The following is a 72,089-nucleotide window of genomic DNA, read 5'->3' as shown; positions in this document are numbered from 1 at the left end:
AGGGCACGACAACGCCTTTTCCCCCTCAGGAGGCTGAGATTTGGCATGGGTCCCCAGATCCTCAAAAAGTTCTACAGCTGCACCATCGAGAGCATACTGATCGATTGCATCACCGCCTGGTGTGGCAACTGCTCTGCATCCAACCGTAAAGCGCTACAGAGGGTAGTCCATACGGCCCAGTACGTCACTGGGGCCAAGCTTCCTGCCATCCAGGACCTATATACTAGGCGGTGTCAGAGGAAGGCCCAAAAAAGCCATAAGACTGCTGAACAGTTAATCAAATGATCACCCGGGCTATTTGCCCCCGCTGATAGTCGCTGTTTATTATCTATGCATAGTCACTTTACCCCTACCTACATGTACAAATTACCTCAAGTAATCTGTACCCCCGCACATTCACTCGGTACCGATACCCCCTGTATATAGCCTCGTTATTGTTATTTTATTGTGTAAATTTTTTTTTTTTTACTTTAGTTTATTTAGTAAATATTTTATTAACTCTATTTTCTTAAAACTGCATTGTTGGTTAAAAATTAAGGGCTTGTAAGTAAGCATTTCACCTGTTGTATTCGGCGCATGAGAAATAAAATTGGATTTGATTTGATATTTTTCTGTTGAATTGTAAACAACTGGTATGTCCTAGAAACATCATTGCAGTGTGTAATGGTAGCTAAGTTGTTTGTATAAAAATATTGTCAATCTACCTCAAATATTATTTTTTACTAAGCAAAATCCTTAAACTGTTACTTTGTTTCCCGGTCTCACCTACAGTATATTGACCTATGGACATTTTTCTCACCGAAATTATTCATTTAAGCTCAGGCCAACAATCATTGATAAAGCATGGTATAATCATGTACAATATGGAGGTCAAATTTGATATATTTTCTTAATCTTGTCTCTCCTTCTCTGTTCAGCCCCAGCTCTCCTACAGGACACACAACATTCAGTATATCTAATCAGAATCTCTAGCAGTAACAGCTGGAGGTTGTTTACTTCATCTGTGCCAAATAATTGCAAATCGCCCTCAAATCCAGGACAACAACAACGCCCACCTGGGGGATTAAAACCTGTTCACTGTGAAACCTTCACCCTGTGAACACTGGTCCACATTTCTCCACAATATTGGTGACTGCTATGCAAAGCAATATACTGTATTACCATATTTTCCAAGTTAAAATAACTCCTGATACATTTAAATTCAAATGTGTTATAGAGTGTGAAACCTGCAGGTATTTATTACTGGTTATAAGCATGTATGAGCCTTTAATAATAATAATAATAATAATATGCCATTTAGCAGACGCTTTTATCCAAAGCGACTTACAGTCATGCGTGCATACATTTTTTTTTTGTGTATGGGTGGTCCCGGGGATCGAACCCACTACCTTAGCGTTACAAGCGCCGTGCTCTACCAGCTGAGCTATAATGTCTTATTATATGGTTCATAAGATTTTTTTACGAAAACAATGTCTGTTAGCTAGTCAGGATCATTATGAGATGATAAGAAAACATTATAATGCATTATAACTGCATAAAAATGTGCAATACCTGCAGGCTTTAAGTGAAGTGTAACAAAATATTTGATTACACTTATTTGTATTGTTGTTCCTGTTATTTAGGTGGGTGGCACTCTGTTACTGTGTTGTGCAGTCAGCTTGCCAGGTAACACTGGGAAATGTGAGTAAGACAGATGAGTCAATGCATCACAGACCAGCAGGGTGAAGCAGCAGAACCAGCTCATAGAGACACAGCACTAAATCAGTCAAACAGCAGGGTTGTATTCATTAGGCACCAGAAAGAAAACAGACATAAACAGGGAGAACCTACCTGAACTTGTTCGATAAGAATAGCTCGTTTTCATTTTCACAACACTTTGCTACGTTTTGAAACGTTTTGAAACGGTGTGCACTAAACCCCAACAGTTTGTCTTCACCACTTAGGCTGTTCACTGAGAGTAAGTACAGTGCATTAGGAAAGTATTCAGACCCCTTGACTTTTTCCACATGTTGTTACGTTACAGCCTTATTCTAAAATTGATTAAATTGTTTTTTCACCTCATCAATCTACACACAATACACCATAATGACAAAGCAAAAACAGGTTTTTAGACATTTTGCACATTAAAAACAACAAAAAAGGAAATATCACATTTATATACAGTAAGTACTCAGACCCTTTACTCAGTAATGTGGTCCTCTGTAGCTCAGCTGGTAGAGCACAGCGCTTGTAACGCCAAGGTAGTGGGTTTGATCCCCGGGACCAACCATACACAAAAAATATATATAATAAAAAAATTATGCACGCATGACTGTAAATTGCTTTGGATAAAAGTGTCTGCTAAATGGCATATTATATTATTATTATTATACTTTGTTGATTACAGCCTTGAGTCTTCTTGGGTATGACACTACAAGCTTGGCACACCTGTATTTGGGTAGTTTCTCCCATTCTTCTCTGCAGATCCTCTCAAGCTCTGTCAGGTTGGATGGGGAGCGTCGCTGCACAGCTATTTTCAGGTCTCTCCAGAGATATTCGATCGGGTTCAAGTCCGGGCTCTGAATGGGCCACTCAAGGACATTCAGAGACTTGTCCCAAAGCCACTCCTGCTTTGTCTTGGCTGTGTGCTTAGGGTCGTTGTCCAGTTGGAAGGTGAACCTTCACCCCAGTCTGAGGTCCTGATCGCTCTGGAGCAGGTTTTCATCAAGGATCTCTGTACTTTGCTCCTTTCATCTTTCCATCGATCCTGATTAGCCTCCCAGTCCCTGCCGCTGAAAAACATCCCCACAGCATGATGCTGCCACCACCATGCTTCACCGTAGAGATGGTGCCAGGTTTCCTCCAGATGTGACGCTTGGCTTTCATGCCAAAGAGTTCAATCTTGGTTTCATCAGAGTCCTTTATGTGCCTTTTGGCAAACTCCAAGCAGGCTGTCATGTGCCTTTTACTGAGGAGTGGCTTCTGTCTGGCCACTCCACCATAAAGGCCTGATTGGTGGAGTGCTGCAGAGATGGTTGTCCTTCTGGAAGGTTCTCCCATATCCACAGAGGAACTCTGGTGGTAGGCCACACAAGCAAGAGTCTTGGTGGTTCCAAACTACTTCCATTTAAGAATGATGGAGGCCACTGTGTTCTTGGGAACCTTCAATGCTGCAAAAACATTTTGGTACTCTTCACCAGATATGTGCCTCGACACAATCCTGTCTCTGAGCTCTATGGATCATTTCTTCAACCTCATGGTTTGATTTTTGCTCTGTCAACTGTGGGACCTTATATAAACAGATGTGTGCCTTTCCAAATCATGTCCAATCAATTGAATTTACCACAGATGGACTCCAATCAAGTTGTAGAAACATCTCAAGGATGATCAATGGAAACAGGTTGCACCTGAGCTCAATTTCGAGTCGCATAGTAGGAAGAGTAGCTGCTGTTTTTGCAACAGCTAATGGGGATCCTAATAAAATACCAAACGGTCTGAATACTTACATAAATAAGGTTTCTGTTTTTTATTTTTGATACATTTGCAAAAATTTCTCAAAACCTGTTTTCGCTTTGTCATTATTGGGTATTGTGTGTAGATTGATGAGGAAAATTGTTTATTTAATCAATTTTAAAATAAGGCTGTAACATGACAAAAAGTGAAGGGGTCTGAATACTTTCCGAATGCACTGTATGAGAGGAAAATACTCTACAACGTACAGAGGAAGTGACAAATGAAGATGTGTGCTGTTTGTCATTGTCCCCCAGCAAAGATAACCCCTTATGAGGGAAAGTGTGTTTGTTCAGCCCAGGACGGTTCCCCATCAGTTGTCTTGTTTCCTAGCTGATTCTTTTACTAAGCAATAGTTTGTAAAACGCTAAATTACATGAGTTTGTTAAATGGACATTCTGGGATAAAAAATAAATTATAAAAAGTGGATGTACCAGTCCTCGATTGCCCCTTTAAAGGACTAAATGGAAGAAAAAACAGGTTTGGAGCTGAAATTCAATTACACTGAAATTAAGTTACTGTCAATGTTCCCTCTAAGCTGTGCGCAGCTCCCCCAGGACTGCTGCGCAGAATAAATATTTGCCCGGGCAGAAGCACAAGATTGAACTTCACTCAACTTTCTAGTTTTCCCCTTTAGTTAACACTATCAATGTTTCCTTGTATTGTGGGAATTGCCAATATTACCCACTTTCAATGCAACATACCAAAACAAAACGAACTGTGCAAGACCAGTGCGGCATAACTAATCAGATCTGCAGTATCCCTATATGCAAATAGACCATTGTCATATATGGATCTGTGCCATTCACTTTGAACTGGACTGTGTTTACAGCATGAGTGGTCGGGAGTAGATAAGCTTGTTTTGAGATCAAAGCGAGAGCTACATGTAGCCACATGTGCACATTTGTTCATATTCCTTGCTAGTAAGTGAGTTATTAGCCCAGTTTTAGCTAAATTCTAGTCAGCAATGGGTAAGTAGTTGCTTTCTACAAGAACACAAAAAACCTTTGCATTTCTAGCCATCTTCGAAAAGCAAGTCAGGTAAAGAGCATTTTTTCTGTCTAAAAGGGGCAGTGTTGTATTTTGAGACAGGCTTGAATAAGCTAAGTAGCCAATAGGCAGAGGGTAGCATAATTTGTCTGATTCTCTGTAATAATGGTATGGGAATAATAATTAACTTTGTTTTGTTAAGTGGTTTCTTGCATTAAACAAAACATTCAGTCACCTCCTTGTCTGAAGGACAAGTGGATAAACAGGTTAATGTCAAGCCCTGCATATTTCTTTCCAAAGGTCTCACGGAATGTAGGCCTACATTAAACACCACACATTGTCTGCTACTGTAGGCTGAATGATAGAACGGCTATTTCTATGTTAAAATGTTATGCATTTTCTCCATTGTTTTTGGATGGTAAACTAAAATGTAAATGGTAGGCCACTCTGATAGGCCTACATTATGATCAAATAGCCACAGTAGCCTACTTGGCCACTGTTATAACTGTAACTTCAAGTGGGTACCGCCTCGGTGTTCACAGTAAACGCGCTCCAGAAGTTGCACAGAATTTTCACAACATTCAAGTTTGCGCACAGCAGACCTGACATTTGCTCAGTGCCGAAATTTTTTTGAGGGAACATTGCCATGAAAATGTACATTTAAAGAAATGCAACAACTTGTTTATTGAGTGAAATAATTAACATGGCTATTCAAATAATTGTTGTATTGCACATTCAAGAAATGGCAAAACACCCCCTGCAATCCTGCAACCGCAGTCATAGACTTGTTGAGCAATTATTACAAGAAGTGGGGAAAGCAACCCAATCTGATGAGTAAAGTATTTTGCAAAGCTATTTTGAACTGGAATAAATGCTGCACTTAGCAGTCCTTTCCTGCAGTCAAATGAGTGGGTGGAATGTTATTAATATTTTTCATAATCTCATAATAAACATTGTGTTTCTATGTCAAACAATTTTGTTGTATTTCAGTCTTCTGTGATGTCTGTAAAGTGTAATATTGGGATGCAAAATCAAAATGTAATACATTTCAACTCCATATCTGACATGGTACAGGTGTCTTCAATAACCATGTGTGTGAGGTGTTTTACTTTGTTTCAAAGTAGATTTGTTTAAGACTACCAAGAAACACTCTGTGTGACCCTGATTTAGCCCACTGCAGTAATTAACAATGACCAACACAATTCCAGGTAGAATAAAAGACAGTAAGAAATACTGTAGCCTATTATTACTATATCCAACCCAACTCCATTTGTTGCCACTATCATGTGTCCCAGTGGTTTTCAAACTTTTGAACCCGCAACCCCCCAAAAGGAATGGTACAAAACGTGTGACCCCATGCACAGACGTGCACACGAACATGTGCACACATGTGCACACAATCGCTGACATAAACTGTGATGTATTTTCACAATACAAGATAGCCTATATAAATAAACTGTGTTTTACACTTGGATTTGGAGCTGAAAGTAATTAATGTTAGCAGCCAATATCAACTAGGGATATATCATATCACTATGCATAATAATAATACAATTAATGAAAAAATTATTTTTTTCACAAAAGTAGTGCACTGGGCCTTTACTAAACCCGTATTAGAGGACCGATATAGCCGTATGTAGCGCGACCTTTTTTGTATGCAGGTGCTGCATATGGCTACTGGTATTCTATCATGAAGTGTATTTCAATCACGTAGCCTACTCCGGCTGGATGACAGTACCTCTCTCGAATGAATCCGAGATATCAAAATCTGACATATGATTTTCCTGTCCAGAATGAGATGAAGGCTTTTGCAGTTAGTGCGGTATTGGATAGGCTACTCACCTCTTGCAGACATGTCCGGTGGCCACGTTCTTGCGGGAACGGTTCTAGTAGATCCTAAAGTGCTGCTTTGGAGGGGCCACTAAAATACACTATTTTCCCTGTGTAGGCTAGGCTACATTAGACCGTCGACAGGCTTGTGGGCTTGGCGCAGGAAACAGTCCTGCGCGATGGAGAACATGGTAGCGGGCGGCAGGGCGTGTCCTATTAATAAACAGAGCACCTCTCTATTTTTAAGTTTAAAACACAAATGTGAAATAGGTCTTGACTTTTGGGTGAATTGTGGTCTTAAACTCTGGGACGGGATTATATGTTATTTGTGTTACAGTGACACCCCCCACTCGGGCACCTTTCCCATTCCCATCCCATACTCCCTAGTGCCGTTATTTATTTTCATTCACATTCAGTTTTCCATATGGTCAGCAAAACTCCTGGCCCTTATGAAGTGCTATAATAGATGCACAACTGCACAAAACTACCTGGAGATTTCAATTTTTATTGATTGCACCCATTACAAGACGTTGGGTAGGCTTATAGCCTATATCATTTCGGCTCTTGCTACCTGCTCTAACAGAAGTAGGCAGGCTACTTCTACTGGAGTTTCCTTTTCGTATTTTAGGCCTACCTGAAAATGCTAATAAAGAAACGTTTTATTTTCATCAGACTTTTATATTGCACATACTAGGCCGATACTAGCCTACATCTCCTTTTTCTGCTCCCTTTCATCCATTTTCCTACATATGTTAAATTATTTTGTGGATATAAATATGTGTATTCTGTAGCCTATGCCTTATGTACTCAGTCCAGTATCTGAAGTTTCAAGCTGTTTTAGAGGTGTTTTTCTCCATCCATGTGCTCACTTTTCCACATACTTTTATGGCTAGGCAATTTCAAAAACAAAAAAAGACACTTAGGAATTGTATTATTATGTTTCTCAATTATTAGAAATAGGCTATAAGAATCAAATCAAATTTTATTTGTCACATACACGTGTTTAGCAGATGTTATAGCGGGTGTAGCGAAATGCTTGTGCTTCTAGCTCCGACAGTGCAGTAATATCTAACAAGTAATATCTAACAATTTCACAACATATACCCAATACACACAAAACTAGTAAGGAATGGAATTTAAGAATATATACATATATGGACAAGCAATGACAGAGCGGCATGGACTAAGATACAGTAGAATATTATAGAATAGAATGGAGTATATACATATGAGATGAGTAGTGCAAGATATGTAAACATTATTAAAGTGACTAGTGTTCCATTTCTTAAAGTGATTTCAATAGGCAGCAGCAACCTCTAATGTGCTAGTGATGGCTATTTAACAGTCTGATGGCCTTGAGATAGAAGCTGTTTTTCATTCTCTCGGTCCCAGCTTTGATGCACCTGTACTGACCTCGCCTTCTGGATGATAGCGGGGTGAACAGGCAGTGGCTTGGGTGGTTGATGTTCTTGATGATATTTTTGGCCTTCCTGTGACATCGGGTGCTGTATGTGTCTTGGAGGGCGGGTAGTTTGCCCCCGGTAATGCATTCGGCAGACCGCACCACCCTCTTGAGAGCCCTGCGGTTGCGGGCGGTGCAGTTGCCATACCATGCAGTGATACAGCCCGACAGGATGCTCTCAATTGTGCATCTGTAAAAGTTTGTGAGGGTTTTAGGTGCCAAGCCGAATTTCTTCAGCCTCCTGAGGTTGAAGAGGCTCTGTTGCGCCTTCTTCACCACACTGTCTGCGTCGGTGGACCATTTCAGTTTGTCGGTGATGTGTACGCCAAGAAACTTGAAGCTTACCACCTTCTCCACTGCGGTCCCGTCGATGTGGATAGGGGGGTGCACCCTCTGCTGTTTCCTGAAGTCCACGATCATCTCCTTTGTTTTGTTGATGTTGAGTGAGAGGTTATTTTCCTGGCACCACACTCCCAGAGCCCTCACCTTCTCCCTGTAGGCGGTCTCGTCATTGTTGGTAATCAAGCTTACTACTGTTGTGTCTTCTGCAAACTTGATGATTGAGTTGGAGGCGTGATTGGCCACGCAGTCATGGGTGAACAGGGAGTACAGGAGGGGGCTGAGCACGCACCCTTGTGGGGCCCCAGTGTTGAGGATCAGCAAAGTGGAGATGTTGTTTCCTACTTTCACCACCTGGGGACGGCCCGTCAGAAAGTCCAGGACCCAGTTGCACAGGGCAGGGTTCAGACCCAGGGCCTCGAGCTTAATGATGAGCTTGGAGGGTACTATGGTGTTGAATGCTGAGCTATAATCAATTAACAGCACAGTTATTCCTCTTGTACAGATGGGATAGGGCAGTGTGCAGTGTGATGGCGATTGCATCGTCTGTCGATCTATTGGGGCGGTAAGCAAATTGAAGTGGGTCTAGGGTGACAGGTAAGGTCGAGGTGATATGATCCTTGACTAGTCTCTCAAAGCACTTCATGATGACAGAGGTGAGTGCTACAGGGCGATAGTCATTTAGTTCAGTTACCTTTGCTTTCTTGGGTACAGGAGTCGAACCAGCAGGCCGCTCCGAGTGCCTCTCCTCCGCCGGCGATGTTTTGGGTCAGCCGCTGGAATCAGTTCAGTTGCCCTGGGCAGAGCAAACAAAGGATCTGCTTCGGGAAAGTTGTATTCCTGGTCGTAATGCTGATGAGTTACCGGCGCTCTGATATCCAATCGTTTTCCCCGGGTGTATGTAATGATACAAAATACTTTCTGAGCTAATAATGTAAAAAATAATGTAAAAAAACAAAATACTGCAAAGTTTCCTAAGAGCTAGTCACGAGGCCGCCATCTTCGTCGTCGGTGCCAGGGTCATTGAATGTAAGTATACGATGGCATATTTAATATTCAATAACATTAGTGTATGACCATTGCAAATAAGAAAAAAAAAATGTTTTTTCCCCCATCTCTTTAGTCATTTGTTTGTGAAGTAATGGATGAGTGATGGATGAGTGTTTTATTGAAAGCTGAAAAAGTCGGGCGGCTCTGTCGGGTTGTCACTAGTTACCCCAGCCACAAAGTCTGAAGTATCATAAATATTCATGAAAACTAAAATTTGCTTTTTGGTTTTAATTTAAGGTTAGAGTTAGACATAAGGTTAGCAGTGTTGTTAGGGTTAAGGTTCAAATCTGATTTTAAGAAGAAAAATTGTAGAAATAGGCAGGGTTTAGCCATGATTATGACAACTCTCGGGACGGCAGCACGTCTTGGACCCTGTGTCTTATGTATGGATGCATTGGGGTATGAGTGCACCCGGATATTTATTTATTTATTACCAGGTAAGTTGACTGAGAACACATTCTCATTTACAGCAACAACCTGGGGAATAGTTACAGAACATTTACATTTTAGTGATTTAGCAGACGCTCTTATCCAGAGCGACTTACAGGAGCAATTAGGGTTAAGTGCCTTGCTCACGGGCACATCGACAGATTTTTCACCTAGTCGGCTCCCTGTCGATTAGAACCAGCGACCAGTCGGTTACTGGCACTACGCTCTTAACCACTAAGCTACCTGCCGCCCTACAGAAGAAGGAGGATGAATGATCCAATTGGAAGCTGGGGATGATTAGTTTTCCATGATGGTATGAGGGTCAGATTGGGAATTTAGCCAGGACACAAGGTTAACACCCCTGGTTTTACGATAAGTGCCATGAGATCTTTAGTGACCACAGAGACAGCACCCTACACAGTGCAATGTCCCCAATCACTTCCCTGGGGCATTGGGATATTTTTTTAGACCAGAAGAAAGAGTGCTTCCTACTGGCCTTCCAACATTACTTCCAGCAGCATCTGGTCTCCCATCCAGGGACCGACCAGGACCAACGCTGCTTAGCTACAGAGGCAAGCCAGTAGTGGGATGAATGGTGGTATGCTGCGGCAGGGCGGACATGTGTCTGCTTGCCCGCGTGCATGGCCATGGGCTCAGGATGCACGAAGGTAATGTGTGCTCCTTAGGTGTCTGAACATCTTTTGGTTATGGATAATTGTTTTCAGGTAGCCTATGTGAGTGGGTCTCTATGTATATGAAGTGACGCTATTATTATGAATATGTGACTCGGGTCTCTGCTCTCATAGCTAGACTTTTTCAACGTTCTTAAAAATATCTATATATATATTTTTTGTTGGCAGGAACAATACTAGGCATACAATTCATAGCCTACATATCAGACAACATCCATGCGGGGTAGAGTCACAGGTGGGTAGAGAACTGAAAATCTGTAGCCTACTTAACTAAAAGTAATGTTACTTTGCCCTCTTAAGAAACTACTCAAGTAAGAGTAAAACAGTATCCAGTCAGAAAACTACACTAAGACTTTTCTGTAATTTCAAAAGTAAAACATTGTAAAATGCATAGTAAAATACCTTAAATGTGTTTTACAGCATTAATGCTGTAGATTGCACTGTATTATGGGTAAAATACTGAAAAATACAGTTATTAACTGTAATTGTAAGCCTCCTTAAAAATTACTCTTACATACTGTATTTCTTTACAGTAATACCCGAACACTGCTGTAGTTGGCGCCGCCAAATGGTGTGTGTGGGAGAGAGAGAGCTGTATGGCATAGTTGAAACCAACACTGTTCTCAGGGCAGGTCTGCCGTTTTTGACTAGCAGAAGTGACTTTTCGTAGCAGGTTACGAGAATTAACGCAGCATGTTAGGATAATTAACGTGGCAGGTTAGGATAATTAGGTAAAGGTTAGGGAAAGCTAAAATGCTACAATTGTCCCGACGCGACTCGAACCTATCTACAACCAGGCCTGCCCTGAGAACAGTCTTGGTTTCCACTAATGCGATGCTCCGCGCCAAACAGTCTGTGAGTGTGAGGGAAGACGCATGAGAAAATGAGCTTTCTGTTCCACTCAAGCTATTTTATATTTTATTTTTGAGGAAAAGTCGGCTAAATATTTTTGAGCAGCTGCTAGGTATGTACTAATTCCATATACTTTCATATACCTACTGCAGGTTTTCTTAACTAAGCTACAAGCTAGCTAGCTATGTTAGCTAACTAGCGTAGCTTGTTTGGATTGTGTTAGCTAGCCAAATTGACATGTCGGTCTGTTGCGTAGATTTTTCTTGCTGGTAATCAGTAATATTGTAGCTATAGAGCAAATCATTTTAGTATTAACAACGTGCAGAAATCCATATGTGTGTTTCGTTGAATAGACTACTTAACCGGTGGGTGCATGACATGGGTGGCATGGTGCTAACGTTATGGTATTAGTGGCAAAAGTGGTCGTAGGCTACACGGGACAAAAATACTATCTGTCTAGGGAGGGAGTGTTAAGTTGCGTCAATTCAAATCTGGTATTAGGTACAAAAGAGGTCAATACACGTCTTCTAAAATAGGCTAGTATTTTAATTAATGCAAACCACTTCAATTGTAAATATGATGTTCGTATATACGGGTCCACTGAAATACCACGCAGGGCACTCAGAGAACTGATCCATTGTTACAGGCTGTTCTTTAAATACCCTGACAGTTCCCGCTCCTTGCTGGGCCTATCAGGGTAGAGACTGAGTGTGGTTTAGACTTACTCAGCCAATCGTTGGCGCACAGGCTGGTCCCAGCCCCTTGGCGCTCCACCGTTGCACACTGTTGCCAGGCATAAGTTTGTTATCATCACAACCTGTCCAGAGAGTCGGCACTTTTGCAGTACACGTCCTTGAGCGCTCTAACAAAGAGGCAGTGTTCGTGTATGTGTCTGTGAGAATCACAAGTTATTATCTCATCCTACCCCCTAACGTTCCTCACATGAATCACAGCTTGTTGTGTGAAACAATTTATATCAGTACAGTACAAACCCATTATGTTGAATCATTAATGCATTCCTTCTAAGCTAGGCATCACATCTAGTTATGAGAAAATAGATCCCCACAATCCTCCTTTTCACACCCACTGGGTGTGAACACAAAATAAGAAAACACAGGGTGTCACTCATTAAAATACAATACAAACAAAAATAATCACACTTTTATTAATAGGCAATAATGATAATAAAAAGGCCTTCAGTCCTTCCATCTACACCCACTTGTACTAGGTTGGCTACCAGCCACCCAGGAACTTCAAACCTTCACATAAGGAAAGACAAACATTCACAATGGTTAACTTCATTAATAAAGCATAAAACACAGGATTAATAGAACACAAAACACAAGATTATTAAAACATAGAACACAAACAGGGAAGTAAATTTTGTCCCCCTTTAGACACCCTCTAGGGTGTCACTCCACCAAGCCTGGTAGGTCATATCCTTCATTCCTTAGGTCGGAGTCCGGGATTGGGCCGTATCTCTCCATCTGTTGGGAAACCGCCTTCTCCATCTCCTTTCTCACCAACCCTCGGACACAGGGAATAAGACAACATCCACAAAGAACAAGTATACCCATAGAAGCTATAACTTCACCCAGAATAGTTACAACAATAGTTTTCCATTTACCAAATATGTTATCAAACCAACCGTTTAGGGAACTATCAATACCAGAGTTCTCAGCCAGTTCGTTCGCCAGCGTGGTGAGTCCCTGAAACGCTTTGGTCATGGACCCGTCCGGTGCTGTATTGTTGGAGATGAAAGTACAGCACATAGATCCAAACAGAACACAAACTCCACCCCGCTCAGCCAAAAGCATATCTAAAGCTATTCTATTCTGCCATGCCATTAAGCTAGTTGCCGCTGTCTGCTCAGCCAATCCCTTTATTGCATCACGAGTGTGGTTTATAAATCTTTGCTGGTTATAGTAAATATAATTTATCCAATCTACGTTTTTATTAATTGTTGACCACCAGAAAAGACTTGATTCAAACCCAGCTGCGATCTGATTCCTAGCTTTGAATTCTTCTGGAACCCCTCGAGGTACTCCTATCCCATCAATATATATCCTTTCATCAAAGGATCCCGGGAGGAGGTCCCACTTTCTACGTGACAACTCACCAGTCTCTGACACGTTTGATTGTTTGCGTATGTAGGTGAGTTCACAATCTGTTATCACCACACAACCACCAGATGTCAGCACGGGCCTGGTTTTGGTTCCTAAAATCCTCTGGCTGCAACAAAGAGGAGAGATTAGCCATGGTCTCTTTAGTTGTGACATTCTCTGTGTAGGAGCAGGAGCTAAGATGTCCTACCCTGTATCCAATCTTATTAGTCCTAGAAAAACAATAATAAGAATCCCCTGAGACTTCAAACGGAGGCAACCTAGGTCGGGGTGACTTTGTTATCGGGGAATACAGATAGTGCAAGTTACTACAAGACTCCTTCACCACATTCCCTGGTGGCTTGAACAATTTAATCATGGAGGATAAACCTGACGGAGAGTTAAAGCCTGTCAAGGGGAACGGAGTAGTTGTTAACCCTGGTTTGGCTGTCCCACAGGCATAACAGTCCTCTTTAGACATAGTTCTTGCCGTATACTGAATCCGTTCCAACCACAGGTTAAGATCTCTATACCCCGTCTTCACCTGTACTACTTCCTTCAGGTCTATAGTTTGCACTATCTTCACCACAGCCCCGGTCTCACTACCTCCCTCAGAGAGGTTTACTCTATAGGGTGCCCCAGTTGAAGAGGATATCTCACTTGTCAGGTCTGTAACCTGTTTTAGCGTAATTCAGACTTTCAGACAGTTTCTACCCTTATATGGGTCGCACTGCCATTTCTGGTTATTCCCTACTTTCACAATACTACACCTGTCCTTAAACTGTGTATGGAGATTTACATATTCCCCCCCCCCCCCCCCCCCCCCCCGCTCGGTATGAGCAACTACATAGTCCCAGGATGTACATGGTGACATACATATATATCTCCCATCCTTTACGATACTACCAGCCAGTAGTCCCCAACTCCCCAACTGGTCCGCAAAGACCTCAAAAGGATCATTCCCTACAGTCCCTAGTACTTCCCCTTTCCCTACCTCTAGCTGTCTCCTATGCCTTGGTAGACTGTGCTCAGGTATTATTTTATCAACTTGTGTTAGGTTAACTACTACTTCTGGCGGATCAGGAGGGTTTGAGTGTGTTAGGAATATGGCCCCCACAATCAGACAGCTACCTACCGTCAGGAGACCTGTGAATCCCCACCCTCGCCCTGAGAACATGTCAGACGCCAGAGGCCAACCCATTGCTTTACCTTCTATCGAACTCACACAGGGATGATCAGACAGGGTAAGGGAATCTTCGTTAAGGAGCCAACCCCCGAGCCCTAGTGGTGATCAGTTCTTTCTCCTAACTCTGTGTTTGTTTGTCAGGTGTATCTGGGTCTACCTTTTTGCAGTGTGTGACATGCACCCAGGTGGATCTCTCAGCTATTCTAATGGCAAAGGCAGTGACCAATATAACCTGATAGGGCCCTTCCCAACAGGCCTGCTTCCAGTTATTCTTCTTTAGGGACAGGATGCTCACCAGTCACCTGGTCAGATAGAGTGGGTCACCTTCTCCTTTAGTTCACATGTGGGGCACAAAACCTCTGACATACGGGTGTGGTTAATAAACTATCTTCACACATACATGTTCAGCTCTCAATTTCTATTCTTGTTGGGGTTTTTTTAAAGTATTTTGTCCTCTCCTTCGTATATATTTATTATTTAATCCTACCATCCCCCTTTTGACACATGTTCTGCTCATGTGTCAATATTACCACCTACCTAAACAATCACTTAGGTAATATTGGTAAATCATTATCCAATTGCCATCCCTTATTTATTTTTATTTTTTTTAGACTGTCCCTTGCTTCTTTATTGCTCCTCCCTTCCTGATCTCATTACTAAATAAATGATCTAGGTTATAGCTGTTTCGCATTAGATTGTGCCTTCCTCTGATTACTGCAGCTCATTGCATTAATTTAGTTTCAAATACCAACTTGTTGTTTATTAAAGCATACTAAAAATGAAATTTAAATGACAACATTTGATAATATCTCAATTTACTTCTATCCCGTAAAAGTAATCCAAGATTAGTACAATTGACTATCAACAGGTATCCCTCATTCAGGGAAAGCTCTCTCTCTCTCTTCTGTTATTTTATGGTTCAAATCATATATATTATTACCAAATTATAATCTTCTTCACACTTTTCACAGTATTATAAATTACCCTCAACTTAGTAAAATAAACTATTTTAAAGTCCTCCTCTCATGCCTTTAGAATTTGCTAGTGTGGATGATTAATTAACACCAGAAAGTTAAAACAGAGTTCAGAGGCAATTGAAATTATTCAACAAACTGTTCCATCCCATAGTATACCAAACATTACCATTATTCTAAATATTTCATAAATGTTACTTATCCCAAGTGTTCATTAAGTCCTCATGACATTCATTCTCATAAGAAATCATATATACCCCAAACTCAGCCAAAACCTAAAAAACTCCATAAAATTCACTGTGCGTGCTCCTCTAAGACCTATCACCCTTGACCTGCTGAAAACCCCCCAAAATTGAAACAACAAGGCTTTATAAACATCATACTAGGTGTGTTGTTTTTTGTTTGAAAAACCCAATTTGAAAAACAACAACCACAAATAGCCAGGCCTCACTTGATTTGGTAGCTCACTTTTATGACCTAAATACTGCCTAACTTTACTACTGCTCCCCCTAGCCCTGGGCAACATTCCAATGAGATAAGCTAATTCTCTTTCTCCTGGTTATAATCTAAAGATGGTAGTACACACAAAACATGATACAGATATCCCCAGTCTTAACCCATCAATAATTGTTTGTATCAATCTAATTCCTCATAACTAATCCATAAAACCACTCAAAATTCCTCGAGTATACAATTATTATTTAATTGATTACCCTAAATCTGCTACATGTGATCTCATCTCAAATGATCCAATTATTTGATCAACCCCCTAGGAAAATCTGTCTCCCCTTCTATTGTTCCTGTCCCCCCTGTAAATATCATATTTCAGTTTTTAGCCAATACAATCACGGTTACATCAAAAGTAACACCACTGGCGTCAAGCAACCCATCGAATAAAGTAATAACAATTAGAATGTATCAAAGCACTGCCTTCCAGTCAAGCATTCAGACCTCCACTTGAAATCCCACAGCTCAACCCAACTCGCTTGACTGTCTCTATTTTATAATTTTTTTCTCCCGCTAACCAGAGCCATAAATTATTCTTCTTTGTCCTCAACTCAATTTTCACAGCTCTATCGCCATTTCAGTTCGCTATTCAATTTCTTTAACTGTTCTCTCTGATTAGGCCCTAATTAATAAAACAAATACTTGCTATCGTTGATAAGCATTACATTTAATGATATTCCTATCCTCTGTAGCTCAGCTGGTAGAGCACGGCGCTTGTAACGCCAAGGCAGTGGGCTCGATCCCCGGGACCACCCATACACCCATACACAAAAAAAATGTATGCACGCATGACTGTAAGTCGCTTTGGATAAAAGCGTCTGCTAAATCGCATATTATTATTATTTGAACTATCGCTCACCCCTCCCCTTGCTATCCAACGGGGAAGGTGCAAGGGGACCTTGTAACATATTTTCATAGACCTTTCTAGAATACTTCTACTTGAGCTATCTAATTCAACCTTTCACATTTCTCAATCCACGTAATAATCTAAGTCTATAGCCCCAATGCGAAAGCTTTACCCACTGTCCCTACCTGTGTTCGAACCAGGGACCCTCTACATACATCGCCAGTCACTCCACACATTCCGCGATGGTTTCAAAGTACGCCAAACAACAACTTCCATGTCGCACAACCAGCCACGTCATCACTCCCGACTAGCCAGCCCTTTCATCTCAAACACCCTAGTAGCAAAAATAAAACACACTCTCTAACAGCGTTCTGCATTTACCTCTCATCGGGTTTAAAAACTAACGTAACAACATTAACCATCCTCTATTGCTGTAGTAACGTCTTGTTTGGTTCAGTTTATTTATTACGGAGTGTCCATAATACTATAATAATACATAATCGAATTCCCCTCATACATACAGATTTCACCTTATGCCATTGAAATGCCAAATAAACCATAATAGCTCAATGGAGCCCCCTATTGGCTCTCCACTATTTATACATTACTTCCATAACCACATTAGTTACGGTCCGATTACCCATTAAACCTTATCACATGATCAAACAACGGCACAACCTTAAACTCATATGGGGCGGCAGGCAGCTTAGTGACCAATAGTGCCGCGCCAACAACCGAGAGGTCGCCGGTTCCAATCCCTGAGCCGACCAGGCAAAAAATCTGCCGATGTGCCCTCGAGCAAGGCACCCAACCCCAATTGCTCCTGCAAGTCGCTCTGGACAAGAGCGTCTGCTAAATGACCAAAAATGCAAATGTAAATATTCTCTACTTTCTCACCCATGATGTACGTCTACGTTCGGGTGAGCAAGTTCATACGTGTATATATCGTCAGAAACCCACAGGCACCTCTCAAACAATCGCCCCGTGGTGTTCCCAGCCAACTCCCAGTCTTTCCTGACTCCAAAAGCCACACTCTCGCTGTCTCCAGCCCCTCCCCTCCTGTGTCCAGTCGGAACAGGCTTTGTCTGCTTTTCGTTTCCAATATTCTGCCGTTATTTAAAGTACATTAGTCTATTTATTTTAATCAAATTATTCCCACCTAATTAGTTATAGTCGGTGCATATTTATATTTCAACAATAAACCAAATGATTTCAGTCTTATTATTTAACCAGTATTTTGCAGGGTCAAACATCAACCGTTACAGTTCAATTATATCAGTTCAAACGTTTCAGTTTAGTCATACTAGTTATTCATTATTTTACCTTTATGTTCCCAATTGTTATTAACGGGTTATACGGTTTAAGCAACCACAAACCCAACAGTTATTCACAAATTATACAGTTTGGACAGCCACAGACGTCTTTAATTCCTAATTCGTTTTCTATCAAGGTATACAGGTTTATTAATTTTAGTAACCCGCATTCACTTTTTTATTACACTGGGATCATTCGCACAACACCCTATTATTCTAAAGTGTCTCTCTGATCCTAGCCGTATCTAGCCTTCTGATACGTGTCAATAGTGCAACACTTTTAACCAATAATTCCCTACGCCTCCAGTTCTCACCACTTGTGATCCTAGCCTGGAGTCGACTAAAATGTAAGTGTCCCTATGATCCTAGCCGTATCTAGCCTTCTGATACGTGTCAATAGCGCAACACTTTTAAGACAATAATTCCCTGTACCCCCAGTTCCCACCCCTGGTGGTCCTAGCCTGGGGATTTCAGTATCATTCCCGATCCTAGCCGTACCTAGCCCTCTGGTACGTGCCGGTGAACAATACTCTATAATACCATGGTTTTAACACTCACATTTACCATACATTTGCATATCACAATAGCGACAATATTTCTTATTTACTCATAATAATTAATAATTTAGTTCACTTACATCAAACAGGTGTTTCACAAAATTAATTTTTAATAAAGCCAATGTGCAGAACTTTAGTTATATAACAATAGGTGTCTGCTTACCTGTTTTTAGTAGTCCGGACTCTTTGTGAAACACACCGTCCAATGACAGAGATGTCCAATGGGCCGGACAATACCCAGCGAAGTCCCTTCTACCAGATCACAGTCGGTGGTCACCAATTGTTAAGTTGCGTCAATTCAAATCTGGTATTAGGAACAAAAGAGGTCAATACACGTCTTCTAAAATAGACTAGTATTTTAATTAATGCAAACCACTTCAATGGTAAATATGATGTTCGTATATACGGGTCCACTGAAATACCACGCAGGGCACTCAGAGAACTGATCCATTGTTACAGGCTGTTCTTTAAATACCCTGACAGTGATAGTTCCCGCTCCTTGCTGGGCCTATCAGGGTAGAGACTGAGCGTGGTTTAGACTTACTCAGCCAATCGTTGGCGCACAGGCTGGTCCCAGACCCTTGGCGCTCCACCGTTGCACACTGTTGCCAGGCATAAGTTTGTTATCATCACAACCTGTCCAGAGAGTCGTCACTTTTGCAGTACACGTCCTTGAGCGCTCTAACAATGAGGCAGTGTTCGTGTATGTGTCTGTGAGAATCACAAGTTCTTATCTCAGCCTACCCCCTAACGTTCCTCACATGAATCACAGCTTGTTATGTGAAACAATTTATATCAGTACAGTACAAACCCATTATGTTTAATCATTAATGCATTCCTTCTAAGCTAGGCATCACATCTAGTTATGAGAAAATAGATCCCCACAGGAGCGAGAGTTTAGCTAGGTCCAATGCACCTTTAGTTTGTCAGCAGGCACGGACTGACATTTTGCCTTGGGATTTATCATTTTGGGGGATTCTGTAGTTGGAATGATAGGCATCTCAGGTGAAAGGGGAACGGTGCTTGCTAATGTTAGCTAGCGTTATAGCTCAGAGATGGGGAACTCCATTGGACACCTTTTTCAAATATCTCTGGTTACTGTACAGCTGCCTCTATACAGTCTGGGGGTGCGTGTGATGTAGCAGAAGTGTAGTGGAGTATCCCCCCTGCTTTTGTTATCCTTATTAATCCATTAAATGAATTCATTCAGCAACAATTATAACTGAAACATCAGACACAGACTGATATTTTATTTTGCCTAGTAGTCTATTAAATATTATTTTCTTGATTGTGTGGTTTGCATGAGTTGCATGGTATAGCTTGATAGCTTCAGGTGTGTGCTTGCAATTTGGTGACTGGGGGTAGTGTAATGTTCATATTGCTGGTAGCTGGAAGTAGCTTTATTGGTAATGAACAGGTGTAAATCCCGCAATATCTGTTGCCTAAATATTAAAGCATTCATTACTCATGCAAAAAATGTTTTTTTTAAATGTGGCGAACTACAGTTATGCTTGTGGGGTAGAGGAGTGCCCTTTTTAAGAACTTCTCTGTTTTTAAATCCCATGTATATAGGCGTCATAAAAATACAAAACCTTAGAATGAGGGGACTCAGCAAGGGGAATTCCCATGGACCGTCAAGTTCAGGGATGCTCATTTCAGAACCCAATTTTTTCAGTTTTGTGTGATCATTTGAAATGGCATATCAGAGATGGGGAAAAAGGTGCCTTGTCCCCATAGAGGCTGCTCCAGATATTTCCGGGTCAGGTCATCTTTTAACTCCCATCTGAGCAGAAAACATAAGGATCTGGTTGCAGATCAGTCATGTCAGACAAAATGCAGAAAACACAGTAAATTATGAGACTGTCACACTCACAAATGCACATGTCGATAAAGATGATGTAGTTGATGACGTTGACCAAGGGGCATTCTTGAGTAACTTAGCCTTGTTTTACTTAAAAATGCAAGCAAAAATGCTGTTGCCAGCCAGCACAATACAGTCCATAATAGAGGAGTTCCACAACTGTGGAATGAAAGGTGTGCTTTCAAAACTCCACGAGAAGTTGTCAATGTTTAACTTGCAGGACAGTGAGATAAAGCAAATCATTGAAGTATCACAAGAATATCTGCTTACAGTACATAATAAAGGAGTCTTAAGTTCGGACAAAACACAAGGCATTTTTCAAAAATAACTTTAGCTATGTTGAGCCCACTCAGATTTACCTTGGTTCTGATGCTAGTGGCAAGGAACGTTTCTGTCAGTACATCCCTATCAAAGAGACACTGAAATCACTCCAGGCCAGTCAACTATGAAAGACCAATACAAACAGGCAAAAATGCATGTCTCTGTTGCCAATGTTTTAGAGGATGTGACAGTTGGAAAAAATGTAAACGAAAATGTACTGTTCCAAGAGTCCCCCTCATTGTCTATCATTCTCTACCAGGATGCATTTGAAGTGACAAATCTAGGCTCAGGTTTTAAAAAAACTTGGCGGTACATGACACTTGGTGAGATTCTGCCCCACAATAGATCATCAATCGATCCCATGCAATTGGTATTGCTCTGTAGGGAGAATGATTGCAAATGTTTTGGGCATGAGAAAGTGTTTTCCAATCTGATTGCCGATCTTAAGGATATTGAGGATTCAGGCTTTGAGACAGGGGATGGGGAAACTCTTAAAGGGTCATTGATCACCATTGCTAGGGACAATCTTGGGTCCCACTGTACTGGTGGGTTTACAGAAAACTTTAGCTGTAGTATTTCTGCCGATACTGCTTAGTTGACAGAGAGACCGTTCAAAGAGCACCTCACAAGCTTGGCCCAAAGAGAACAATCAGTAACTGTCAAGACAGTGCTGAGGAGCTGTCCACCACTGACCAAGACATAATTCAAGGGATCAAGTTCGATTCTGTGTTCAACACTTTGAACCTCTTCCATGTGTGTAAAGGGCTTCCTTGTCTAGGCCATGATTTATTTGAAGGAATAGTGTCATATGACTTGGCCCTTTTCATTAAGTATCTAGTAACTGTAGAAAAACATTTCACGTATGTCCAGTTAAATAGATGCATGTCACAGCTCAGACATACAGGGAGTGATGCACATAACAAGCCATGTGAGATCAAACCAAACAGAGAAAAACTTGGAGACCATGCTGCCCAGAATTATTTCTGCGACTACTACCAGTGTATGTTGGCGATAGGATTAAAAAAAAATAACACTAGACAGTGAGGTCTGGCAGTTGTCTCAAACTGAAGGAGATGGTTGAGCTAATTTGTGCCCAAAAAATTAGTTACAATCAGATTGCATACTTGAGGGTTCTGATTGAAGAATATGTGCATTTGAGAAGTACTATGTTCCCTGACTCCAAACTGAAACCAAAGCATCACTACTTGTTACACTACCCTGACCTCATCCTGCACTTTAGGCCACTCATTAGTATGTAGCCACTGAGGTTTGAGAGCAAGCACTCCTACTTCAAGGCGTGTGCCAGAAAACTTCACAACTTTAGAAACCTTTGCAAAACATTGTCTAAGAGGCACCAGTTACTTCAATCTTACTTATGCAGTGGTGAGTTGTTTCCACATAGCATTGAAGTTGTTGGTGTCATGAATGAATTTGAGAAGCAACTACAGTGAGGGAAAAAAGTATTTGATCCCCTGCTGATTTTGTACGTTTGCCCACTAACAAAGAAATGATCAGTCTATAATATAAATGGTAGGTTTATTTGAACAGTGAGAGACAGAATAACAACAAAAATATCCAGAAAAATGCATGTCAAAAATTTTATAAATTGATTTGCATTTTAATGAGGGAAATAAGTATTTGACCCCCTCTCAATCAGAAAGATTTCTGGCTCCCAGGTGTCTTTTATACAGGTAACGAGCTGAGATTAGGAGCACATTCTTAAAGGGAGTGCTCCTAATCTCAGTTTGTTACCTGTATGAAAGACACCTGTCCACAGAAGCAATCAATCAATCAGATTCCAAACTCTCCACCATGGCCAAGACCAAAGAGCTCTCCAAGGATGTCAGGGACAAGAATGTAGACCTACACAAGGCTGGAATGGGCTACAAGACCATCGCCAAGCAGCTTGGTGAGAAGGTGACAACAGTTGGTGCGAATATTCGCAAATGGAAGAAACACAAAAGAACTGTCAATCTCCCTCGGCCTGGGGCTCCATGCAAGATCTCACCTCGTGGAGTTGCAATGATCATGAAAACGGTGAGGAATCAGCCCAGAACTACACAGGAGGATCTTGTCAATGATCTCAAGGCAGCTGGGACCATAGTCACCAAGAAAACAATTGGTAACACACTACGCCGTGAAGGACTGAACTCCTGCAGCGCCCGCAAGGTCCCCCTGCTCAAGAAAGCACATATACATGCCCGTCTGAAGTTTGCCAATGAACATCTGAATGATTCAGAGGAGAACTGGGTGAAAGTGTTGTGGTCAGATGAGACCAAAATGGAGCTCTTTGGCATCAACTCAACTCGCCGTGTTTGGAGGAGGAGGAATGCTGCCTATGACCCCAAGAACACCATCTCAACCGTCAAATTTGGAGGTGGAAACATTATGGGGGTGTTTTTCTGCTAAGGGAACAGGACAACTTCACCGCATCAAAGGGACGATGGACGGGGCCATGTACCGTCTAATCTTGGGTGAGAACCTCCTTCCCTCAGCCAGGGCATTGAAAATGGGTCGTGGATGGGTATTCCAGCATGACAATGACCCAAAACACACGGCCAAGGCAACAAAGGAGTGGCTCAAGAAGAAGCACATTAAGGTCCTGGAGTGGCCTAGCCAGTCTCCAGACCTTAATCCCATAGAAAATCTGTGGAGGGAGCTGAAGGTTCGAGTTGCCAAACGTCAGCCTCGAAACCTTAATGACTTGGAGAAGATCTGCAAAGAGGAGTGGAACAAAATCCCTCCTGAGATGTGTGCAAACCTGGTGGCCAACTACAAGAAACGTCTGACCTCTGTGATTGCCAACAAGGGTTTTGCCACCAAGTACTAAGTCATGTTTTGCAGAGGGGTCAAATACTTATTTCCCTCATTAAAATGCAAAACAATTTATAACATTTTTGACATGCGTTTTTCTGGATTTTTTTGTTGTTATTCTGTCTCTCACTGTTCAAATAAACTTACCATTAAAATTATAGACTGATCATGTCTTTGTCAGGGGGAAAACGTACAAAATCAGCAGGGGATCAAATACTTTTTTCCCTCACTGTATAGGGGTTAGGTGACTAGGCATATATTCATGTTTTTTGTATGTTCTGTTCATTTGTGAATTAACCAATGATATCAGGCCACACCCGGCCATGATTACAGACACCTGATTGCCATGATTATAGACACCTGATTACCATGATTACAGACACACACACACACACTATCTCTCTGGGCGGCAGGGTTACAGGTGTTAGCTGTCCATTTGAGTAACGCTTCCTGACTGTAGTGTACAGGAAGATCGAGTGTGTCACTATCCGTCAGCGCGTGTGTGTGTAAGCGGTGTCAGTAGTGAGTCAGTGAGCTTTTGGCAGACGTCAGCTGTGGGTTTCCTCTATTGGCTTCTTATCATTACTGCATTAAAGATGGTCAGCAAGATCACACGCACACATTTACACTTGTCACTGCAGTGTCACACATCCGTTCTTTGATAGTAGATAGTTAGATGACCAAGCTAGACAAAAAAATTCTCACTAGTGTGTGTGAAGTCAAATACTTTGTTTACACTGAGGTGTGTGTGTGTGTGTGTGTGTAGATCCTGCAGATCAAGGTGAACAGACTGGAACACCTGATTCAGCTGAAGGACATGAGAATAGAAGACCTGACACACCATCTGGAGAGATTCAAGGCCAGGGCTAACCTGCCTTGATATAACACACACATACACACAAAGAAAGTGCTATAAATGTCTTATAGTTGAGTAGAAGGACCTGTCTCTCACAGTAGGTTAATACTATGTTATTACTGAGAATATTCTTCTCTCTGCCAAAACACTCAGAAACACCAAACGCACCTCTATCCTTTTTAAAAACTATATTATTCTAACAAGAACTGCTTGTTTTTCTATCAGCTTGTACTTTTCTATAAGCTTGCACTGAATGTTTTGTGAAGCATTTGTTGATTTGTTTCATTAATTAGATAATGTCATATGATATTGTATTGCGAATTAGGGCCGATTCAATCAGATCCGCTTTAGCCGACATTCGAATAGCTGATGTTTTGATATGTGTCGGAGGTGGAACTGCGTTAGAGCTGTCAAATCCACAAGTGGCTTCCAGTATTACACCTAAAGCGGACATTGCCATTGGTTGCACGGAGTCGCATTAACAGAAATCCCATGCAGCCTTGTTTACAAGGTCGAACACTGAAATGTGAGATGTAATCTACACCTCAATTAGGCTGATAGAAATCGTCATTATTTTATTTAATGATTTTTCGATTTGAGCGTAATTATTTCTGTGTGGCTTTGTGACAATGATCGGAAGAGCAGTTGCTCACCAATTTCATGGCTCCAACTCAGTTCCACCTGATACTGCCAAAGCTTGATCTGATTGAGTCTAGGCCTTAGTGTGTTTCCTGTCTATAATGTGCTATAGCAAGTGGACTAGACTACACTGAGTGTACAAAACATTAGGAACACCTTCCTAATATTGAGTTGCACCCCCTTTTACCCTCAGAACAGCCTCAATTCGTCAGGGCATGGACTCTACAAGGTGTCGAAAGAATTCCACAGGGATGCTGGCCCATGTTGACTCCAATGCTTATAACAGTTGTGCCAAGTTGGCTGGATGTCCTTTGGGTGGTGGAACATTCTTGATACACACAGGAAACTGTTGAGCGTGAAAAATCCAGCAGCGTTGCAGTTCTTGACACACCATACTCTGTTCAAAGGCACTTAAATATTTTGTCTTGCCCTTCCACCCTCTGAATGGCACACATACACTATCCATGTCTCAATTGTCTCAAGGCTTAAAAATCATTCTTTAACCTGTCTCCTCCCCTTCATCTACACTGGTTGAAATAGACTTAACAGGTGACATCAATAAGAGATCACAGCTTTCAGCTGGATTCACCTGGTCAGTCTGTCATGGAATGAGCAGTTCCTAATGTTTGTACACTGTGTGTTGTATGGATCTGATGTGTGTCTATTACTGTGCCTTTACAACAGTGACGTCTAACCTCTGAAGCTGTCCAAATAATAGTGTCATCTTCTCTGTTTCATGTGTATGCTGTGTGAGAGGATAGAGAGGAAAGAAGATAGGAGAGGGGGAATAAAAATAGAGGAAGAGTAGAGAAGAGAGGATTAAGATGAGAAACTAAACTGTCTGACACGTCAAAATGTCTCATAAAAAATGTCTCATCACACTGGAGTGATGATTTAAAATCAGATTAAATTATCGCTCAATTTGAGTCAAACCTGACAGCCGTTTCTCTGACAGAAACCAGCTGATTTCCAGTGCAGCAGACTTTATTTCATCAGAACGTTTGAAGCTCTACCCACATCCAGCCCTAACCACAGCCACATAAATTGTAATTGTCATTTGCTAATTGGTATTTATGTGGGGTCTGTCGTCTTTCCCCTCCTGTGTGTGCATGTGTGTGTGTATCTACTGGTGTAGAAAAACAGCAGATAAGGACAGCCTCCTAAACCCAGTGTGGGATTTGACAGTGACATACTGTGAGGAGATGGAGAGGACTAGGAGGAGAGTTGGGGGAGGATGGGGGCCTGCAGGCTGTTATCAAGGTACCCACAGAGCGGGGAGGGAGAGGCAGGGAAGAAAGACTTCAGAGGGGTAACTCCTTCCTTCCAGTAAGAATCTTGTGGTATGACTGAGTGTGTGATATGATAACACTCCTCACTTCATCCCAACAAAACACAGGAATGGAATGTGAGAGTAACATAATAGGCTCTGTGTGAAATGAGAATGTGAGATGTTGAGTCAGTCAGAGAGCATGCTGAGCATGTTAGGGAGACGGACAGAGGGGGTTAGAGGTGTACACATACACCTAACTGAGATAGAAACACACTAACTCACCCTGGCAATCTGAATTTTGCTGGTGCTGCTAACGCAAGAGAAGAAAGCAGAGTGGCTGGCTGTGTGAGAAGTAGGCTGCAGTAAGAAGAGGAATGCCATCCATCCCACTCCACTCCACACACACCCTAACCATGACCCTAACATGCATCCTTCCTTAATCTCTGAACAGCTAAAGGTCAAACAGTGCTGAAGACTTACAGCAAAAAGGGTTAAGTGCCTTACTCAAGGGCACATTGACAGATGTTTCACATCAGCTCAGGTATTCGAACCAGCGACCTTTCGGTTACTGACCCAACAGTCTAACCGCTAGGCTACCTGCTGCCAAAAATTATATGAAAGCATATAAATTATAGAATATATAGAAAGTAAAGTGTAGTATACAGAAAGTATATGTGAGCAGTGACTGTGTGAGTGTATATGGAAGTGTGTGTTCAAAATTGCTTCTGGTCTTTTAATGAGTCATCCTCATGCAGACACAGACTAAATACTTCTGCCAGACAGTGAGCTGAATGTGGTGACACAGCAACCCCTGGTGGCTGTCACATGGGTCATGTTCATTAGGGCACACTTATTTCAAAACATACCTGTAAAATGAAAACAAGCGTTTTCAGATTGTAGGCTACCTCCTTGTTCCACTCACTCCATTTCCAACCACTTTCTTCTGGTTTTGTGCCTAGTGAACACGAGGTCTACCCTATGTTCCCTCAACCTATATTCCCTGGGCCTTATGTTACTTCAGCCTTATGTTCCCTGGGCCCTATGTTCCCTCAGTACCCACTGAACCAAATTCAATCCAAATTGGCACAAATGCTTATTGTCCAAATAATTTGTATTGTAATCAAATGTGGCCTTGTTTGGGTTGGATATTGTTGTGGAAAATAATCACTATACTTTATTAAAAATCAAATTTCTTCCAGAGTTTTTGTAGAGTCGAGATTTACTTTATTTACAATTTCAACAAAGCCAGGCTAGTCTGCAGATTAGCCCCCCCCCTCTCTCTCTCCCTCTATATCGTCTCCTTCACACGCACATCCTAGCTTAAAATCCCTCCCTCTTCAGTTTCCCGCTCTTTATCGTTCCGCCCACTTCCTTTGTCTATGATGGCGGCTAAATTAAACTTTTATTCAGTTCAGAATCAATAGTAATACAATCAATCAATCCCTTATCTTGCAAAAACACTAATGTTTAGTTTAAACTCTGTTCAACCCCAGCTCTCCTGAGCTTGACCTGAATATTGATTGTTGGACATGACAGGTTCACATTAATCTTTCAAACACACCCAAACCTACTCCTCTTCCCCTCCCACCATGCTGTAATTACTCATGACTAGTCTAAACGCTGTTCAACTTTGGCTCCGCTCTCAGAACCTTTGTTTGAGGAGAGATGCATTAGGCCACAGTCTGGTTTCAGTCTCTGATAAGGTAGGACAGCCATGGATTTAAGTAAGAGTGATCAATTCGACCCTAGGTCAGATTCCCACTTCACACACACAGTGAAATGACCCAATTACGTTATTGCCTAGCAACAGAGAATTCTAACTATATGTTCGTGATTAACTCAGTTTTATCTCATAGTCCACTAAAAACTCTCCCTCAATATCATTCAAATAATACTGTGTGCTTTTCAAGTGTTAATTCTCATAACATTTTGGTCATTTAGCAACCGCTTTTATCACACCATAGTGCCTTCACACTTCTGATACCAATGCAGTAAATTACGGGTGACAAACATCATACCCCCCCCAAAAAATGCTAGCCTCCCCTGTTATTGTAATAGTGAGAGGTTAGCGTGTCTTTGGGGTATGATATTTGTGCGTCTAGCCTTCTCACTCATCATTATTCACGATTCATTTAGGACTATCCGTAATTATGGTAGCATCCACAATAATGTAGAAGTGTTTAGAAACATATTATTTTCTTATTTACAACAAAAGTGACTCCAAAATGACAAATTATTTACTATTAATTTCTATTGGGCACAAAATAATCTGAAAAACAACCAAAATAAACAGCAAATGCATCCAACAAATTTGTAGAGTCACAAGCTTGATGTAATCATTGCGTGTGATGAATATGGGACCAAATACTAAACTTTTGACTACTTTAATACACAAATGAATTTGTCCCAATACCCTAAAATGAAAGATGACAGTCTGCACTTGAACCTTTTCGCGCTCACTGTAGGTTGAGGGAACATAGGGCTGAGGGAACATACAGTGCCTTCAGAAAGTATTAATACCCCTTGGCTTATTCAAAATGTTGTTCCGTGTTACAGCCTGAATTCAAAATGGATCAAATATATATTTTTTCTTACCCATCTACACCCAATACCCCATAATGACAAAGCGAAAACATGTTTTTAGAATAGTTTGCAAATGTATTGCAAATGAAATAGAGAAATAACTAATTTACATAAGTATTCACACCCCTGAGTCAATACATGTTAGACTCACCTTTGGCAGAGATTACAGCTGTGAGTCTCTGGGTAAATCTGTAAGAACTTTGCACACCTGGATTGTACGATATTTGCAGATTATTCTTTACAAAATTCTTCAAGCTCTGTCAAATTGGTTGTTGATCATTGGTAGATAACCATTTTAATGTCTTGCCATAGATTTTCAAGCAGATTTAAGTCAAAAATGTAACTCGGCCACTCAGGAACATTCACGGTCTTCTTGCTAAGCAACTCCAGTGTAGATTTGGCCTTGTGTTTTAGTTTATTGTCCTGCTGAAAGGTAAATTCATCTCCCAGGGTCTGGTGGAAAGAAGACTGAACCAGATTTTGCCTGTGCTTAGCTCCATTTTGTTTCTTTTTTATCCTGAAAAACCGCCACCACTATGTTTGAAATATGGAGTGGTACTCAGTAATGTGTTGTATTGGATTTGCCCCAAACATAACACTTTGTATTTAGGACAAAAAGTGAATTGCTTTGCCACATTTATTTTGCAGTATCACACTAAACGGAAATATAGATACAACATGCAACAATTTCAAAGATTTTACTGAGTTACAGGTCATATAAGTAAATAATTTAATTGAAATACATTAATTAGGCCTAATCTATGGATTTCACATGACTAGGAATACAGATATGCATCTGTTGGTCACAGATACCTAAAAAAAAAAATAGTAGGGGCGTGGATCAGAAAACCAGTCAGTATATGGTGTGACCACCATTTGCCTCATGCAGTGATACATCTCCTTCGCATAGAGTTGATCAGGCTGTTGATTGTGGCCTGTGGAATGTTGTCCCATTTCTCTTCAATGGCTGTGCGAAGTTGCTGGATATTGGAAGGAAATGGAACACGCTGTCTTACATGTCGATCCAGAGCATCCCAAACATGCTCAATTGGTGACATGTCTGGTGAGTATGCAGGCCATGGAAGAACAGGGACATTTTCATATTCCAGGAATTGTGAACAGATCCTTGCGACATGGGGCCGTGCATTATCATGCTGAAACATGAGGTGATGGCGGCGGATGAATGGCATTACAATGGGCCTCAGGATCTCGTCAAAATATCTCAGTTCATTCAAATTGCCATCAATAAAAAGCAATTGTGTTCGTTGTACATAGCTTATGCCTGCCAATACCATAATCCCACCACGATGGGGCCCTCTGTTCACAACGTTGACATCAGCAACTGCTTGCCCACAAGACGCCATACACGTAGGGCTGTGGCAGTCATGAAATTTTGTCAGCCGCGATTGTCAAGCAAATAACTGCCGGTCTCACGGTAATTGACCGTTAATTAACATAAACACATTTAGCATCTCCTGTCTACCATGCAAAGCCTACAAGCCACTGATGCAAACCTTTGGAACATCTACATTTAAAAAAGTCTAATACATCCATGTACTATAGCCTACACCATCACAATAAATCCATTATTTATTTTAGACAGGTTTAAAAGACACATCATATGAAGAAACTGCAGTCTATTTCAGAAGTGAATAGCATACTCTGCGTTGTCCATATGTTAGGCCCTGATCTGGCTATGCCATATGGCTGTGGGCTACACTAGTTCATTTAGCAGACAAGATTTGCTTAGAATTCCGTAACATTATTGTATATTATTTTATAGTATGAAGAATACAATTGAACATAGCTGAATAAAATTGAAAGGATATTTTCTCCGAACGATTTGAGGGAGTGTGCACATGCGGCTATTCTGTGTTGAGCAGTTAACAAAGAAACAGGTACTCCTATATGCTTCATTTAGAGTTATGTAACATTAGTTGTGATACAAATGTTGGGCTATATGTTTAAAGTACGCATGATGCGACTCTAATGATGATCTGAAAAAAGTTGCATGAAATGCATGAGCTTTGCTTTGTTTTTTGCGCAGGCTATACACACTTCCTCAGTCTCTCATTCACAATTTGACAAGCACTTGATAATGCCTCGAATTTCCCGGCTGCATTCCCTTTGTCACTAGCCTAAAAAAACAGTTTTAAGCAATGAGCCTGATGCAACAGATGAGTATGTTTAGCTTAAAATGTTGATAAACTATTAGGCTATTTCTTCACAATATAAGCGCAGCAATGCGTAAACGGCAGTAGGCTATAAGCGCAAATGTTCCATTAGCAGGAAAACACCATTATCAAAAGTGACTGCAAATGTGATTATTCATGTATTGCTTTTATTACAAAGGTGCATTTTTATGGTGAAAATTATCTTCCCCAAACTTGAAACTCACGCGCTGCGTATGTACAGTGGGGAGAACAAGTATTTGATACACTGCCGATTTTGCAGGTTTTCCTACTTATAAAGCATGTAGAGGTCTGTAATTTTTATCATAGGTACACTTCAACTGTGAGAGACGGAATCTAAAACAAAAATCCAGAAAATCACATTGTATGATTTTTAAGTAATTCATTTGCATTTTATTGCATGACATAAGTATTTGATCACCTACCAACCAGTAAGAATTCCGGCTCTCACAGACCTGTTAGTTTTTCTTTAAGAAGCCCTCCTGTTCTCCACTCATTACCTGTATTAACTGCACCTGTTTGAACTCGTTACCTGTATAAAAGACACCTGTCCACACACTCAATCAAACAGACTCCAACCTCTCCACAATGGCCAAGACCAGAGAGCTGTGTAAGGACATCAGGGATAAAATTGTAGACCTGCACAAGGCTGGGATGGGCTACAGGACAATAGGCAAGCAGCTTGGTGAAAAGGCAACAACTGTTGGTGCAATTATTAGAAAATGCTCCAGAGGAGGAATGGGAGAAGGTCATGTGGTCTGATGAGACAAAAATAGAGCTTTTTGGTCTAAACTCCACTCGCCGTGTTTGGAGGAAGAAGAAGGATGAGTACAACCCCAAGAACACCATCCCAACCGTGAAGCATGGAGGTGGAAACATCATTCTTTGGGGATGCTTTTCTGCAAAGGGGACAGGACAACTGCACCGTATTGAGGGGAGGATGGATGGGGCCATGTATCGCGAGATCTTGGCCAACAACCTCCTTCCCTCAGTAAGAGCATTGTAGATGGGTTGTGGCTGGGTCTTCCAGGATGACAACGACCCGAACACACACCCAGGGCAACTAAGGAGTGGTTCCGTAAGAAGCATCTCAAGGTCCTGGAGTGGCCTAGCCAGTCTCCAGACCTGAACCCAATAGAAAATCTTTGGAGGGAGCTGAAAGTCTGTATTGCCCAGCGACAGCCACGAAACCTGAGGATCTGGAGAAGATCTGTATGGAGGAGTGGGCCAAAATCCCTGCTGCAGTGTGTGCAAACCTGGTCAAGACCTACAGGAAACGTATGGTCTCTGTAATTGCAAACAAAGGTTTATGTACCAAATATTAAGTTCTGCTTTTCTGATGTATCAAATATTTATGTCATGCAATAAAATGCAAATTAATTACTTAAAAATCATACAATGTGATTTTCTGGATTTTTGTTTTTGTTTTAGATTCCGTCTCTCACAGTTGAAGTGTACCTATGATAAAAATTACAGACCTCTACATGCTTTGTAAGTAGGAAAACCTGCAAAATCGGCAGTGTATCAAATACTTGTTCTCCCCACTGTATGTCAGTTAGGCTCTACACCCATTGTAAAGCAGATTAATGTGCTTCATTTTAAAGAAGTTAAATGGCCACTTCAGTTGTGATACAAACCTTATAAAAACATATAGGCCTATGGGCTAGGCTACATGAGGTGTGCACTGTTTGCCTTAGCTGGGCATCATTCACAAGTGATAATATATAATTCACAAGTGATAGGCTAACATTGTCACCCATCACACTATTATTGATTTAATCTGGTCTTTACATATACTAAATAATGTGTGAAATTTGTTTTGAATGGACCATTATCATGCACCTGTCTCGAAACAGGGGCAGCGGGAAAAAAATACATGTAATTATGCACTTAAATAGCAAATGGAGGACATTTTCTGGTTCATTTTCATTCCAGCCAGGTAGGCTATACTCCTGTTGTAAAGAGAAGCAATGTGCTTAATATTATTACACTGCTCAAAAAAATAAAGGGAACACTTAAACAACACATCCTAGATCTGAATGAATGAAATAATCTTATTAAATACGTCCTGCACGGTGTTGGGCTGTAAGCACAACCCCCACCTGTGGACGTCGGGCCCTCATACCACCCTCATGGAGTCTGTTTCTGACCGTTTGAGCAGACACATGCACATTTGTGGCCTGCTGGAGGTCTTTTGCAGGGCTCTGGCAGTGCTCCTCCTGCTCCTCCTTGCACAAAGGCGGAGGTAGCGGTCCTGCTGCTGGGTTGTTGCCCTCCTACGGCCTCCTCCACGTCTCCTGATGTACTGGCCTGTCTCCTGGTAGCGCCTCCATGCTCTGGACACTACGCTGACAGACACAGCAAACCTTCTTGCCACAGCTCGCATTGATGTGCCATCCTGGATGAGCTGCACTACTTGAGCCACTTGTGTGGGTTGTAAACTCCGTCTCATGCTACCACTAGAGTGAAAGCACCGCCAGCCTTCAAAAGTGACCAAAACATCAGCCAGGAAGCATAGGAACTGAGAAGTGGTCTGTGGTCACCACCTGCAGAACCACTTCTTTATTGGGGGTGTCTTGCTAATTGCCTATAATTTCCACCTGTTGTCTAATCCATTTGCACAACAGCATGCGAAATGTATTGTCAATCAGTGTTGCTTCCTAAGTGGACAGTTTGATTTCACAGAAGTGTGATTGACTTGGAGTTACATTGTGTTGTTTAAGTGTTTCCTTTATTTTTTTGAGCAGTGTAGTAGGCCTAGCCTATAGAAAGCTGATGGGATCCTCCTCTTTTTAATAGAGGCCATCACTCTGTTCTCACACAATTGCATAGCCTATAGAAATGTTGAGCAACATGAGCTCATGGGCTCTCATGTTTGATTAGATTTTCGTTTGCATTTGCATTGATGTCAGAGTGATTAAGTTTGGTAGGCTACTAATGACCATCATCGGCATCAGAGCTCAGAGAAGCCTAATTACCGTGACTAAACGGTCACATGGAATTTGACTGCCATCATGACTTGTGACCGCCGGTGTGGCGGTAATACGGTCATCGTAACAGCCCTACATACACGCTGTCTGCCATCTGCCCATTACAGTTGAAACCGGGATTCATCCATAAAGAGCACACTTCTCCACCGTGCCAGTTGCCATCGAAGGTAAGTATTTGCCCACTGAAGTCGGTTACGATGCCGAACTGCAGTCAGGTCAAGACCCCGGTGAGGACGAGAGCACGCAGATGAGCTTCCCCGAGATGGTTTCTGACAGTTTATGCAGAAATTGTTCAGTTGTGCAAACCCACAGTTTCATCAGCCGTTCGGGTGGCTGGTCTCAGATGATCCCGCAGGTGAAGAAGCCGGATGTGGAGGTCCTGGGCTGGCATGGTTACACGTGGTCTGCAGTTAAATGCCGGTTGGACGTTTTGCCAAATTCTCTAAAACGACGTTAAATTCTCTGCCAACAGCTCTGGTGGACATTCCTGCAGTCAGCATGCCAATTGCTCGCTCCCTCAAAACTGCACATTTTAGAGTGGCCTTTTGTCCCCAGCACAAGGTGCACCTGTGTAATGATCATGCGGTTTAATCAGCTTCTTCATATACCACACCTGTCAGGTAGATGGATTATCTTGGCAAAGGAGAAATACTCCCTAACAGGGATGTAAACAAATTTGTGCACAAAATGTGAAGGAAATCAAATTTGAGCGTATGGAAAAAGTATGGGATCTTTTATTTCAGCTCATGAAAACATGGGACCAATGTTTTACATGTTGCGTTTATATTTTTTGTTCAGTTTATTTCAGTGTTTTGTTGTAAACAGGATGCATATTTTGGAGTATGTTTTATTCTGTACAGGCTTCCGTCTTTTCACCCTGTCAATTAGGTTAGTATTGTGGAGTAACTACGTTGTTGTTGATCCATCCTCAGTGTTCTCCGATCACAGCCATTAAACTCTGTAACTGTTTTAAATTCACCATTGGCCTCATGGTGAACTCCCTGACCAGTTTCCTTCCTCTCCGGCAACAGAGTTAGGAAGGATGCCTGTATCTTTGTAGTGACTGGGTGTATTAATACACCATCCAAAGTGTAATTAATAACTTCACCATGCTCAAAAGGATATTCAATGTCAGCTTTTTTTTACCCATCTACCAATAGGTGCCTTTCTTTGCGAGGCATTGGAAAACCTCCCTGTTCTTTGTGGTTGAATCTGTGTTTGAAATTCACTGCTTGATTGAGGGACCTTACAGATAATTGTACGTGTAGGGTACAGAGATGAGATAGTCATTCAGAAATCATGTTAAACACTATTATTGCACACAGAGTCCATGCAACCTATTATGCAACTTAAGCCAATTTTTACTCCTGAACTTATTTAGGCTTGCCATAACAAAGGGGTTGAATACTTGACTCTAGACCCTTCAGCTTTCCATTTTTATTTAATATAAAAAAAATTCCTAAAACATAATTCCACTTTCATATTATGGGGTATTGTGTGTAGGCCAGTGACCAAAAAGCTCAATTTAAATTCAGGCTGTAACAACAAAATGTGGAAAAAGTCAAGGGGTGTGAATACTTTTTGAAGGCACTGTAGACATGGTCCCGTAAACACGACCGAGCTTCAGGCTGCAGTTTGAAATCACAGACACACATTGTGGTATCAAAATAGGTTTTATTTTACATAATCGTACATTGTCAAACTTTTTGCATATAAATCTTTAAAAATAAGCCTTGATTTTATGAAAATTTTACAAAAGTAACATTCACAAAAACGTGTTAATTATTTCCATGACAAATTGAATTCCACCCTTTTCTGCATTCTCATTTAAACCCGCAACCAATGCCTTAAGAGAAAGATGATTGGTGAGATCAACTCGGTAAACCCGCTTTGTGTTACACTTCTCCAGAGTAGTTTCACTGTTAGTGGTGGTTAGTCTACTGAAGCGCCCTAGTAGCTTTACTCCCTCTCACAAAGATGGTGTCATCTTCGCCTTCGAGTTTGACTGATTAAATATTTTCTTAAATAAAATGTTTTTTGGTGTGTAAAAAAATAGTAATGTTAATATACCAAAAAGCAAACTGACAGCCGCAACCAACCGTCCACAGACATATAATAGGATGGCAGTTCCCATTCAAGTCAAGACGGCCATTCCTAGTGTACCCATGAGTTTAACAGTACAATTGCCAGGGTCAGAGGTTCAAAACCCCTTCTATGGATTATAAATCTATGGCCACCACACAACAAGCTGTTCCACAGAAGGAGCGATAGGAGTGGGAAAAGGTGCTCGTGCATTGATAAGCACATCAAAGACGGCATTAACGACAAGTATTAAAGTAAAGACTGCACTTCTAAAAAGCCTATTTCACACCCTAGCCTGCTGAATTTGCAAATCACTTTCCTTTCATTTTGATTCCGGCACAAATGAAAATGTGGCACTGACTCGCGCCTATGGATTGTTTCAGTATTGTCTCATTGAAGAGTTTGGCACTCGACTAGCCATGTGCAACATGCACAGGCATTTACAAGCCTGCTAGAGTTAGCTGCAGGCGGACAAGCAATAACCACCGCCGTAGTATGGATGATGCCTGAGCTGTAATGTGAAGCTAATTGAAGCTGGCTAGCTTTATAAAAGCCTGAGTAGATCTAGCTTGCTTCATAGTATACCACTCTGAAATGAATTCTGTATCATGTGTAAGCCTGTCAATTCCTACGCCTGTAATTTCTGAGCCTGAGGGTGGCACCACAGCCATTCTGTATAAAGAACCATATCCAGATATACAAGCCATATAGATAGATGGATATACAGTGCATTCGGAAAGTATTCAGAACCCTTCTTATTCCACATTTTGTTATGTTGCAGCCTTATTCTAAAATGTATTAAAATACATTTGTTCCTCATTATTCTACACACAATACCCCATAATGATAAAGTGAAAAGAGGTTGTTAGATTTTTTTGCCATGAAAAAATTAAAACAGAAATACCTTATTTACATAAGTATTCAGACCCTTTGCTATGAGACTCGAAATTGAGCTCAGGTGCATCCTGTTTCCATTGATAATCCTTGAGATGTTTCTACAACTTGATTGACGTCCATCTGTCTATATAAAAGGTCCCACAGTTGACAGTGTATGTCAGAGGAAAAACCAAGCCATGAGGTCGAAATAATTGTCCATGGAGCGCCGAGACAGGATTGTGTCGAGGCACAGATCTGGGGAAGAGTACCAAAACATTTCTGCAGCATTGAAGATCCCCAAGAACACAGTGGCCTCCATCATTCTTAAATGGAAGAAGTTTGGAACCACCAAGACTCTTCCTAGAGCTGGCCGCCCGGCAAAAATGAGCAATTTGGGGAAAAGGGCCTTGGTCAAGGAGGTGACCAAGAACTCGATGGCCACTCTGACAGAGCTCCAGAGTTCCTCTGTGGAAATGGGAGAACCTTCCAGATGGGCAACCATCTCTGCAGCAGTCCACCAATCAGGCCTTTATGGTAGAGTGGCCAGACTGAAGCCACTCCTCAGTAAACGGCACATGACAGTCCGCTTGGAGTTTGCCAAAAGGCACCTTAAGACTCTCAGACAATGAGAAACAACATTCTCTGGTCTGATGAAACCAAGGCTGAACTCTTTAGCCTGAACGCCAAGCGTCACGTCTGGAGGAAACCTGGCACTATCCCTACGGTGAAGCATGGTGGTGGCAGCATCATGCTGTGGGGATGTTTTTCAGCGGCAGGGACTGGGAGACTAGTCAGGAGCGAGGGAAAGATGAACGGAGCAAAGTACAGAGAGATCCTTGATGAAAACCTGCTCCAGAGCGCTCAGGACCTCAGACTGGGGTGAAGGGTCACCTTCCAACAGGACAACGACCCTAAGCACACAGCCAAGACAATGCAGGAGTGGCTTCAGGACAAGTCTCTGAATGTCCTTGATAGCCTAGCAGAGCCCGGACATTAACCTGATAGAACATCTCTGGAGAGACCTGAAAATAGCTGTGCAGCGACGCTCCCCATCCAACCTGACAGAGCTTGAGAGGATCTGCAGAGAAGAATGAGAGAAACCTCCCAAATACAGGTGTGCCAAGCTTGTAGCGTCATACCCAAGAAGACTCAAGGCTGTAATAGGTGCTTCAACAAAGTACTGAGTATAGGGTCTGAATACTTATGTTAATGTGATATTTCAGTTTAATATTTGTAAGAAATTTGCAAACATTTCTAAAAACCTGTTTTTGCATTGTCATTATGGGGTACTGTGTGTAGATTGATGAGGAAAAAAACAAAATTGAATCCATTTTAGAATAAGGCTGTAACGTAAAAATAAAAATCTGAATGCAGTGTACATGTGTACTGTATTATCAGTATGGCTCTGTCTGAGTAGGTCACTAGTCACCTGAAGCGCTTTCCTGAGAGTCAACACTAACGCTAGCTCTCTACCTACTAGTACTAACTCATACTACCAACACTACCTAGGGCTTTTCACACTACTGAGCCTAGCTGAGCCAAATCAAGCTGTACTGAGCTAGCAGACGTACAGTGTAGTGGTTCCAGGCTAACAGTCAACAGCCCTTATATTAGTAGTCCAGTATTCCCTACTGGAGGTGTTTCAAAGTAAAAAGACCGATAATAAGGGCAGTGTCTTTCTGCCAGCCAGTTTAAGCTGATCCTAGATTTGATTAGATTAGATGTTTAATTAAGCCCAGACTCAAACAGAGAAACAACTTATCCAACAGCTATTCCACTGACGCTAGATTCCCAACTGAAACTACACACCTATACTACACTACTCAGCAGCCCTTTAGCTAAGAATGCCAATGCAAGCCACTCCTCTCACAGCCCTTAGTCCCATTAAAGAACAGAGTTAACTCCACTCTCTTCGTCTCACCAGAGGTTATATTGAGGTTCTAAGAAAAGTTCTAAGGTGTTCCACCAGGTGTATGTGCTTTTAACGGAGGTCCAACCCATGTGTGCTGACAGATAGACAGACTGAGGGTTGTAGTGTCTCACTGTCCTGGCTCAGTTAGATCTGCTCTGGGGTTAGAGTGGAGCATGGGCTCATATACACCTCTCACACACACACACACACACACACACACACACACACACACACACACACACACACACACACACACACACACACACACACACACACACACACACACACACACACACACACACACACACACACACACACACACACACACACACACACACACACACACACACACACACACACACACACACACACACACACACACACACACACACACACACACACACACACACACACACACACAGTGTCAGTAAACCCACCCCCAATTGGAATCAGATCAGACCCTGAACCACTTTAGTTCAGAATTAGTGTCGCCTTCTTCACATTCCAGTTAAGCAAAAAAATAAAAATAAAATCAGACAGTAAGGCTCAAATGAATGCTCAAGTCAAACATAAAACAATTATTTTGCATAAAGAAACCAACAACAAAAATCATTAATTTCCAAAAAGCAAAGCCAAGAGTTGCATCCGATGCAAAGCTGCACATGTAGAACAGGGCAACTGGGAGCCACCTGACTGACTAAATCCAGCCCATATATCAGCATTAGTGCCTCAACTTATCCTTCCCACCGACTGCCTGCTCAACACAGTTGTAGACAGACCGCTCACTATCCCTCTTTCCTTCTCTCTCCACCAGCTCACCGCTGGGGGGATCCCCCCCCCCCCCTCTACCTCCCTCCTCTCTCACCCCTTTCTCTCCCCCATCCCTCTATCCCAATCCCCCCCTTTCTCTCCCTGGCCGATATAATTAAGACTAAAGCATTACTCTTACACACCCCACTGAGGGGAATGACGCCTTACACATTCCACTGTCCTTCAAACCCCTCCACTGACAGACAGACAGCTAGTCTCGGGTCTTAGTGTCCATCCTGTTCAGAGCCTTTTGGGGGCTCAGGGTCCTGGGTATTGGTAGGGCTGTGTCCGTCAACAAACATGTTGGGGATGTCCTGGCCGAAGTAGATCTTACTGTTGGCTGCTATCGCCTGATACTTCATCAACTCCAGGTACTCTGGGGTTAATTTTAACTGAAGAGATGGGAGAGATGATGTCAGTGTGTGTGTGAATGTGTGTGTGTGTATGTGTGTGTGTGTGTGTGTGTGTGTGTGTGTGTGTGTGTGTGTGTGTGTGTGTGTGTGTGTGTGTGTGTGTGTGTGTGTAAGTGTGTGCGCACACACACACACACGTGTCTTACCCCATTAGCTTCAGCAAACTTAGCAGCTGTGTAATACTCTGCATCAGCCCTGGCCTTCATTTTAGCCAGGAATGCAGTGTCTGAAATACACAGAGTTAATACATTTATATTCACACACACACACACACACACTCTTTCATAACTAACCTTGTGGGGACACACAATTCAGTCCCATTAAAAATCATATTTTCCCTAACCATAAACCTAGCTCCTAACCCTAAAACTAACCCTAGCTCCTAAACCTAATCCTAATTCTAACCCTAAACCTAATTCTAACCTTAACCCTAATTCTAACCTTAACCCTAAACCCTCTAGAATTAGCATTTACCTTTTTGGGGACTAACAAAATGTCCCTAGTTGGTAAAAAAAAGCTGTAGCGGTCATGAAATTGTCAGCTGGTGATTGTCAAGCAAATAACTGTCGGTCTCACGGTTAATTAACTTAAATACATTTAGCATCTCCTGGCTTCCACACAGCCTAAAAGCCACTGGTGCAGACCTTTGGAACATCTACATTTAAAAAAGTCTAATAAATCCATGTAATATAGCCTACAGCTTCACAATAAATCCATTATTTATTTTAGACAGGTCTAAAGAAGCATGATATGAAGAAAATGAAGTATATTTCAAAAGAACAGAACAGCATACTCTTATGTTAGGCCCTGATCTGGCTATGCCAAATTGCTTTGGGCTACAGTTCATTTAGCAGACAAGATTTGCTTAAAATTCCATGGCATTATTTTATATTATTTTATAGTATGAAGAATACAATTCAACAAAGCTGAATAAAATAAAATGATATTTTCTTCAAACGATTTGAGGGAGTGCGCACATGCGGCTATTCTGTGTTGAGCGGTTAACAAATAAATAAGTACTCCTATATGCTTAATTTAGAGTTATTAATGTAACTTTAGTTGTTCTACAAACGTTGGGCTATATGTTTTGATTTTTAATACATTGTAAAGCTGCATGATGCAACTATAATGATGATTTGAAAAAAGTCGCTTGAAAGGCATGAGCTCTGCTTTGTTTTTTGCGCTGGCTGTACACACTTCATCAGTCTCTCATTCACAATTTGACATCACTTGATAATGCCTCGAATTTCACGGCTGCATCCTCTTTGTGTGGCCATAATGCACCCCCAAAAAATCCATGCCTTTTGCAACCAGTGGCCGTTGTGCCCTTGGCCCGGAGTGCTGCGTTGTGCCAGTCTCTGTGAGTGCTGCATGCTCTGAAGCACCTCTCACTCACATGGCTCTCCATCACGTGATCGGGTCTTTCTCACAGGCTACAAGTGAAGACAGACATCTGCACGCGTCCTTATCCAATTCCGACGGGCATATTGAGGATATTGGAAGAACTGTTCACATTTACTTTTCGTCTGCCAACAGAATGAGTAGGCCTAACGAACAGCAAAAGTACTAGCCTATGTCAATCTACTATCCCCCATAGTACAAAAGTTGACCTATTCTATTCTGTGCAATAAATAAATATTCCAAACATAGTCTGGGACAGTTGTGGGATGCAATAGATCCCAAAGTAATACAACCACTAGCATAAAAAAAAATGTTTTTACGCAATGTGGCTGATGCAACAGACCAGAACGTTTAGCTTAAAATGTTGATAACCTATTAGGCTCTCTATTCAAATTAAATCTCAGCAATGCGCACACTGCAGTAGGCTATAAGCGCGAATGTTCCATTAGCGGAAAAACACCATTATCAAAAGAGATCGCAAATGTGATTACGCATGTAATGCTTTTATTATAAAAGGTGCATTTGTATGGTGAACATTATCTTCCCCAAACTTGAAACTTATGTATGCCAGTTAGGCACTACACCCCTTCTAAAGCGGATTAATGTTATTTGGCCACTTTAGTTGTGATACAAACCTTATCAAAACATATAGGCCTATGGGCTAGGCTAGATGAGGTGTGCGACTATGATTTGAAAAAGTTATGCTGGGAATCATTCACAAGTGAAAATATATAATTCACAAGTGATAGGCTAATATTGTCACCCATCAGACTATTACATTTACATTTACGACATTTAGCAGACGCTCTTATCCAGAGCGACTTACAAATTGGTGCATTCACCCTATAGCCAGTGGGATAACCACTTTACTTTTTTTTTTTTTTTTTTCTTGTCTTACATATACTAAATAATATGTGTGAAATTTGTTTTCATTTAGAATGGACCATTTTCATGCACCTGTCTCGACACAGGGACAGAGGAAAAAATACATGTAATCTATGCACTTAAATAGCGAATGGAGGACGCTTTTCCTGAGGTTCATTTTCATGCCAGCCAGGTAGGATATACTCCTGTTGTAAAGAGAAGCAATGTGCTTAATATTAGGAAGTTGAGAAATAAATATAGTAGGCCTAGCCTATAGAAAGCTGATGGGATCCTCCTCTTTTTAAGAGGCCATCACTCTGTTTTCTTGCGCAATTGCATAGCCTATAGAAATGTTGCGCAACACGAGCACATGGGCTCTCATTAAGTGTTTGATTAGATTTTCGATTACATTTGCATTGATGTCAGAGTGATTAGAGGGACAATAGAGTGCCGAGTACCAGGCAGTTAGCAAGTTTGGTAGGCTACTAATGACCATCAGCACCATCAGAGCATGGAGAAGCATTATTACCGTGACTAAACCGTTCACGTGGAATTTGACTGCCTTCATGACTCGTGACCGCAGGTATGGCGGTAATACGGTCACTGTCAAAGCCCTACCCACAAGTATAGTTCGTTAAACATGTCCACACACACACACAGTGACTGACCCTCTATCTCAGAGATCCTCTTCTCAGTCTCTTTCTCCATCACCTTCTGTTGAAAATGAATCTGTGCTACCTCGGCCACTTTCTGAGCCTCTGAGAAAAAGAAAGAATGTGGGCGGTGGGGAAAGAAGGAGATAGGAGAGAGAGAGAGAAGAGTGCATAGTGTTACAGTGTGACAGGAGTACAAGTTACAACCTGTATCGTAACCTAGCTCCATATATTTTAGATGTACGGGTTGTTTTCAGATACCTACAGTATACAACCGGTGGTGTATGAGAAAGAGGAGTGTTGCTAGGTTACCGATAATGGCTTTCTTCCTCTCGGTCTCGGCTTCCTTCTCCACGACCTTCTGAGTCTGAACTGTTATCAACAGACGAGTCTTCTCCGCCTCCCTACACACAGAGTGAGAGAGAAGCTTACACACACACACACACACACACACACACACAGTGAGAGAGGGTTACTCAAAGAGAGAGAAGGAATGGGAAATAAAGAGATGGAATGAAAGAAAGATAGATAATGAAAAGAGAACGAAAGATAAGAGAAATAGAGAGAGAAAGAACAAAGAAAGAAAAAAAGGAGTGAGAGAGAACACTCACATGAGCTCAAAGTTTCTCCTGATGGCCTCTGGGATTTTGGGCTTAGTGACTCGGACAGCCTGGAACATAGAGACACACTCAGTATACACAAACCAGGGCCATGTTCAGTAGCCAAACTTTGTCTTGTAAGTACTCAGCTCGAGCAGGCACGCTCCTACATGCTAACAACGCTGCAGGAGATGAAGTTCAAATGAGACTTTTTAAACTTTCGGTGATGTATCTCAGTTCTTGAGCACCAAATATTTTTATAAAAGGCATCGGGTATGAGTAAATCAATACACAATTACGAATATATATCTTAAATGACCGCATTTTCATGAATTTGATGATATAATTTTGAAGCCTATTCAAAAGACCCGGACATGACCCCAGAAGAATGACGTAGGATGACATCACTTGCACACCGTATTCTACATGTCAGAGAGGCATGATTGTTCTACAATGAACGAAAATATGAATGCAACATGTAAAGTGTTGGTCCCATGTTTCACGAGCTGAAAAAAAAAAGATCGCAGACATTTTCCATACATCCAAAAAGCTTATTTCTCTCAAATATTGTGCACAAATTTGTTTACATCCCTGTTAGTGAGCATTTTCTCCTTTGCCAAGATAATCCATCCACCTGACAGGTGTGGCATATCAAGAAGCTGATTAAACAACAATCATTACAGGTGTACGTTCTTGTGCTGGGGACAATAAAAGGCCACTCTAAATTGTGCAGTTGTCACACAACACAATGCCACAGTTTTGAGGGAGTGTGTAATTGGCATGCTGACTGCAGGAATGTCCACCAGAGCTGCTGCCAGAGAATTGAATGTTAATTTCTCTATCATAAGCTGCCTCCAACGTCGTTTTAGAGAATTTGGCAGTACGTTGAACAGGCCTCACAACCACAGACCACGTGTAACCACGCCAGCCCAGGACCTCCACATTCGGTTTCTTCACCTGCGACCCCGTCTGAGGAGTATTTCTGGTACCAAATAATTGCATGTTTATTTCTCTATCATAAGCTGCCTCCAAAGTCGTTTTAGAGAATTTAGCAGTACGTCCAACCGGCCTCACAACCGCAGACCGCGTGTATGGTGTCATGTGGGCGAGCGGTTTGCTGATGTCAACGTTGTGAACAGAGTGCCCCATGGTGGTGATGGGGTTATGGTATGGGCAGGGATAAGCTACGGACAATGAACACAATTGTATTTTATCGTTGGCAATTTGAATGCACAGAGATACCATGACGAGATCCTGAGGATCACTGTCGTGCCATTCATCCGCAGCCATCACCGCATGTTTCAGCATGATAATGCACGGCCCCATGTCATCTGAAAATATTTTGAGCATGTTTGGGATGCTCTGGATCAACGTGTACGACAGCGTGTTCAAGTTCCCAGTAATATCCAGCAACTTCGCACAGCCATTGAAGAGGAGTGGGACAACATTCCACAGGCCACAATCAACAGCCTGATCAACTCTATGTGAAGGAGATGTGTCACGCTGCATGAGGCAAATGGTGGTCACACCCTATACTGACTGGTTTTCTGATCCACACCCCTACTTTGCATATCTGTATTACCAGTCATGTGAAATCCATAGAATACGGCCTAATTAATTTATTTCAAATCGACTGATTTCCTTATATGAACTGTAACTGTAAATTGTTGCATGTTGCGTTAATATTTTTGTTCAGTATACATAACATATTACTATCTGAACGTTCCAAAGCGTTGCATCCAGCAGAACGTGCCCCACTACTCAAGCGCGTGTGTGTGTGTGTGTGTGTGTGTGTGTGTGTGTGTGTGTCAGGATTAGGGCTGTTAAGTTGACCGTATTACCGCCACACTATGTGACCGTTTACTCACGGTAATTAGGCTTCTCCTTCTCCTGCTGATGGTCATTAGTAACCTAAAAAACTTGCTAACTGCCTGGTACTCAGCACTCTATTGTCCCTCTAAATCACTCTGACATCACTGCAAATGTATTAAATCACTCTGACATCACTGCAAATGTATTCGAAAATCTAATCAAACACTTCATGAGAGCCCATGAGCTCATGTTGCGCAACATTTCTATTGGCTATGCAATTGTGTGAGAAAACAGAGTGATGGCCTCTATTAAAAGGAGGATCCCATCAGCTTTCTATAGGCTAGGCCTACTATATTTATTTACTTTCCTAATATTAAGCACATTGCTTCTCTTTACAACAAGAGTATAGCCTACCAGGCTGGCATGAAAATGAACCACGGGAAAAGCGTCCTCCATTTGCTATTTAAGTGCATAGATGACAAGTATTTCGAGACAGGTGCATGATAAATGGTCCATTCTAAATCCCCCAAAAATTTCACACATATATTATTTAGAATATGTAAAGACAAGATTAAATCAAGAATAGTCTGATGGGTGACAATATTAGCCTGTCACTTGTGAATGACGTCCAGCTTAAGGCAAGAAACAGTGCATGACTTTTTCAAATTATAGTCGCGCACCTCATGTAGCCTAGCCCATAGGCCTATATGTTTGATAAGATTTGTATCACAACTAAAGTGTCCAAATTACAAATTAAAATGAAGCACATTAATCCGCTTTACAACAGGTGTAGAGCCTAAATGGCATACATCCGCAGCGCGTGAGCTTCATGTTTGGGGAAGATAATTCACCATAAAAATGCACCGTTATAATAAAAGCATTAAATGCATAATCGCATTTGCAGTCACTTTTGAGAATGGTTTTTTCCTGCTAATGGAACAGTTGAGCTTATAGCCTACTGCCGTGTGCACATTGCTGCGCTTATAATGTGAAGAAATAGCCTAATAGTTAATTAACATTTCAAGCTAAACGTTCTGATCTGTTGCGTCAGGCTCATTGCTTAAAACAGTTTTTTTTTTTATGCTAGTGGTTGTATTAATTTGGGATCTATCGAATCCCACAACTGTCCCAGACTATGTTTGGAATATTTATTTGTTGCACAAAATAGGTCAACTTTTGTACTATGGGGATTGACATAGGCTAGTGCTTTTGCTGTTCATTAGGCCTACTCAACTTGTTGGCTGACGAAAAGTAAATGTGGACAGTACTTCCAGTATCTTCAATATGCGCCTCGGAATTGAATTTCACTTGTAGCCTGTGAGAAAAACCCGATCATGAGACCGAGAGCCATGTGAATGAGTGGTGCTTCGGTACTCAGCCAGGAGAAGGGAATTATAATATTCAGCCCAAATTGTGAATGAGAGACTGATGAAGTGTGTACAGCCTGCACAAAAAAAAAAGCAGAGCTCATGCCTTTCATGCAACTTTTTTCAAATCATCGCATCATGCAGCCTTAGAATGTATTAAAAATCACCCACAGCCATATGGCATATTCAGGTCCTAACATAAGGACAACTCAGAGTATGCTGTTCTGTTCTTCTGAAATAGACTACATTTTCTTCATATCATGTTTCTTTAGACTCGTCTAAAATAAATAATGGATTTATTGTGAAGGTGTAGGCTATATTACATTAATTTATTAGACTTGTTAAAATGTACATGTTCCAAAGGTCTGCATCAGTGGCTTGTAGGCTATGCGTGGAAGCCAGGAGATGCTAAACGTGTTCATTAACGGTCAATTACTGTGAGACCGGCAGTTATTTGCTTGACAATCACCGGCTGACAAAATTTTATGACCTCCACAGCCCTAGTCAGGGTCAATTCCAATTTAATTCAGTCAATTCAGGAAGTAAACTGAAATTACAAATACAATTTTGCTGAATTGGCTGAATTGGAATGGACCCCAAACCTGGTGTGTGTGTGTATATAATTGACCCCAACGCTAGTGTGTGTACCTGTATTGTCAGTCCAGGCGCCATTGAGTTGAGGTCTTTCTGCAGAGCGATCTTCAGGTTCTCATCAATAATGTCTGACAGCCCGAGACACAGGAGGGCAACAAGAGTTACACTGGGCATCTACACTGATGTACAGAAGTGTCTTAACTGCTATAGAATTGAGTGAGTGTGTGTGTACTCACCAAACAGCTCGATGTAGACCTCCTGTAGAGTGTGTACGCTGCAGAATTGGTTGAGTTCATGGTGAATCTTGTTGAAAATTAGAGTTTTGTCATAATCAGCTGTATAGTTCTTTACTGTGTCCACCACTGTGAAGTGAGAAAGAGAGAGATTAGTATACACTAGCAAAGTAGAAACGTCACCCCACCCCTTTTCGACCTACATAGAAATGGGGACAACATACATGTAACTGCCAAAATAGGGATACAAAGTACATTGAAAGCAGGTGCTTCCACACAGGTGGGGTTCCTGAATTCAGCTATTAACATCCCATCATGCTTAGGGTCATGTATGAAAATGCCCAGTTGCCAATTATTTTGGCTACCATGGTTAGAAGAAGAGATCTGTGACATTGATAGAGGAGTCTCAAAGGAGTGAATGGGTGGTTTAAAGGGTGTCACCATCTCAGTCACCAAATCTCAACCCAATTGAACACTTATGGGAGATTCTGGAGCAGCGTCTGAGACAGTGTTTTCCACAACAATCAACAAAACACCAAATGATGGAATTTCTCGTGGAAGAATGGCATTGCATCTCTCCAATAGAGGTCCAGACACTTGTATAATCTATGCCAAAGCACATTGAAGCTGTTCTGTCGGCTCGTGGTGGCCCAGTGCTTTGATGGTGTTTCCTTTATTTTGGCAGTTATCTGTAGGTGTCCTAGGGATCCACTCTGCTAGAAAAGTTTTCAGAAGGTATTACCAGATGAGGGCACCAGCATGTTGACCACCTCTATACGGTCAAAGTAGATCATCACTCCTCCACTGTGGAGAGAACACGCACATCAGTAATATGGTCACGCACATGGACAATTCCCCCCGCCATACAAGCACACAGCCATCACCATGTAACTGTTCACCTGGTTCCACAAGGCACGTTCTTTATCTCATCAGTTTGAAGAGTCGTCTGGAACAGAGAGTTAATTATCAGAACTGATCTGTAGACGTAATAAAGGGCAGCATGATGTGGTATCTAGGGTTTGAGGTCAGGGTTTAGGGGTTAACACTAGGAGAGCTGAGAGTGTGTCATACTGACTAAAAATGAATGTACTTTTACATTTTTAAAGTCATATCCACCCCTCATCCTTTACTTTTCCTAAATAAGTCTATATAACACACTGTCGTTGTTGGAATGTTAATCTCACAAACAGAATGTGTTATTCCGTTTTAAGAGGACATGTCATTTCTTTCCCCCCTGCTCTTCATTCACCGCCAGTCACTCACTGGAAGTCAGCCTGATCAGTTAATGGCCCATCAAAAATGCACCTAAAATAATTTCTAAATACATAGTATGATGGGTGAGAATATTACAAATTGTTAAATTGTATATGAAGAATTAATCTGATGAACAGCCCAGCATGGAATTGACACAGAGGCAGTGAAACGAAACTGAGTGACAAAAAGTTACTTTTGCAAATTCTCCTACAGTCACAAGCAGGTAAGACATTTTTGATGTCTATATAGTATCAGAAAGAGTAGATTATGCAGTTTCCAAATCACCTATCCTTGCCAAACAACTCTTAAAAATGATCCCTTGAGCACTGTTTTAATATATAACTTATGGGCGTGCACTTGCAACACTCAAATAACTAATATATGCTGCATTCGGAAAATATTCAGACCCCTTAACTTTTTCCACATTTTGTTAAGTTACAGCCTTATTCTAAAATGGAAGAACATCCCCCCCCCTCATCTATCTACACACAATACACCATAAAGGCAAATCAAAAACAGGTTTAGAATTTCTTGCAAATTTATTCAAAAGAAATATCACATTTACATAAGTATTCAGACCCTTTACTCAGTACTTTGTTGAAGCACCTTTGGCAACAATTACAGCCTCGAGTCTTCTTGGGTATGACGCTACAAGCTTGGCACACCTGTATTTGGGGAGTTTCTCCCATTCTTCTCTGCAGATCCTCTCAAGCTCTGGCAGGTTGGATGGGGAGCGTTGCTGCACAGCTATTTTCAGGTCTCTCCAGAGATGTTCGATTGGGTTCAAGTCTGGGCTCTGGCTGGGCCACTCAAGGACATTCAGAGACTTGTCCCAAAGCCACTCCTGCATTGTCTTGGCTGTGTGCTTAGGGTTGTTGTCCTGTTGGAAGGTGAACCTTCGCCCCAGTCTGAGGTCCTGAGCACTCTGGAGCAGGTTTTCATCAAGGATCTCTGTGTACTTTCTCCGTTCATCTTTCCCTCGATCCTGACTAGTCTCCCGGTCCCTGCCGCTGAAAAACATCCCCACAGCATGATGCTGCCACCACCATGCTTCACCGTAGGGATGGTGCCAGGTTTCCTCCAGACGTGACACTTGGCATTCAGGCCAAAAATGTTCAATCTTGGTTTCATCAGACCAGAGAATCTTGTTTCTCATTGTCTGAGTCTAAAGGTGCCTTTTGGCAAACTCCAAGCGGGCTGTTACGTGCCTTTTACTGAGGAGTGGCTTGCGTCTGGCCACTCTACCATAAAGGCCTGATTGTTGGAGTGCTGCAGAGATGGTTGTCCTTCTGGAAGGTTCTCCCATCTCCACAGAGGAACTCTGGTGGTAGGCCACACAAGCTCACAGAACGGGACCGCCGAGTGCTGAAGCGCGTAGTGCGTAAAAATCGTCTGTCCTCGGTTGCAACACTCACTACCGAATTCAAACCTGCCTCTGGAAGCAACCTCAGCACAATAACTGTTCGTCGGGAGGTTCATGAAATGGGTTTCCATGGCCGAGCAGCCGCTCACAAGCCTAAGATCACCATGCACAATGCCAAGTGTCGGCTGAAGTGGTGTAAAGCTCACCGCCATTGGACTCTGGAGCAGTGGAAACACGCTTCACCATCTGGCAGTCCCATTGACAAATCTGGGTTTGGCGGATGCCATGAGAACGCTACCTGCCCGAATGCATAGTGCCAACTGTAAAGTTTGGTGGAGGAGGAATAATGGTCTGGGGCTGTTTTTCATGGTTCGGGCAAGGCCCCTTAGTTCCAGTGAAGGGAAATCTTAACGCTACAGCAGACAATTACTTTCCAGACGATTCTGTGCTTCCAACTTTTTGGCAACAGTTTGAGGAAGGCCCTTTCCTGTTTCAGCATGACAACGCCATGAAGTGTATTTGTGCCATTCTGTTCTTTCGAAACGCATTTTCTTTAATTCATAATGTTCCTTAAGACCTGCCCTTAACACCCTTAACAAATTAATAATGAATGATCTTTGTGATGGTGTTTATTTAACGGATTTTAACACTGGAATTGTGGTGTTTTAGTCGTTCTTCATTTGTACATATAGGCTACAGTTACATAAACTAATGAAAACGCTGTTGTGTTTTAAATATATTCTTTCATATTTTAATGTTACCCAAGACCTTATAAAACACAACTAAAATATTTTTCTTCCGATAGCATATATGAAATGCATTTTTTAGACTGTTAGAATGTTGACATTCAAGACGCATCATCGGCCCGAAGGGGGGCTCCAACAAGGCCTTTATAGTTAAAAAAAAAAGGTACAACAAGTAGTACCTGTACTGATCTGTAGGTGGTAATAAAGGGCATCATAATGTGGTATCCAGGGCCGCTGGGTGTGGTTAGTAAAGCTCCTCCTCTGAAACACAGCGAACAGTGAAATGAACCAATAATATGAATCTACTCTACACAGCATTTCACTACCTGGTAAATGGAGGATGTGGACTCGTAGAGGGTTGGGGGTCAGGGATCATACCTGTAGTAAACAGCTAGGTGTCCCTCCTCTATCTTGTGAATGGAAGAGTGAAACAGGATGGCCATCACTGCTATTACTGCACCAAGTACTGCCCCCACGTGCGTCATCGTCATCCTCACCAGGACTCACCTACAACACACAAACAGGCTTACAGAGATGGAGAACGGAAATGAGAGAGAGAGCGAGAACAAGAGAGCAAAAGAAAGAGAAATCCGAACTGACAAACACTGTGTAGCCTCATACTGGCCAGCATTCACCTAGACTAGAGAGACGCAAACACACAGTCACCCTCTGTTACAGTCACAATAGCCAAGTACCTCAACGGCGTTGAACGCAGACTAGAGTTATTTTTTTTTTAATGAACCTCAAACTTGCTATGCAGTGGTGTAAAGTACTTAAGTAAAAATACTTTAAAGTAATATTTAAGTAGGTTTTTGGGGTATATGTACTTTACTACTTATATTTTTGCCAACTTTTACTTCACTACATTCCTAAAGAAAAAGTTGTACTTTTTATTCCATTCATTTTCCCTGACACCCAAAAGTAGTCGTTACATTTTGACAGGAAAATGGTCCAATTCACACACTTATCAAGAGAACATCCCTGGTCATCCCTAGTGCCTCTGATCTGGCGGACTCACCTAACACAAATGCTTTGTTTGTAAATTATGTCTGAGTGTTGGAGTGTGCCCCTGGCTATCCGTCTGGTTTGCTTAATAAGGAATTTGAAATATTTAATACTTTTACTTTTGATACTTAAGTATATTTTAGCAATTCCACTTACTTTTGATACAAGTATATTTAAAACCAAATCCTTTTAGACTTCTACTCAAGTAGTATTTTACTGTGTGACTTTCACTTTTACTTGAGTCATTTTCTATTAAGATATCTTTATTTTACTGAAGTATGAGAATTGTGTACTTCTTCCACCACACCGTCGCTATGCAGTCGACACCTCAAATTTAAATTCTTACACACTTACCGTGTACCTGTTTGTCCTCTGTTGTTGCGTGCCTTTCTTTGTTTGCTGAAATCCATACTTTTTAATAAAACAATCAAATACCGACTCTTTCCTAGATTCTGTTCCTCTAAGATGGCAACTCAGCGTGAACGCGCATGTGCCACTTGAATCGCCGACTAAGTATGTCTACGTCTCCAAATGCGCATTAAAAGGTATGGATTTCAGCAAACAAAGAAATGTACAGACCAAATCAAGTTTTATTTGCCACATGCACCGAATACAACAGGTGTAGACATTACAGTTAAATGCTTACTTACAAGCCCTTAACCATGTAAAATGTAAAATAGAAAAAGTGTTAAGTAAAAAAATTTAAGCAAATAACTAAAGAGCAGCAGTAAAATAAAAGTACAGTAGGGAGGCTATATACAGGGGGATACCGGTGCAGAGTCAATGTGCAGGGGCACTGGCTAGTCGAGGTAATTGAGGTTATATGTACATACGGGTAGAGTTAAAGTGACTATGCATAAATAATAAACAGAGTAGCAGCAGCGTAAAAGAGGGGGATGGGGTGAGGGTGGGGGGGGCAGTGCAAATAGTCAGGGTAGCCATGATTAGCTGTTCAGAAGTCTTACGGCTTGGGGGTAGAAGCTGTTGAGAAGCCTTTTGGACCTAGACTTGGCGCTCCGGTACCGCTTGCCGTGCGGTAGCAGAGAGAATGGTCTATGACTAGGGTGGCTGGAGTCTTTGACAATTTCTAGGGCCTTATTCTGACACCGCCTGGTATAGATGTCCTGGATGGCAGGAAGCTTGGCCCCAGTGATGTACTGGGCCGTACGCACTACCCTCTGTAGTGCCTTGCAGTCGGAGGCCAAGCAGTTGTGATACCAGGCGGTGATGCAACCAGTCAGGAGGATCTCGATGGTGCAGCTGTATAACTTTTTGAGGACCTGAGGACCCATGCCAAATCTGCCAAATCTTTCAGTCTCCTGAAGGGGAATAGGCTTTGTCGTGCCCTCTTCACAACTGTCTTGGTGTGTTTGGACCATGATGGTTCGTTGGTGATGTGGACACCAAGGAACTTGAAGCTCTCAACCTGTTCCACTACAGCCCCGTCGATGAGAATGGGGGCGTGCTCAGTCCTCTTTTTTCCCCCCTGTAGTCCACAATCATCTCATTTGTCTTGATCACGTTGAGGGAGAGGTTGTTATCCTGGCACCACACGGCCAGGTCTCTGACCTCCTCCCTATAGGCTGTCTCATCATTGTCGGTGATCAGGCCTACCACTGTTGGGTCGTCAGCAAACTTAATGGTGTTGGAGTCGTGCCTGGCCATGCAGTCATAGGTGAACAGGGAGTACAAGAGGGGATTGAGCACGCACCCCTGAGGGGCCCGTGTTGAGGATCAGTGAGGCAGATGTGTTGTTACCTACCCTTACCACCTGGGGGCGGCCCGTCAGGAAGTCCAGGATACAGTTGCAGAGGGAGGTGTTTAGTCCCAGGATCCTTAGCTCAGTGATGAGCTTTGAGGGCACTATGGTGTTGAACGCTGAGCTGTAGTCAATGAAGAGTATTCTCACGTAGGTGTTCCTCTTGTCCAGGTGGGAAAGGGCAGTGTGGAGTGCAATAGAGATTGCATCATCTGTGGATCTGTTGGGGCGGTATGCAAATTGGAGTGGGTCTAGGGTTTCTGGGATAATGGTGTTGATGTGAGCCATGACCAGCCTTTCAAAGCACTTCATGGCTACAGACGTCAGTGCTACGGGTCGGTAGTCATTTAGGCAGGTTGTCTTAGTGTCCTTCGGCACAGGGACTATGGTGGTCTGCTTGAAACATGTTGGTATTACAGACTCAGTCAGGGACATGTTGAAAATGTTAGTGAAGACACTTGCCAGTTGGTCAGCACATGCTCTGAGTACACGTCCTGGTAATCCGTCTGGCCCTGCGGCCTTGTGAATGTTGACCTGCTTAAAAGTCTTACTCACATCGGCTACGGAGAGCGTGATCACATAGTCATCCGGAACAGCTGGTGCTCTCACGCATGCTTCAGTGTGGCTTGCCTCGAAGCGAGCATAGAAGTGTTTAGCTCGTCTGGTAGGCTTGTGGCACTGGGCAGCTCAAGGCTGTGCTTCCCTTTGTAGTCTGTAATAGTTTTTAAGCCCTGCCACATCCGACGAGCATCAGAGCTGGTGTAGTACGATTCAATCTTAGTCCTGTATTGACTCTGACTGTTTCATCGGAGGGCATAGCGAGATTTATTATAAGCGTCCGGGTTAGAGTCCCTCTCCTTGAAAGCGGCAGCTCTACCCTTTAGCTCAGTGCGGATGTTAACTGTAATCCATGGCTTCTGGTTGGGGTATGTACGTACAGTCACTGTGGGGACGACGTCATCGATGCACTTATTGATGAAGGTAGTGAATGATGTGGTGTACTCCTCAATGCTATCTGAAGAATCCCGGAACATATTCCAGTCTGTGCTAGCAAAACAGTCCTGTAGCTTAGCATCTGCGTCATCTGACCACTTTTTTATTAACCGAGTCACTGGTGCTTTCTGCTTTAGTTTTTGCTTATAAGCAGGAATCAGGAGGATAGAGTTATGGTCAGATTTGCCAAATGAAGGGCGAGGGAGAGCTTTGTATGCGTCTCTGTGTGTGGAGTAAAGATGGTTTAGAGTTTTTTTCCCTCTGGTTGCAGCTGGTAGAAATTAGGTAGAACGGATTTAAGTTTCCCTGCATTAAAGTCCCCGGCCACTAGGAGCGCTGCCTCTAGATGATCGTTTTCCTGTCTACTTATGGCCTTATACAGCTCATTGAGTGCAATCTTAATGCCAGCATTGGTTTGTGGTGGTAGATAGACAGCTACAAAAAATATAGATAAAAAGTATCTTGGTAAATAGTGTGGTCTACAGCTTATCATGAGATACTCTACCTCAGGCGAGCAAAACCTCGAGACTTTCTTAGTATTAGATTTTATGCACCAGATGTTGTTTACAAATGTACACAGACTGCCACCCCTTGTATAACCAGAGTCAGCCGTTCTATCCCGCTGATGTAGCGTACAGTGAGGAAAAAAGTATTTGATCCCCTGCTGAATTTGTACATATGCCCACTGACAAAGAAATTATCAGTCTATTATTTTAATGGTAGGTTTATTTGAACAGTGAGAGACAGAATAACAACAAAAAAATCCAGAAAAAAGCATGTCAAAAATGTTATAAATGTATTTGCATTTTAATGAGGGAAATAAGTATTTGACCCCCCTCCCAATCAGAAAGATTTCTGGCTCCTAGGTGTCTTTTATACAGGTAACGAGCTGAGATTAGGAGCACACTCTTATTGAGAGTGCTCCTAATCTCAGCTCGTTACCTGTATAAAATACACCTGTCCACAGAAGCAAATCAATCAGATTCCACCATGGCCAAGACCAAAGAGCTCTCCAAGGATGTCAGGGACAAGATTGTAGACCTACACAAGGCAGGAATGGGCTACAAGACATCGCCAAGCAGCTTGGTGAGAAGGTGACAACATTTGGTGCGATTATTCGCAAATGGAAGAAACACAAAAGAACTGTCAATCTCCCTCGGCCTGGGGCTCCACCTCGTGGAGTTGCAATGATGTCACGCCCTGGCCTTGAGAGACCGGTTTTCTTTAGTTGGTTTGGTGAGGCTGTGTATTTCTATGTGTACATTCTATGTTTGTAGATCTATGTTGGCCGGGTGTGGTTCCCAATCAGAGGCAGCTGTCGATCGTTGTCTCTGATTGGGGATCATACTTAGGCAGCCATTTTGCCAACCTATGTTGTGGGATCTTGACTCTTGTATGGCTTGTTTGTGTGTAGCTTCACGTTACATTGCTTTTGTTGTTTTGTCGTGTGTTTACTTAGTTAATAAACATGTATGCATTCCACGCTGCACCTTGGTCCAATCCTGTATTCAACGAACGTGACAGAAGATCCCACCACCAACGGACCAAGCAGCATGCCCAGGAGGAGCAAACACCCTAGACACAGGGGGAAGCAACGTTGGTAGATGTCCTCCTCGGTTGGGGGAGAATTACCGAGGAGGAAGCCGTCCGTTACGGTGAGGTAATGGAGGAGGGCTGAAGCCCGAGAGACAGCCCCAAGAAAGATTTTTGGGGGGGCACACGTGGTGGTCGACAAAGCAGCAGGAGGCCGTGAAAGGGCTGACTGTGGAGGAGGAGGACGCTATTGTAGAGATCCTCCAAGACCTGCGGATCAGCAGTATGAGAGAGGAGGCCACCACATTACGGGGGCTGTTAGAGAAGAGGGAGCAGGAGCTCTCACTTCAGAAGGAGGCGCTGCAGGAGGCCCAAAGGGAGAAGGAATTAGTGGATGCACGGAGAGAGGAGCAGGCCAGGTAACAGGGGGAGCTGAGAGAGGAGTTCACCCTCCAGCAGCAGAGAACTCGGGCCTTAGAGCAGAGGCTGGCGGAGCCAGGTTTAGCAAAGCCAACTTCCCGCACTCATTTTGAGGAGAGAGTGTGTCCATGCAGGCACCAGGCTATACGCCGGCTTTACGCACTGTGCCGCCAGTGCGCTTTCACAGACCAGTACGGCCCGTACCTGCTCCCCGCACCAAACCAGTGGTGCGTGTCACCAGCCCGGTACACCCCGTACCTGCTCCCCGCACCAAACCAGTGGTGCGTGTCACCAGCCCGGTACACCCCGTACCTGCTCCCCACACCAAACCAGTGGTGCGTGTATCCAGTCCTGTACGGCCCGTACCTGCTCCTCGCACCAAACCAGTGGTGCGTGTCGCCAGCACGGTACGCCCCGTGCCTGCTCCTCGCACCAAACCAGTGGTGCGTGTCTCCAGTCCGGCACGGTCCGTGCCTGCTCCTCGCATCAGACCAGTGGTCTGTGTTCCCAGCCCGGCACAGCCCGTGCCTGTTCCTCGCACCAGACCAGTGGTCTGTGTTCCCAGCCCGGTACAGCCCATGCCTGTTCCTCGCACCAGACCAGTGGTGCGTGTCCTCAGCCGGTACGGCTGGTGCCAGAGAAGTCCGCTCCACCGGTGCCCAGTCCAGCTCCGGTCAGCTGCTCCACTCCAGTGCCAGAGCAGTCCGATCCACCGGGGTCCAGTTCAACTCCTCTCCAGGGTCGGGGCCTCCCACACCAGGGTCCAGACAGGGCTTGTTGCATTGCAGGGGGATTGCCGGTCCAGGCCCAGACGTCAGCCCCTCTCCAGGGTCGGGGCCTCCCACACCAGAGTCCAGACAGGGCTTGGTGCATCGTGGGAGGACTGAGAGGGGAAGCATCGCGCCGAGGTCCAGACCGGAACAGGGGTGCATCGGGGAGGCAGTAAGGGAGAGGATGTCACGCCCGGAGCCGGAGCCGCCACCGAGGCTAGATGCCCACCAGGACCCTCCCCTGTTAAGTTAGGTTTTGCGGCCGGAGTCCGCACCTCAGAGGCAGCTGTCGATCGTTGTCTCTGATTGGGGATCATACTTTGGCAGCCATTTTGCCTACCTATGTTGTGGGATCTTGACTCTTGTTTGGCTTGTTAGTTTGTAGCCATTGTGAGCTTCACGTTACGTTGCTTTTGTTGTTTTGTGTGTTTACTTAGTTAATAAACATGTAGTATGCATTCAACGAACATGACAGATGATCATGAGAACAGTGAGGAATCAGCCCAGAACTACACGGGAGGATCTTGTCAATGATCTCAAGGCAGCTGGGACCATAGTCACCAAGAAAACAATTGGTAACACACTACGCCGTGAAGGACTGAAATCCTGCAGCGCCCGCAAGGTCCCCCTGCTCAAGAAAGCACATATACAGGCCAGTCTGAAGTTTGCCAATGAACATCTGAATGATTCAGAGGAGAACTGGGTGAAAGTCTTGGGGTCAGATGAGACCAAAATCGAGCTCTTTGGCATCAACTCAAATCGCTGTGTTTGGAGGAGGAGGAATGCTGCCTATGACCCCAAGAACACCATAACACTAATATTAGGTTTTGGTTGAAGATCTGATATTCAGTATCACAAATATGCAAACATTTTTTCCCTCAATTTACACACAATACCCCATAATGACTAAACAAAAACATTTTAGAAATGTTTGCTAATTTATAAAAATGAAAAAATGAAATGACATTTACATAAGTATTCAGATCCTTTACTCAGTACTTTGTTGAAGCACCTTTGGCAGCGATTTGTGGAGGAAATTCATTAATTACATACTATGCTGTTTAACTAGACATACTATGCTATTTTTTACTTAGAGAATTGTCCATTGATTGATGCTAGTGTTTTTTACTGATACAAACTTGTCTTGTGTGATTTATCAGATTTATGAGTCACTTAGTTGCAACCGCAGTATGTGACCGCCTGTGTTTACGATCGGCAGGAATTTAGCTATGTGGGAAGTGCAGGGAGGAACAGAGAATGGTGGCGATATCAGCTATCTTGATCTAAACAGACGAGCCAAATTACTTTTTACAACTTGTTCCCAAGGCCTGTTTCTGCACATCTGCTAACTGTCACAAAAATAAAAGGATGTACTTTCTATAAAAGGAGAGAGACAGCTCTGTTCATTGGTCTTTCAACCTTAAACTATTTGGGTGATTGTTGGCTGCTTCATTTTTGCAAATCTTATAAAGTTGTTTTGAAGAATACAGTCTCTCTCCGTTTGGTTAGAATTCCCACCACAATTTGGTGACGAGGATGGGATGCTAACTCCACTTGCTGATTTCTCCAGGGGAGACTGAGGTTAACTGCACGCAGGGCCTGCGTTAGACGTGGCTCAGGGAGCCCACACTCCGACTAAGTAGAGCGGGAGGGACCCGCCTCGGACCTAGCAAGAAGCGTGAGTGGATACGCCATTCCGAACTGACAAAATAAATTAAGGGTGAGTGACTTTCTTTTAAACATCATAGAAAATCCTGTTCTGGGACAGGTTGTCCACATTATGTCTTTGTTGTAGCAAAGACACCCCTAGTTAGAAGCTGTTGTAGTAGCAGAGTAATTTCTGAATAGGGAAAGTCCTAGAATCTTTAGTTAGGAAGTCTTATAATAAAGAGATATCTTTAATTAAATAAGTAATTCTAGGGCAAACACCCTGTTGATGCAGCGACATCTCCGATTGGGATATTTTTGTTGAAGCAGAAGTATCCTGGTCAGAGACAGGGGTTGCGTTTCTCTGTAGAAGCAGAGAAGCGGCCATGGGATGAAATTACATGGTTACGAGTTATGTCATCCCAGGGCACAATCCTGAGATAGAAGAAAATATTCCTGCAGGTTTAATTTTTTTTATTATAACGATCAGTGGACTGGTAAAACAGATGGTTATGATTGGGAAACCAGCTATACATTTAAACCATACACGTACATTTGCATAGGAACTACCATGTGGGTACAAAATAAAATAAAAAAATATTTCGATGGAGAAGAATTTACTTTAAATTATAAGAAAGACGTTCCTAAACAAATACTGTTTGTTTTGTGTGTTTGTTTTTGTTTTCTGAGTGTGTGTGTGTGTGTATTGACGAGAGAAATATATTATGGATGGACCCTAATTTTTTTAATATGTGTTGTCAACAACAGTGATATTTGAAGCATGACACTGGTATAAGATATTAGGTCTCCCATATTCTCCAGAAGTAAATTGGCAGACGTTCCAGTATTGATTCTAATACAAGGTATCAAAACCGTTACCAATTAAAAGGCACAAATACCATAACTACTCTAAATTGTTAAAATGTGCTTATATTAGAGCCGTGAGTGAGGAAATCTAAACACTCTGGACACCATTGAGAGAGGCGCAGAAATATATCCATTGAAATGTCATTTGTTGTTTCTGACACTCCGTAAAAGTAGGAATAGAAGAGGTAAAATAAATGAATAAAAAAATGGAAGGCAGTCCGGAGGAGGCAAGATCAGGTGTGACCATTCTAGCCAATGAGAGGGCAGATACGCGAGCAACAGACAACTCCGATATAAAGTGGTTGCCGGGATGTCACATGTTCTACTTATATACAGTGGGGAGAACAAGTATTTGATACACTGCCGATTTTGCAGGTTTTCCTACTTACAAAGCATGTAGAGGTCTGTAATTTTTCAAAAATCCAGAAAATCACATTGTATGATTTTTAAGTAATTAATTTGCATTTTATTGCATGACATAAGTATTTGATACATCAGAAAAGAAGAACTTAATATTTGGTACAGAAACCTTTGTTTGCAATTACAGAGATCATACGTTTCCTGTAGGTCTTGACCAGGTTTGCACACACTGCAGCAGGGATTTTGGCCCACTCCTCCATACAGACCTTCTCCAGATCCTTCAGGTTTCGGGGCTGTCGCTGGGCAATACGGACTTTCAGCTCCCTCCAAAGATTTTCTATTGGGTTCAGGTCTGAAGACTGGCTAGGCCACTCCAGGACCTTGAGATGCTTCTTATGGAGCCACTCCTTAGTTGCCCTGGCTGTGCGTTTCGGTTCATTGTCATGCTGGAAGACCCAGCCACGACCCATCTTCAATGCTCTTACTGAGGGAAGGAGGTTGTTGGCCAAGATCTCGCGATACATGGCCCCATCCATCCTCCCCTCAATACGGTGCAGTTGTCCTGTCCCCTTTGCAGAAAAGCATCCCCAAAGAATGATGTTTCCACCTCCATGCTTCACGGTTGGGATGGGGTTCTTGGGGTTGTACTCATCCTTCTTCTTCCTCCAAACACGGCGAGTGGAGTTTAGACCAAAAAGCTATATTTTTGTCTCATCAGACCACATGACCTTCTCCCATTCCTCCTCTGGATCATCGATGGTCATTGGCAAACGTACATTTACATTTTAGTCATTTAGCAGACGCTCTTATCCAGAGCGACTTACAGGAGCAATTAGGGTTAAGTGCCTTGCTCAAGGGCACATCGACAGATTTTTCACCTAGTTGGCTCGGGGATTAGAACCAGCGACCTTTCGGTTACTGGCACAACGCTCTTAACCACTAAGCTACCTGCAACTTCAGACGGGCCTGGACATGCGCTGGCTTGAGCAGGGGGACCTTGCGTGCGCTGCAGGATTTTAATCCATGACGGCGTAGTGTGTTACTAATGGTTTTCTTTGAGACTGTGGTCCCAGCTCTCTTCAGGTCATTGACCAGGTCCTGCCGTGTAGTTCTGGGCTGATCCCTCACCTTCCTCATGATCATTGATGCCCCACGAGGTGAGATCTTGCATGGAGCCCCAGACCGAGGGTGATTGACCGTCAACTTGAACTTCTTAAATTTTCTAATAATTGCACCAACAGTTGTTGCCTTCTCACCAAGCTGCTTGCCTATTGTCCTGTAGCCCATCCCAGCCTTGTGCAGGTCTACAATTTTATCCCTGATGTCCTTACACAGCTCTCTGGTCTTGGCCATTATGGAGAGGTTGGAGTCTGTTTGATTGAGTGTGTGGACAGGTGTATTTTATACAGGTAACAAGTTCAAACAGCTGCAGTTAATACAGGTAATGAGTGGAGAACAGGAGGGCTTCTTAAAGAAAAACTAACAGGTCTGTGAGAGCCGGATTTCTTACTGGTTGGTAGGTGATCAAATACTTATGTCATGCAATAAAATGCAAATTAATTACTTAAAAATCATACAATGTGATTTTCTGGATTTTTGTTTTAGATTCCGTCTCTCACAGTTGAAGTGTACCTATGATAAAAATTACAGACCTCTACATGCTTTGTAAGTAGGAAAACCTGCAAATTCAGCAGTGTATCAAATACTTGTTCTCCCCACTGTATCAGTGCAGAGGAAGAGGTAAAGAGAGAGACCCAACTCGGCGTAAAATCTGTCTCCCTCTAGGTGGCGTTTCTCCACCCACCAAGCAAGGAGTTTTTGTACGTAGGTCAATGAGTGTCGAATTTGATCAACAGAAAAATAAATTGCTTATTTGCTACGTGAGGTTTATTTGATTGGAAGTTTCATAATGCTTAGGTTGTTAGGAGTGTACTGATATAAGTAGGACACGTAACATTCCCGCAACTTTGAGGAAAAACACTATATCGGAGTTGCCTCGAGATGGCTATGCATATTCATGGTTTGAGGCTGGTAGCATAGCTCTCCATTGAATACAGACGGTTGACGTCAACAACCCTCAATGATTATTCAAAAAAGTATTAAAATAATTAGATGTATTTACCAATCCAAAGAAAGGATAGGTGGGAGCTAGACAGCCTGCTGTGCCGCTTTGTGGACAACTACTCCCATTGTTAGGGGCGGAGAGACAACTATCTTGTCAGTATATCCATAATCTTTGGTACACTCCTAACAACCTAAGCATTCCGAAACTATATTAGATCAAAGAAGTATGGAAGAGCATCATCCTTTGTAGTCACTTCGGGGCAGACAGAATAGGTTCTTTGAAGATAACCTTAAGCGGCTTGTGATCAGTGTGCACCGTGATAAAGTCCCTACCATGAAGGTATTGATCAAAACGGTCACAGGCGAACACTATAGCTAGGCACTCCTTTTCAATTTGGGCATATCCTTGCTCTGTAGGTGTCAATGTCCTTGAAGCAAATGCAATGGGCTGCCCCTTCTGCAGGAGCGCTACTCTTAGGCCTTTGTCACTTGCATCACATTGTAAGGTCACTTCCTCAGAGAGGTCATAGTACCTCAGTATTGGTTGGTTGCTTACCAATTTCTTGATTTGCTCCAATGCAGCATCATGTTGAGGAAGCCATGCCCACAGCACATCATTATTGGTCAGCCGACGCAATTGCTCACATAAATCAGACAGATGAGGTAAGAATTTGGCTAAGTAATTTACAAGACCAAGCAGTCGCTTCACTGCTTTTCCGTCTGTAGGTGGCGGAATTTGCTGTACTGCCTCCACCTTCTTGGGGTCTGGCTTCAGGCCTTCAGCTGTCAAAAGATGTCCCATGTATGGAATACTTGTGAGCCTAAGATTAACTTTGTCTTTATTCAGCTTTAAGATTTGTCTCCCTTGCTCTTTGTAGGAGCTGAGTTAGGTTGTGGTCATGGTCCTGCACTGCTTCTTCCATTGTAGCACCACAGCCGTATACCAGGATGTCATCAGCTATGATGCTTATTCCTGGCATTCCCTGAAGTGCATCATGTTGCCTTCGCTGATATTCCTCTACAGCTGGTTTCACTCCAAAAGGTAACCTTGTCCACTGGTATCTCCCATTGGGGTCCAAAATGTGGTGTGCCATTAAACCCCTACAACTTATCCAGAACGCTGCAGCCCATCTGGTGTTCAGTCAAAGCTATTCGCTGCTCTGGCACCCCAATGGTGGAACAAGCTCCCCCACAACACCAGGACAGCGGAGTCACTGACCACCTTCCGGAGACACTTGAAACCCTACCTCTTTAAGGAATACCTGGAATAGTATAACAGTCATCCTTCTACCCCCCCTTCTCCCCCTCCCCAACCCCCCATTTAAAAAAAGGGTGGTTGTCCCACTGGCTATCCTAAGTTAAATGCACCAATTTGTAAGTTGCTCTGGATAAGAGCGTCTGCTAAATGACTTAAATGTAAATGTACTTGCACAAAGTCTCTGTAGCCGAGTACATTAACAGTTGAGCCACTGTCTAGCTGGCATTTGATTGTGCTGCTTTGATCATAATCACAGTTACCACATGTCAGTGGGGCAAGCTTTTAAGTTTGTGAACAATTTATCTTTGCCACTGTTAACAGAATTGACATTGGTCATGTATAGCATTGTCAGCTTCTTCATCATCATTATGATCACTGCATGTATCCTGTTCTAGCAGATTGACAGGTTTACGTTATCTTTGACTGCACACTTTAGCAAAATGGTTCTTTTCACAGAATTTGCATATAATCCCATATGCTGGGCATTTGGCTCTTACATGTGTTGATCCACAGTACATGCACACATCTTTAGTATTTTCCCGCCTTGCATCACTGTCCGACAAATTTTGTTTAAATTTTTTGTCGACACAGTCTCTGTACTTGTTCTGAGTGGCATAATTGACAGATTATGCCTGTTCAGGTACATTGTTCATATTTTTTAATTGGATCTGCGTCTGTTCGCTTGCTCTGCATATACAGTTGAAGTCGGAAGTTTACATACACTTACGTTGAAGTCATTAAAACTCGGTTTTCAACCACTCTACAAATGTCTTGTTAACAAACTATAGTTTTTTTTCAAGTCGGTTAGGACATTACTTTGTGCATGACACAAGTAATTTTTCCAACAATTGTTTATAGACATTATTTCACTTATAATTCACTGTATCACAATTCCAGTGGGTCAGAAGCTTACATAAACTAAGTTGACTGTGCCTTTAAACAGCTTGGAAAATTCCAGAAAATGATGTCATGGCTTTAGATGCTTCTGATAAACTAATTGACATCATTTGAGTCAATTGGAGGTGTACCTGTGATGGATTTCAAGGCCTACCTTCAAACTCAGTGCCTCTTTGCTTGACCATGGGAAAATCAAAAGAAATCAGCCAAGACCTCAGAAAATAAAATGTAGACCTCCAACAAGTCTGGTTCATCCTTGGGAGAAATTTCCAAATGCCTGAAGGTACCACGTTCATCTGTACAAACAATAGTACGCAAGTATAAACACCATGGGACCACGCGGCCGTCATACCGCTCAGGAAGGAGACGCGTTCTGTCTCCTAGAGATGAACGTACTTTGGTGCAAAAAGTGCAAATCAATCCCAGAATAACAGCAAAAGACCTTGTGAAGATGCTGGAGGAAACAGGTACAAAAGTACCTATATCCACAGTAAAATGAGTCCTATATCGACATAACCTGAAAGGCCACTCAGCAAGGAAGAAGACACTGCTCCAAAACCGCCATAAAAAAGCCAGACTACGGTTTGCAACTGAACATGGGGACAAACATCGTACTTTTTGAGAATTTTTTTGGGGAGGAATTTCCTCTGGTCTGATGAAACAAAAATAGAACTGTTTGGCAATAATGACCATCGTTATGTTTGGAGGAAAAAGGGGGTTGCTTGCAAGCCGAAGTACAACATCCCAAGCATGAAGCACGGGGTGGCAGAATCATGCTGTGGGGGTGCTTTGCTGCATGAGGGACTGATGCACTTCACAAAATAGATGGCATCATGAGGAAGGAAAATGATGTGGATATATTGAAACAACATCAAGTCATCAGTAAGGAAGTTAAAGCTTGGTCGCAAATGGGTCTTCCAAATGGACAATGACCCCAAGCATACTTCCAAAGTTGTGCCAAAATGGCTTAAGGACAACAAAGTCAAGGTATTGGAGTGGCCATCACAAAGCCCTGAACTCAATCCTATAGAAAATTTGTGGGCAGAACTGAAAAAGCATGTGCGAGCAAGGAGGCCTACAACCCTGAGCTCTGTCAGGAGGAATGGGCCAAAATTCACCCAACTTATTGTGGGAAGCTTGTGGAAGGCTACCCGAAACGTTTGACCCAAGTTAAACAATTTAAAGGCAATGCTACTAAATACTAATTGAGTGTATGTAAACTTCTGACCCACTGGGAATGTGATGAAAGAAATAAAAGCTGAAATAAATCATTCTCTCTACTATTATTCTGACATTTCACATTCTTAAAACAAAGTGGTGATCCTAACTGATCTAAAACAGGGAATTTTTACTAGGATTAAATGTCAGGAATTGTTTAAAACTGAGTTTAAATGTATTTGGCTAAAGTGTATGTAAACTTCCGACTTCAACTGTATCTAAGGCTTTAGTCAGCGTAAATTGTGGTATGGGCAGCATACTTGCGCTTACTCTGTTATCTTTACAGCCAATCACAAGTCTATCTCTGATCCTTTCGTCATATTGACCAGACATCTGCATGAGTTTGTTCACATGTTAAAAATGAATCTTTCATAAATATTTTCTTAGAATTTTTCCTATCCTCTTCCCCCAGATCTAGGTGACGCTGAAGCATATGGCACTCTCTTCCAATAATACTGAGCAGTGTTGCCACTTGCACATGCGGGTCTTTATCTAAGTGGTAGCAATTTCATCATTCTCCCACTGAAAAACTATTTTGATACAAATCACCTTTGATGTCCACGGCGCTAGGCACCAGAATTTGACTGAGAGACATTACAGGCTCTTCGTCCTCGCTCATTTGTTCCACTTGTTTGCGTTTACCGACAACGAGGTACATTTACATTTTTACATTTACGTCATTTAGCAGACACTCTTATCCAGAGCGACTTACAGTTAGTGAATACATATATATTTTTTATATATACTGGCCCCCCGTGGGAATCGAACCCACAACCCTGGCGTTGCAAACGCCATGCTCTATCAACTGAGCTACATCCCTTCCGGCCATTCCCTCCCCTACCCTGGACGACGCTGGGCCAATTGTGCGCCGCCCATGAGTCTCCCGGTCGCGGCCGGCTGCGACAGAGCCTGGATTCGAACCAGGATCTCTAGTGGCACAGTTAGCACTGCGATGCAGTGCCTTTTAACCACTGCGCCACTCAGGAGCAGGTAGGGCTTAGCTTTGGGTTCATTTCTCTGACACCATGTTAATATGTGTATGTGAATAACTTACTGTGGAGAGTTTGGTAAAATGCTAGCATAATCCTTTACTCAGGTCACGACATCCTAATCAGACACTCTTAATGCACCTGTTTATCTATCCTAGATAGGTGCCCCACTAGCGCCATCTTTGGGTTGGTATTATGCTATTATCTCAACACCCAGCTACCCCCATCTTTCTGCCTTTTCACTGACTTGTTCTGTCTGACTGCCAAATACTAGCTTCAGTCAGTGATTGCCAGCCTGGCAACTTATAACTTACTCTGGACTGCGGCAACCTAGCTACGTATGCAGCTAGCGGAGTGTGTTTGTATACCTATTCCACATTTACATTTACATTTTAGTCATTTAGCAGACGCTCTTATCCAGAGCGACTTACAGTTAGACCACAGGTCAGATATATAGCTAGTCAGCATTCTATCAAGTCAAATTGTGGTGTTTGACTTGCTAACGTTATATAGCTAGCAACAAACAATAAGAGCTGTACTGCAAGCTACAAAGCAAGTTAGCTAACATAATCTGATGCGATTCGTCTTAGTTCGCAAAGTAGGTTAGCAGCTAACGTTAGCTAGCTAGTTCACCGTCTTGCTACCTAACGTTAGGCATCTGGCCAGCTTCTGGCTTGGCACGTGGTGCCAGAAAGTAATACCTACGCTAAGATAGCAACTCCAAGTTTAGTTCGTTTGCAGACTGACAGACTTAGTACAACCTTACCAGTGTATCGAACCAACAGATCTTGTTTTATCATCCAGTTGACACCGACTCACAACACCCTTCTTCTTCAGTGGGGTTTGTCGGTGGTTGGCATCCAACGTTATGGTGCATTACCGCCACCTGCTGTACTGGAATGTGGGCCAGAGACAGGGAGTAACTAAATCCTACCTGCCAGCCCCGTTGCTCTTAAAAAATATACAATATTTGAGACTATATCTAATGACGTTCTACTCAATATACTCTTTCAACTAATTTCCTGTATCCCCTTCTCCCTCATACTAGATCTCATCCTCTCTCTTTCACTCTGATACTGCCCACACTGTAGCAATACATGCTCCACGGTCTCCGTATCCTGGCAATAATCACACTTTCCTGTTGGATGCTTTCCTATCACATTTAATGTCATATTCAACTGGCTGTGTCCCACCCTTAATCTTGTAAAAATAGCCTCCTCTCTTCTGTCCCTTCCTGCCGTCCTCCCCTCCCCGACTTTCCTCTGTACTTGAAATAAATGCCTGCCCTTAGTATCTCTATTCCACTGCTACTGCCATCTCTGCACCATCACTGTCCACATCAGGCTTTTTCCCTCTGCCTTGGTCATTGAAACTACAACATTAACATGCCCAATACTAAGTGCTTGTTTAGCCAGTACATCAACTGCCTCGTTCCCCTCCAACCCCACATAGGCTGGGACCCAAGTAAATCTTATCTGTATATCCATCTGTCTAATCCTGCCATGGGTTTGTAGCACCTCATAAAGCAGGTCTTGTCTGCTACGTGAGCGAAAGGACTGGAGACTCATTAACACTGCACATGAATCAAGCAAATAACTACTCTGTCTGGCTTAACTTCCTCCACCCACTGCAAGGCCAACAGTATGGCCATCAGCTCCAGCTTTCACGGCTATCTGGATGCTATAACAGTCTCACCACAGATAGAACAATGAGCCAGATATTTCACCGGATGTATAAATGTGAAGCATCCGGTTGGCGTTTCCACTCACTAACAAATATGGTTATGAGAGGAAGCCCAGTGGCCGGCAGTGGGAGAAGATCGAGCTAAATGGATTTTGGTCAAGATTCTACAAATGTTCTCATCGATAAAACATTTGATCTCCATACAGTTTTCTGTTTCAAAACTAGAATCTGTAACAAACTGAGTGGACTGCGTTTTGTAGACTTTACCCTTTGCTAAAGTATTTTTTTTTGTTGCATTGTTTAGAAGGAGTGCAAGGGCGAATTTAGTTATTGCACACACGCACTTCAGAGTAGGCGTTCCCTAATGGAAATATGCAAATAAATGCTTCAACGCGCCAATAGGATCTCACTAGCTCGTGGTTAGTTATAGAAATCTTTGGTCTCACTGCGCAGATTCGCTTCCAGGTCAACAGTGAGATACACCCACCAACGGCAGGTGAAGTTTCTACCACTGAGCTATAATATTGCCACATTCACATGCTAGTCAGAACTACCCTTACAAAAATGTGCCATGGTAGTACAATGAAAAAAATACCATGGTACTATCATGGTTTTTTGGTCACTAAGATTGCAGGAAAATACCATGGTACTGGTGCAAATACCATAGTAATTTCCTACCGTGGTAGTGACCAAAAAAACATGATAGTACCATGGCAGGAAAATACCATGGTATTTGCACCACTACCATGGTATTTTCCTGCCATGGTAGTGACCAAAAAAACATGATATTTTTTTAATTGTACTAGCTACCATGATACAAAAATGAACCATGGTAAAATAAAACAACAACATAGTTTTGTACTAGCAGCATGTAGTGAAACATGAAAGCATGGTAGCTGTTTACAAAGTTTTTTGATGGTCTGTGTCCAATGTTCCCTCAAATCTTTTGGGGCACTGAGCAAATTTTAGGTCTTGTGAGCGAAAACTTTTGTGCAACTTCCAAAGAGCGTTTACAGTGAACTCTAGGGCTGTACCCTTACAGTTTTAGACAGTAGCAAATACGCTATTGTGGCTATTTGAGCATAATGTACGCTACCAGTCAAAAGTTTTAGAACACCTACTCATTCAAAACGTTAGTCTATATAGTGCAAACTAATGAGGTGAGCTCAGTGAAGTTCAATTTCTTGCATCTCTGCGCGGGAAGGCATTTCTTCTACGCATCAGTCCTGGAGGAAGTTTGCGGCCGCGCACACGTGCAGCTTAGATGGAACATTGTCTGTGTCCCACAAAAACATACTAATTTATGGTACTCACATAATGCAACATTGAGTACTCGCTCTGCAATGGCAAAGCGTAGGCCTAGTACTCTCTTAAACCCATTTAGCTCATAGGTGAAAAACCACAACACACATGGTCTAGTAGTGTAGTGTACCCTCTTAAACCTTGGGACCTGGATAGGGTAGGGTGAGAAGAATAAAGGGAGTCTGAAACCGATAGTTACCGGAGTTGTAACTCCAGTTCTATGAGTGGAGCGGAGCCCCATAGGGGAGCTCTGCACCTATTGGTTTACCCTGCTGCCTAGTCAGTGAACAGCCTGAGACAAAATTATGCACACACCTGCAGCCAATAGGAGTACAGGTGTCCCTATAAGAGGAGACGCTTCCCCTCAATCAGCCTCCCGAGAAATTATCTTCAGCGAGACTAGAGGGTCCACAGGGCCTTAAGTCCTATGGGGCTCTGCTCCAGTCATAGAACTGGAGTTACAACTCTGGTAACTATCGTTCTATATTGTGGAGCTCCGCCCCATAGGGGAGCTCTGCTCCTATTGGTTTAAGGCGGAGCGCAACGCTCCAAAATGTACCTCCTGCCGAGCCCAACACTTCCCACTTAAATGAAAAGGTTGGGCCTAGCAATGGCTGCGACCAAGTCCCACAGTACTGTGACACACTGTGTCACAATATACTGTGTCCTCGGTACAAATCCGCCCCACCTAGTCCAATGGCATTGCCAATGTCTAGTGGGCAGATAACCAGAATATGAGTCATACTAATCTGAACCAGCAGATGGATGACGTCACAATTCCATCAATATTTTAATGTAACAAAGTTACAAAAACTATTTCCCTCATCATCCCGCCCCAACCCAGTAACACTGGTGGGCCGATTAATAACATTCCCTCTACTGTACTGAACATGTCAGTCAGGAGTCATGTCATATATGTCTCCCTCTAACAGGAGCGGACCTGAAAGAGACCTACCTCTTTAGTCCTGCATTCCTTTCTCCTAGCTCAAGGTCTCCCATCAGCTACACTGAGTACAGACCGAGCCAAAGAGTTAGGAGACATATCCAAGAGATAGAAACGGATAAATGGAGACGGTGATGACCACGACGCCGCTGCACAAATATCCTCTACCCCTGTTCCTCTGAAAAGGGCAGTAGAAGCTGCTACTCTACGAGTGGAGTGGGCTCTTATACCCTGAGGCAATTGTCGCCCCGCTGCCTCATAAGCTGTCTCAATGCCTTCGCAAAGCCAATGAGACAGACGCTGTTTCGAAAGTGGTCTACCTAGTGCAGCCGTACCGTGACACACAAACAGCTTAGGCGATCACCTAATCACTGCTGTGCGCTCAACGTAACACGCCAAAGCGCGCACTGGGCACAGGCGATGGAGCCTTTCCTCTCTCCTCTCCCCATGGGGAGGGGGAGAAAAAGCCCAAAGCTTCATGGTCTGTGATCTATATGAGCTCTTAATAACCTTCGGCATAAATGCCGGGTTAGGACGTAACACCGCTCTGCTCAAATCACCATTAATGGCAAGGCAGTCGGGTCTCGTTGAAAGAGCACACAAATCACTGACACGCTTAGCAGTAGTCAAAGCGAGCAACAGTGCCGTCTTCAAAGAGGGGAATTTGGTTCAATGGTTCGAACGACGACTTGCAGAGCGCTTCGAGTACCAGAGCCAAATCCCACTGAGGAACCGTGGCTCTAGGCGTTGGCCTAAGCCGCCGTGTTCCCAAAAGGAAACGTTTCACCAGAGGGTGGCTGAAGACAGTGTCTCTGCCAAACCCCTCATGATAAGCCGAAATCGCCGCTGCAAACACCTTAATGGTGGCGGGCGATCGTTGCTTATCAAATAAGAACTGTAGGAACAAGAGAACACTCTCAACCTGACAGCACACGGGGTCCACATTTTCTGTGGCACACCACTGTGAAAACACCTTCCATTTGCTGGCATAAACCCTGGAAGTGGAACTGGCACGTGAACCCTGTATGGTTCTGATTAAAGAATCAGATAACCCACGGCGCTCTAGCCTGTCCCTCTCAGGAGCCAAGCCTTCAGTGGTTGGCCGATTATGGGCAACTGCCCTATCGCGCCTCCCGCCTGAGACAATGCATCCCATTGATGTGGAATTGGCCAAGGTGGCGCAATCAAGATCTGAATCATTTCCGCGAACCATGGAGCCCTTGGGCGATCGGGAGCCACCAATATGATTGACAGCCC

General features: G+C 42.7%; 1 protein-coding gene across 1 annotated transcript; it reads right to left on the bottom strand.

The window, feature by feature from the left end:
• Positions 1-39,436: 39,436 nt before the first annotated feature.
• LOC311127195 (erlin-1-like) lies at positions 39,437-67,740 on the bottom strand. The gene is made up of 12 exons (XM_084158984.1): positions 67,671-67,740; positions 51,503-51,631; positions 51,304-51,385; positions 48,661-48,707; positions 48,504-48,565; positions 47,765-47,890; positions 47,583-47,656; positions 43,768-43,826; positions 43,469-43,560; positions 43,172-43,261; positions 40,385-40,464; positions 39,437-40,217 (listed from the first exon to the last, which is right to left on the bottom strand). The coding sequence occupies exons 2-12, from the start codon at positions 51,613-51,615 to the stop codon at positions 40,050-40,052; spliced, it is 993 nt and encodes a 330-aa protein (XP_084015110.1). The 5' UTR covers positions 51,616-51,631; positions 67,671-67,740; the 3' UTR covers positions 39,437-40,049.
• Between the last annotated feature and the right edge of the window lie 4,349 nt (positions 67,741-72,089).

This window comes from Coregonus lavaretus (assembly GCF_964263955.1).
Source record: "Coregonus lavaretus genome assembly, chromosome: 1".
Classification (NCBI taxonomy): domain Eukaryota; kingdom Metazoa; phylum Chordata; class Actinopteri; order Salmoniformes; family Salmonidae; genus Coregonus; species Coregonus lavaretus.
This window is presented reverse-complemented; position numbering and strand designations above follow the sequence as displayed.

Bases quoted from the DNA above. Each gene is read 5' to 3' on its own strand.
- LOC311127195 (XM_084158984.1), bottom strand. From the start codon at position 51,615: ATGACGATGACGCACGTGGGGGCAGTACTTGGTGCAGTAATAGCAGTG. The intron at 43,561-43,767 runs GTGAGTGTTCTC...CTCTGTGTGTAG, and splicing joins AGGAGAAACTTTGAGCTCAT to GGAGGCGGAGAAGACTCGTC. The intron at 40,465-43,171 runs GTCAGTCACTGT...TGTGTATTTCAG, and splicing joins GAGGATCTCTGAGATAGAGG to ACACTGCATTCCTGGCTAAA.